This window comes from Lipophrys pholis, assembly GCF_963383615.2.
Source record: "Lipophrys pholis genome assembly, chromosome: 10".
NCBI classification, from domain to species: Eukaryota; Metazoa; Chordata; class Actinopteri; order Blenniiformes; family Blenniidae; genus Lipophrys; species Lipophrys pholis.
Genome location: NC_137640.1, coordinates 30,294,948 through 30,367,036, shown reverse-complemented (window position 1 = coordinate 30,367,036; position 72,089 = coordinate 30,294,948). Strand labels below are relative to the sequence as shown.

Here is a 72,089-nt window from a genome sequence, read left to right as displayed (position 1 = left end):
TCATCATCTGTCCGTCCCTCATCATCTGTCCATCCCTCATCATCTGTCTGTCCCTCTTCACATGTCCATCCCTCATCATCTGTCCGCCCCTCTTCATCTGTCCGTCCCTCATCATCTGTCCATCCCCCATCATCTGTCCATCCCTCGTCATCTGTCCATCCCTCATCATCTGTCCATCCCTCATCATCTGTCCGCCCCTCTTCATCTGTCCATCCCTCGTCATCTGTCCGTCCCTCATCATCTGTCCGCCCCTCTTCATCTGTCCATCCCTCGTCATCTGTCCGTCCCTCTTCGTCTGTCCGCCCCTCTTCATCTGTCCATCCCTCATCATCTGTCCATCCCCCATCATCTGTCCGTCCCTCGTCATCTGTCCGTCCCTCTTCATCTGTCCATCCCTCATCATCTGTCCGTCCCTCATCATCTGTCCGCCCCTCTTCATCTGTCCATCCCTCATCATCTGTCCATCCCTCATCATCTGTCCGTCCCTCATCATCTGTCCGCCCCTCTTCATCTGTCCATCCCTCATCATCTGTCCGCCCCTCTTCATCTGTCCATCCCTCATCATCTGTCCGTCCCTCTTCGTCTGCTCTTAGATGTAAAATCACATTAAATCACATAATTGTGACTGTATCTGTTGCTTACTGCTGCTGGACGTGTGATTTTACACAGGATTTCCTTGATTGATAAGAACATTTAAATAAACTTCCTCTACAGAACCAGGCAGCAGCTGCTCTGTCTCTTCTGGTCCTGATACTGATGATAACTGTGTTCCTCTACAGAACCAGGCAGCAGCTGCTCTGTCTCTTCTAGTCCTGATACTGATGATAACTGTGTTCCTCTACAGAACCAGGCAGCAGCTGCTCTGTCTCTTCTGGTCCTGATACTGATGATAACTGTGTTCCTCTACAGAACCAGGCAGCAGCTGCTCTGTCTCTTCTGGTCCTGATACTGATGATAACTGTGTTCCTCTACAGAACCAGGCAGCAGCTGCTCTGTCTCTTCTAGTCCTGATACTGATGATAACTGCACTGTGTTTATGAGCTCCATTCTGTCCTGAAGCATCTTTCCACTACTTCATTAAACCGCCTGATGCATTTTGAGGAAGCAGTCTCACCGCTGGCATGAGGATGGACGGACTTTATATAAAAACTTTTTTTCCAGTGGGAAAAAAAAAATCTCGACTTTGATTTTCGACTTTTTCTAAAGTGCTGGAAGGTTTTTTTTTTGGGGGGGGGGGGGGGGGGGGGTTGGCCTCCGAATTATTTATTTTTCTTCAGTAGCCCTAAAACTCTTCTGTAAAGTGATAAATAATATTCACTGACAATAAATTTTACAAGCAGGTGAAGAACTGAACTGGAGTAACACCATGCGCGGTTTAAAGCAGAATGCCTGTGTACATCACGTATTACGGTAAAGCCGTCTGAAGCCAACAGGAGCTTCATGGTGCGTTCAGGTACACCTCAGTTGCAAGCATAAATCAAACCAACAGTACTGTACAGGCGTATTGCACCAAACATTTATCGGAAATCAAATTGTTTTCTACTAACTCCACCACATTGTTGTTCTGCAGGCCCGCTGGTACCTCTGGGTCCATTTTCAACTGGATTCACTGGAGCATTTTCTCACAATTACACCAATTACACGCTGAATTCACAACAATATACATGTTACTTTACATACTTAAATTCATAGAAAATCTAGTTGTTTTCAGAAAACTCCACCACATTCTTGTTGTCCAGGATCCTACGCCGGGATCCTCTTCATGGGAGAGGCTACCAGTGGGGAATCCAAGATGGCCGACAAAATGGCTGCTTCCTTGTGAGATTGTGGCTCCAGACTGAGACGAGGCTGGCTGTGGTTCTCTACTGTGGTTCAACATGAGATCTAAATGTTCTAGTGTAAATCTAACAGTGTTCATGTACTTTTATATTTGCTGCTGAGGGGAAAGATCCTGTTTAAAACTATTTAACTTGACTGAGAGGTGAAGGTTCTACTGGCCATCGTGTTTTCTCTCAGTCGTACAAATGTTTTCTACCCCTTCTACCGGAGGTTCTACTGGAGGTTCTACTGGAGGTTCTACTGGTTCTGCTGGAGGTTCTACTGGTTCTGCTGGAGATTCTACTGGAGGTTCTACTGGTTCTACTGGAGCATGCTGTGGATTCAAACTAACACCATGCACTATTGTAATCCAGGACTCCTGAGGAACCTGAAGCCTGGTCCAGTGGAGAAGAGGAACTCCTCCAGATGAGGAGTGAGGATTGTTTTTGATGTTTGAATTATTACATGTATATATTTTATATATTTTATTCATACATGAGTTAATAACTGACTGAACTGGTAGTGTGTCATTCTTTTTGTTCTATGTTCTCCTCATAGACCTCATAGTTGTTGAAATTCCTCCGAGACAATGTCTTCTTTAAAGCAACATTACATTGTTTATCAAATAAAACAGAGAATTATTAAGTTCTATATTTTACAGTCATAAACAATCATTTACAGTCACATGGTTCAATTTGTCAAAGCGAGAACAGAGTTACAGAAGATGAAGAACATTTTACATCTCTGTCTTTATCCATCTATCTCCATATGTTTACACATGACTAGAGAACAGGACTAGAGAACATGACTAGAGCACATGACTAGAGTACATGACTAGAGAACATGACTAGAGAACATGACTAGACCACATGACTAGAGAACATGACTAGAGAACATGACTAGAGTACATGACTAGAGAACATGACTAGAGAACAGGACTCCATGAGGAGAGCTTCCTGTCTAGATGTAGTTCTCCTCTCTGAGGCCTGCAGGTCGTTCTTCAGCAGCAGGGAGCTGGACACTGAGTCTCTCTCGTACATCACTTCCTGCCAGGTTCCTCTGGGCGCCCTCAGTGTCACCTGGTCGTCTCCATCATCATCCCTGGACCTCCCTCTCCCTTCCTGGACCTTCCTCCTACTCCTTCCTGGACCTTCTTCCTCCTCCTCCTCTCTGGACCTTCCTCCTCCTCCTCCTCCTCTCTGGACCTTCCCCCTCCTCCTTCCTCCTCCTCCCTCCCTGGACCTTCCTCCCCCTCCTCCTCCCAAGAACTTCCTCCCTCTCCCTCCCTGGACCTTCCTCCTCCACCTCCATGATGTCTCCCGCTGCCACACAGACAGGCAGCAACCAGAGGACGTCTCTCCAGGCTCTCAGAAAGACGGAGCACCAGCAGGTTTGTCCTGGTTCTGTTGGGTTTCATCCTGCCTGTCAGTTAAAATTCACATGGAAACATTTGATATATTTTGATGTAATCATGAATCAGCATTTATTATTTCCTTTGTGTTCATGATTTTAATTCTTGAGATAAAGCAGGTTGCCAGTACAGTGATATAATAACAACTGTGTACTGCAGGCATGGATACAGTACTTCCTCCATCACCCAGCAGAAAGTACCTGGTAGATACAGTACTTCCACTGTCACCCATCAGAAAGTACTTGGTGGATACAGTACTCAGTCTGTCACCCAGCAGAAAGTACCTGGTAAATATAGTACTTCTTCCATCACCCAGCAGAAAGTACCTGGTAGATATAGTACTTCCTCCATCACCCAGCTGGTACCAGTACTTGCTGGTACATGGAGGATCTGTGCAGGACAAGAGCATCCTGCACAGATCCCCAGTTGCCAATATACACATCAATAAGCCTCATATATTATAGAGTATTTTTTAACGAGAGGTAGATGCAGGGAAGATTCTACCTTGCTGACATGTTTCAGCTTCATCTGTAGTCTTCCTCAGAGCTTCATCTGGTTGTGATGACATGTCGTCTTCATCAGGTGACCGGCCAGATGACGCTCTGAGGAAGACTACAGATGAAGCTGAAACATGTCAGCAAGGTAGAATCTTCCCTGCATCTACCTGTCGTTAAAAAATACTCTATAATATACATGTTTAGAATGACAAAATGAACAATTCAACTCTCAATAAACCTCATTTGGCATCACAAATAACTAGAGAGGAAAAGTTTTCTGTTTAGGTAACAGATGTGTTGTGGCTCTGCAGGAGGAAGAATTAGAAGGTGACACCATCAACGGCCCCAGCAGGAGGAAGAATTAGAAGGTGACACCATCAACGGCCCCAGCAGGAGGAAGAATTAGAAGGTGACACCATCAACCAGCAGTAAAGCAGAAGGAAGAATTAGAAGGTGACACCATCAACCAGCAGTACAGGAGAATACCTGATGACCAGCAGGAGGAAGAATTAGAAGGTGACACCATCAACCTGCAGTACAGCAGAATACCTGATGACCAGCAGGAGGAAGAATTAGAAGGTGACACCATCAACCAGCAGTACAGCAGAATACCTGATGACCAGCAGGAGGAAGAATTAGAAGGTGACACCATCAACCAGCAGTACAGCAGAGTACCTGATGACCAGCAGGAGGAAGAATTAGAAGGTGACACCATTAACCAGCAGTACAGCAGAATACCTGATGACCAGCAGGAGGAAGAATTAGAAGGTGACACCATCAACCAGCAGTACAGCAGAATACCTGATACCAGCAGGAGCATCAGTATCAACATAACGATGCTCCTGGAAACCCTGAAGCTGGAGTCACGACACCTCCAGGAGAGAAAGGTTCCAGGGTCGGAACATTATTGACCTGTGTATCACTGCAGGGGTTCCTGGGAAATAAAAGAAAGAACTTTACAAGTTTTAAAAACTATGTCATTTTTCTGTGTACAAAATGTTTCTATCTTGTGTTTTTACTGTTGTAGGTTCTGCTGAAGTTTGTTAAATAAAGTTTCCTTTATCTTCTGCTTGATATCTTTCTTTACTCAACAGTGTAAGCCATGTGTGTATTTATGTATTTACTTTCACACAGTATAAGCCATTTATGTATTTATGTATTTACTCTCACACAGTATAAGCCATGTATGTATTTATTCTAAAGAGAAATGATTAGAGGTAATGATTGGAGTACTTTACTGTAGGATGTATTTTAGACAAATGTAATAGAGTACATATTAATGACATGAGTAGAAGGATGACAACAAGCAGCAGGAATGTGAAAAGCTGGTTAATTATTTAATAAACATCAGGGATCTTCAGTAAAACAGTAAAATACTAGTTTGTAGTAGTAGAACATTTCTGATCAGCTGCTTTTACTATTACTGAACTCCAAGGAGATGAAGAGTAAAATAAAGGCTTATAGGAGGTAGAAGTAATAGTAACACAGATACTATACACTGTACTTTATACAGTACTGAACACGGTACTAAAGAGAGTACTGTACATTGTACTATACAAGGTACAACACACTGTAATATACACATCATATACTATGTGACAGAAAAGGAACTATTTTACAATAATGTTCTAAAGTTTAGATCATCATATCAAATATCAGGTACAAATCACCTTCCTGCTGAATCCTCCTCCTCCTCCTCCTCCTCCTCCTCCTCCTCCTCCTCCTCCTCCTCCTGCTCCTCCTCCTCCTGCTCCTCATCCTCCTCCTCCTCTTCCTCCTCCTCCTCCTCCTCTTCCTCCGCAGCTTCCTTCTCCTCAGCTTCCTCCTCCTCCTCCTCCTCCTCTTCCTCCTCAGCTTCCTTCTCTTCTTCCTCATCCTCCTGCTCCTGCTCCTGCTCCTCCTCCTCCTCCTCCTCCTCCTCCTCCTCCTCCTCCTCCTCCTCCTCCTCCTCCTCCTCCTCCTCAGCTTCAGGGTCCATTATCCAGCCATGACAGCCACCGCGTCATCAAGTACTCGTGTTCCAATTCTCCTTTAACGCCGATGCGTCCTCCTAAATTTACATTTCCGCCCTTCCAAGGACGTCCTGCAGTGGTTACTCATGACGTAGGCGAGTACACACTGGTGTTCTAAGATCTCTTGGACAGATCTGGTAGCCCGGGCAGATCTGGGGCCTACAGGACCAAGATGGCGGCGCCACCACTCGCGGGCGCCAATAGGGAAAAGCGGTTGATGCGGAGTCAATTCTTTATAATGTTCATGGTTTTTATGGTGAATAGTGTAACGCCAGAGATGGAGAAACACATATAAAAATGAAGTACTATTTGGTACAGTATTGTATAACACATGTTTATAAACACACAAAAAAACACCATTCATACCTGTAACATCTTTCCATTATCACAGTAACCATTAGGGGACAATCCAAACATTAAATATCATGTGGAGCATTAGCCTAGGAATTTCTTAAAAGCAACATTAAACTAACTTTAACTAGCGTACAGCCATGCCCTGTGCTTTATCCTGGTGGCAGTGCATGTATGGTGGCGATACCATCACGGAGAAATGAGTGCCATGTGTAGTTCATTTTCTTAAATCACCTGTCTCTCTCCTCCTCAGTGTGTGTGTGTGTGTGGGGGGGGGGGGGGGGGGGGTCCCTGCCACAGCTCTGCGCAGTCAACCGGTCAGCGGCGTCACTGCATGCGGGGAGATCCCGATGAGAGCGGAAGGCTGCTCAGGTAAATGCAGACATAATAAAGAGCAGACGCCGCATCGACCGCTACTACCTCTTGGCGCTGGCGAGCGCCGGCGCCGCCATCTTGGCCCGGTCATCCGCTCCGCTCATTCTAATCTGTTTGGCAGGAGCAATGACGTGTCAGAGACTTTAATAAATCACAACTGGCTGAACACTAAACTGATTTAATTAATCATAACTCACTGAACACTAAACTGATCTTCACCTGGTTTTCTTCCCTACAAACATCATACATGTAGTTCTGATACAAACACGTGGTTTGGTGTATTTTGATGTTCATAGTGGAAGAAACAATGTCTGAATGTTCTGATTTTTGATCTATGATAGGTCATTTATAAAACACACACACACACACACACACACACACACACACACACACACACACACACACACACACACACACACACACACACACACACACACACACACACACACACACACACACACACACACACACACACACATACAGTATGTAGAGATAAGTATTTTAACTTCCCTTTCGTTGGCAATAGAATATTTACATTCATGAAGCTAATAGCCCAGTGATGATACACTGTTCTTTGGAGGTGAAGAGGAGGATGAAGATGGAGGACGAACTCTTCCAGTTTAAAACGTTCCCTGCAAACCACAGAGAACTCACTCAGTGAATCCTTCCTCCTCAAAGCCACCTCCCTCTTCTTCCTCAAATTGTTGTCTTTGGGAAACCTTCAAGATGAAAACAGGAGATTTGAGATTTAAAACAAAAACCTTTTAAAAAGGACATTACGCTTATTTTATCCTTTCTTGCTAATTTCCTACAACCTATCGTCAACAAATGTCCTATTTTGAACAAACCAAAGCTGCTGAAACTGTAGTAAACGTGTTTCCATCTCTTCTCCAGTCACATGTAGTGTTTCTCAGTCTGTGTCTCTCTGTCTGTGTCTCTCTGTCTGTGTCTCTCTGTCTGTGTTTCTCAGTCTGTGTTTCTCAGTCTGTGTTTCTCTGCCTGTGTTTCTCTGTCTGTGTCTCTCTGTCTGTGTCTCTCTGTCTGTGTTTCTCGGTCAGTGAGGAGGAGGAGACATGAGAGGAATCTTACATGTGAACAATCCAGCCTGTGTCACCTGGTACAATGTGCTGGTTTATCTTATACCTGCAATATTTGGTTTATTTCTACAATAACATTCTTGAGTCGGGTGTAATCTCAGTCTGTATTGTGGAACATTTGATTTATAAAGTCTCAGTTGGACTAATAGCAGGTGAACAAGCTGTAAACGAAGTCCAGCTCATGACAGTCGCTATGAGTTCACTGCTGGACAGAAATACACAACAATAAGTTTATATATATAAGTTTAACAATAGTAATGTTCCATCTTACGTGTGAAAAGTAATCCCCCGAGCCCTGCTTTCTACAGTCGTCGGATTTGTCCAGAAATACTCCACATGGAGTCTTGAATTCTCTGCTGCTGCAGTTTGTGTTTGCGGACCTGACGACCGGACCAAGATGGCGGCCTACTTCCTGCTCCGCGGCAGCCAGTGCGGCGTCTCCTCTCTCTAAAGTCTATGGGCTCAGTGTGACAGCAGCTGCCGTCTTAAAGCGCACCGCTGGGCGGTGCGGCCCGGGTGTGAGCCACTGACGCGCATCACGGCGGTGCTTCCAGCGTGTGTGATGAGGCGGTGACCGGAGGCCCGCTGACCCACATTCTTCTGGGATCTCTGCGTGTCAGCAGCGGGGAGCTCCGGCTCGCCTGACACACTGAGCAGCGCAGCGCAGCGGAGCGGAGCGGAGCGGAGCGGAGGATCCAAACGCTCCTGTTGCCTCGTAAAGTCACTCAGAAGGACCCGGCGTTTCTCTCCTCCGCGGATAAACCCCATCGGCCGTGTGTGTGTGTGTGTGTGTGTGTGTGTGTGTGTGTGTGTGTGTGTGTGTGTGTGTGTGTGTGTGTGTGTGTGTGTGTGTGTGTGTGTGTGTGTGTGTGTGTGTGTGTGTGTGTGTGTGTGTGTGTGTGTGTGTCATCCATCTCGGTGAGTGTGATGGACTATCAAGCTGTGTTTTTATTGCTGGAATGGTTGTTAGCAGGGAGGCTTGGTGTTGGGAGTCCGCAGCAGTCAGTGGCCGGTGTGCCCGGTGCCCGGTGCGCCGGTGGCCGCTGTGCCCGGTACGCCGGTGCGCCGGCCGGCTTCAGCCACAGTGAAGGCGGAAATGACCAAATGTTGAGTACCTTTACTTCAGAGCTGTCTGGTTTATTTTACATGTAACCAGCGCTGCCTTTTCACATTGAAGACTCACATGTTCCACTCTATGGTAACTGCGTTTCTTCCGGGTACTCTGCTGATCTTCTGCATCACCATCATCACCATCATCACCATCATCATCACCATCACCATCATCATCACCATCATGTGTCCTCATCTATTCATTTGCAAGTTTACCAGTGAGACTCAGCCAGAGGAATTGCAGCTTAAATGAATATTGTTAGAGAGTTCACTGACATGTTTTGGCTGCTAATCACACTGTTATCCAGTTTGATCTGAGTATAAATCTACACTCTGAAACTGCCACATGCACTTGAGACAAGTGGTTCACTTTTAAACTTATTATGTGCTTCCATCCTCAGAGGAAGATGCCAAGACAACATCCCTTGTATTTGCATTCATGTACTAAGACAATGGCACAAATGGCCTCACTAGATTTGTGACTCAGATGAATATTGTTTCAAACCTTTATATAAAACTCAAGTGAACTCCTTTTCAGTTCTGAAACACAAATTCAAATTTATTTATTTCTTTCAAAGGTCTTTTTATTGAATGATAATAGGTTTTACTGTACAGGGGAATACTTCTTTTCTTTCCCCCACCCTTCACAAGAACACTCATACAGGCCACACAACATCCAAACATGAGTCAAGCCTCATCTAGACGACAAACAACCACAGCTGCACCTAAAAATCCCATTCTGAGTAGTAAGGGGTCGACAATACACACATCTGTACAGAAAAGGGCAATCGTTCCTACGAACTCTAATGGAAGCTGAGTTGCATTTAAGAACTTGGTTGGTATATAGGATGCAGTAACTTAAACAACCCCCCACCCATCAAAATACTTGGAAGAAGAGAAAAATAAATAAAATAAATAGAAAAAATAAAAAGAACATTACAAAAATAAATAAAATCAAGAAAAATAAAAGAGACAATATAAAAAAACAAATAAAAGCTTCTCAGATATGACAGTAGTGGGTCTCTCAAAGGATTTCAGGAAGGGGTCCCACGATGTTTGGAATTTGCTTTCCGTTCCCAGGGTAGTGTAACGTAGGCCTGGGCCAAGTTAAACCACATTTATGATGAAAACTAAACATGATGTCGGCGGCGCTCGGTGAGCGGTTGGAACCGTTAAAAACTTTTTATTATATCACACCTGAACTGCAGAAACATGAATTTATGGAACACAGAGCTTCTTGTACCATCACAGTGATGAATTAATATTCCAACACAAAACTCTCACACAAGAGAAACTCAGCCTCAAATCAACTGGATGGAAAATCTAAACTGAAAGAAGATCAGTGAGGACGTTCAGCCCGACACGTTTCTGCTGTAATAAAGTGAAACAGTGATCACAGTCTGTTTATATCGTCTGATGGATTAAAATCATATAATCTCACTAAATCACGCACTAACAAGTCAGGAATGTTCTGGCTTTGGCTGCAGCAGCAGTGTTGTTTTTATCCTGGAGGATGAGTTTCAATTCTTCATAATCTCAGAGAATTATTGATCCTTCAGTAATCTGTAATCTACTCTGCAGGGTTTCTCCCTGTGTGTGATTGGTCAGATGCTGCAAGCTCCGCCCCTTTCATGTGAACATGCACAGGTAGGTCTGAGTTGAACTAGTGAGTTGATAACCTGCTTCGTAGTAATGATTATCAGGATCCAAAGTGTCTGGGTAAGTTAACCCAGGAAACAGAGAGATCCTGGATATGTAGATCAGGGTTCGTAGTGCCTCTGGTCTGGCTTTAGCTTCACACGTTGTCTGATTACAGTCAAAAGGCAGTCACAACCTTCGGGCATAACGCACTGACGTTAGCAGACATGCTAGTTAGCATAACGCACTGACGTTAGCAGACGCACTAATTACCATGTGCATTAGTGTTTGCATACATACTAATTAACATATACATTATCATATGCACCCACATTAGCATATACGCTAATTAGCATGCGTGCCGCATACGGTTTCATGCAGTAAGCCGTCTTGCTGTCATTTAGATGGAAAAGACCGCCGAAAAAAATAGTGGCCGTGTTGCTCAAAGCCGTCTAAAACATGTGTACAATGGCCATCGTTACTCGAATTATCGGCTCGAGTAAACGACTCGCGACTGACTTCCGGTTTGTATTACGCCCAGTAACCAGCAACGTGATTGGTCAATTGATACCATGTGGTATACACGTTTTACGTAAGATAAATACGTAAGATAAATTCCTGACCTCCACCTCCTCCATGACTATTTCACTGTCCATAAAATCCATAATTTTCATTAATTCCATTAATCTTCCTCGTCTTTTCTGTCAGGATTTCGCGTCAACAGGCTGAATGAGATGCAAACATATTGACGAGGCCCTTTGCATTGACCATTTATTGTAGAAAGTCGGTGTGTTGAGGGCGGGATCTGAACTGCCAACCTTCCAAGTGGACTGTGATCTATAAAAGGAAAGTGCGTGAGAATGTGCGTAAGCTTGGTTTTATCAATCCCAATTCTTTGGGCGCACGTACATTTTTGGTAGGGATCCTACACAATGTTTTATAAATGAGGCCTGGACTCTATTGTAATGTTTCTTCTTTCTTATTATTATTCTGCCGCATCATCCGACCCAAATTTGACCCCCTAAACACGCTAAAATACTAACAAAATGTAAAAATGAACCCCAGAATGCCAGAATGTCTCTCACGCCACCCACATCACTAAAATGGCCACCTCGGTCCGAAGGGATGTTGTAGGAAAATCAAACCAAAACCCACTTGTTTGTCTCATCGAGACAAAACAATCCCGCTCCGATACCCCGGACCTAAATCTAACAGGAAGTCTGCAATTTGCCTTTCAAAATAAGAGTTTCAGGGGGGAAAAAGGCTCTCGCCCAAACGCCATCTCCTCTGAGGGCGAATATCATATCTGCTTCAAAACACAATTAAATGACAGAGGAGACACTCCTGCTCAAAACTTCTGTACAACTTTTTGACTACTTCAGCGATTTTGATTTTATTAGCTGTCAAAGTTCTAAACGCTGAACCCCCCCATCTATCTCCTCTCATTCAAATACAGTAGAACCTGTGAGGAGTGGACCTGGTAAGAGCGACACCCTGTACTGGGCGGACACGTCACTGTGCACAGACACATATTTAACTGATAACACACATTTATAAAATAAAATATAAATATATATAAAATACTTGAGCTGGACCTGATTATTGGATAATTCCACGTTGTTGTGGTGTCAAGAGATTAGTTTTCTCATAAATCAACACATTCAAGTAGCAAACGCCATCTAACACGGAGATCTAATCTATTAAACAGCAGATGCCAGCGGGTCAATGTGAGTGGGTGTAATGACCTCGAACGTCCACCAGGTGGTGGGTGAGTTGGGATCCTCATCCAAGATGGCAGCTCTGATGCGGTTTCAAAGAGCCAAAATGGCAGCCCGGTTGCGCTCTGCGGAGCAGCGTTACCGTGGCGATTGGTAGATGCTTTCCGAGGTCACGTGACGGCCGGGCGACGCTGTCAGTCCGGTTCTGAGCCGGAGTTCTAACTGGATGTCGGAACATGCAGTCAGAACTCTGGTGATCTGTCGTTAGCGGCACAAGTTAGCGGTCCGGGTGCTAAAGGCGGCTTTGTGTGTTGATCTTATCAGGAGCAGATAAGACGAGCGGCAGAATCGGTAGAATGATGTTCTGTTGAGATCGCTCTGTGTTTTATTTGGTGCTTGTGAGACTCTGGGACGCTGACCCCCTCCTCCGTTTCCAAGCAGTTTGTGCCGCGCGTAGCTAGCCATCTACACAAATCACCGTACGCGCACACGAGCGTCCAGGAGTTATCCCGCAGCTATCAGAAGCTGAGACGGTCTGAACAGCCGACCCAGCTCCTGTTGATAACTGCCGGACTCTCGTGTGAGCAGAACCTCGCCAGAACTCTTCTCTCCTTCTCTTTCTCTCTCTCTTTCATTAACCCCGTTCGCGCGCGACAAAGAGAAACAAAGTACGTTTCCACGGCTTTTCCAGCTCGTCCTGCGAGTTGGAAGTGTTCGGGCCCAGTCCGTGTTTTCTGTCCCCATACGAAGTTCTGCGTCTGGATCCACGCGAGTCCGTCTTGGAGATGGTTGAATTTTCGCGTGTTGGACTTTTATAGTGGTGCGTCATAGTTCGACCCCTGGTGCGGTCCGGCTGCGTCTCAGCCAATCTCCTTGTGCTGGTCTCAGGTTTCCAGACCATGGGTGTGGCGGAGTTGGTGGAGCCCCCTGGTGGTGAGCTGCAGGGATGCAGCTTTCTAGGTGGGGGCCCCCTGGTGGGGGTCACGTGACCAATGGCGAATTCTTTGACATGTTTCTTTGTTCTCAAAGAAACGTGGTCCCCCCCCCCCCTCACCCCCCCCCCCCCCCCCCCCCCCCCCCCCCTTGTCCGGAGCGGGTGAGCATGGAGATCTAGGCCCAACACACATGTTGGGATAATTCCATAAAACATCAAATTAAAGGCCCCCATCTTTTCCAAAATAAAAGTCCTTGTTTATTAAAATTACATTAAAAATCTTAGAAATGTATGTTACATTGTTAGCTAGGCTTAGGAGTGGGTGAGCTGGCGTTCAAAATAAAAGTCCAAAACTCCTTCAAAATAAAAGTCCTTGTTTATTAAAAATTACACCAAAACCCTAAAGCAATGATATTTAAGGATTAGCTGGATTAGCGCTAAATTGGCTTTCAAAATAAAAGTCCCCCCCACATTTTTCCAAATAAAAATTCCTTTTTTGTTCAAGCCTTCAAAATGTATATTTTGTCCATATTTAAAGGGGCCACCTTCAACCATGCCTAATATATTACCTGTTTGTACAAGTTTTTTCCTCTGCATTGTATTTTTTTATTTGTATAAGAGCCAGTTATATGTTCCACTATCTGTTTTACTTCATTCTGAGCTGATCTCCTTCCTTCCACTTCTCTGCACTCTGGTCAAAACACTCTTGCAGATCAAGACAATGTTCTAGAATACAGATGGAGGGAATGACTTGTGGTTGAGTCATGCTTAATGATGCAGAACGATGTTCCCTACATGAACGCTCAGTGCACCAGTGTCACTCTCATTGATGTTACAGCAGTTTCCACACTCAGACAGGAGTTCAGGAGTGTGACGGTGGCAGTATGAGCTGTAGAGGATCCAGCAGGACTATTTCCACCCTGCACGGCGAGGCTGGTCTCTATAGTGTTGCCCGTTGGCACAGTTGCTGTGCTGGCATCTCAGCATGAGGTGTGGCGGGGTGTGTGATTAGCAGCGCCACAGATGCACTTCAGAATGACTCATATCTGCAGAGCTCTGCTGCCCTACATCTGAGTTTGTGTGCACACACCCACATTCATGTACATGCACAATCAGAGCGGTTCAACTGTGCTGGGTGTGCAGCTGAAGCATTGTGATGAAAACAACAATCATTCTGATTTGACGTGTTTCAACAGAGAACCTGAAGTAGTTGTGAGGGGTGTTAATCTTCATGTCAGGTCATCTGTAAGGTTGACATTTCTTTAAACTGATGGGCTGTTGAATGTCCAGCGCAGCTGCATCACGTTTTCCTCTGACATCTGTTTCCATTGAGGCTTGGGGAATCGAACAGGGAAACATGAGAGGGACGATCTTTGATTGATCTCCTCACACCGTTTTTGAAAGTACTTGTTGTGTCGGATAGGCAGTGTTTGAAGGATTTGTGTTGGCAGTATTATTAGTGAGAACAAGAAGGTGTTACCTGCGGATCTGTGACTTAGTCAGATCGGAGGAGGAGGAGGAGGAAAGTAGGTCATTGGGCCAGCAGGTCAGTGAAGCGCTGATGACATCACAGTTATACAACGCCTGCTCTCCCACTTGCACAATGCAGAGAAGTCTGTCTCTACTACTGCTGATACACAAGTTAGTGGTTAATATTTTCCCACTCTCTTATTTTGCTTGCATCATGCTAAAGTCTTAATAACCCCTGTGTGGCATTCAGGGCAAAAACGTCCACTAGGGGTCACTCTTTCCACTTAATTTCACCTTAACTTTCACTGTATTGGCTCAGATGGCATGGTTTGTGCTGAGGAAGTTACTTTTACATACAATTAAGAAATTTGATTTCAAAAGTTTCACTGGGTCAATAATACCCTGTCTGCAAATGTACTCCCTTTGGTGGCTGTTTTCATCCACTAACTTTACTGCTGTAAAATATATTGGAAATATTTCTTTCAAATTTATTTGCATAAATCTGTTCATCAATCTTGATCCTAATCAAAACAATCAAAAATTAAAAAATATATTTATCAGATATATTTTTACAGCTGTAAAGTTAGTGGATGAAAACAGCCACCAACGCCACCAAAGGGAGTTTTTCTGAAAATCTGATGCTGCACAAAAACTAAATATGCTTCAAAGTTGATTACATTACTAGACTTTGACATACCCAAGACTGTAATAACCTGCAAAACAATTCTGATGTCAGATCACATTTATTTTGAAAATGGATCATTTTGTGTGTATTCCTGTCCCATATCCATGCCTTTATTTTCTAAAGTGATGTTTAAAAGGGTTAATTTAAAGTTTAAAAAAAATATATATATTTGGTAGTTTTGATTAGGAATGAGGTTGATTAACAGATTTATACAAAAAAATCTGAAAAAAAAAATTCATTTTATGTATTTTTACAGCAGTCAATGTTAGTGGAAGAAAACAGCCACGAGCGCCACCAAAGGGAGTTTTTTGAAAATCAGATTTTGCACAAAATCTAATTATGTTTCAAATTTAATTACATAACTAATCTTTGACATATCCAAGACTGTAATAACATGTAAAAAAATTCCAATGTCCGATCACATTTTATATTGAAAACGGGTCATTTTGTGTATTCTTTCCCATATCAGTGCCTTTATTTTCTAAATTGGCATTTAAAGGGTTAATTAAAAATATATTTTTTTAATACTTGGTAGTTTAGATCAGGACTGAGGTTAATTAACAGATTTATGCAAAAAAATATTAATGTTAATCCGATATATTTTTAAAGCAGTCAATGTTAGTGGATGAAAACTGCCACCAACGGGAGTTTTATGTTTAAATCTGATGCTGCACAAAAACTAAATATGCTTCAATGTCAATTATGCAACTAATCTTTGACATATCCAAGACTGTGATAACGTGTAATAAATTTCTTGTCTCTGATCATTCATTATTTAGAAAATTGGTAATTTTGTGTTTTTCCCCTCCCAAAATCAGTGACTTCATCTTCTAAATCGGCATATAAAGGGTTAATTAAATTATTATTTTTTTTATAATATTTAGTGGTTCTGATCAGGACTGAGGTTGATTAACAGATTTATGCAAAACAAACTTGAAGAAAGTATTCTTCTGATATATACTTCTGATATACAGCTGTCAGCGTTAGTGGATGAACAGCCACGAGCGCCACCAAAGGGAGTTTGTTTGAACTCTGCACAAGGGTTAAATTGTCTGACATCAGCTATTTCCTTCCTTTTTGTCTGTGATCCAGATCAATGGCTCTTCTTACTAAAAGGCAAAAAGAAAATCCTCTATGAAGTGGTACGCAATAAATCCCTAGATAGAGCAGCTTCCTACATCTCTCCTCTTGATAGAGTAGCGGACACAGTACAGTTCAACGTGCTGACAAAAGAGATGGGATGCCTGCGGATGTGTTTGTGCCACAGGTAGTCACCATTACAAAAATAGTTTGAACTTAATGGATCATAGGAAAACCTCCTCTTTGTGTCCTATTGATCCCGCTTTAGGGTTCCAAATTGACATATAAATGTTAATGGTATTAGCATCATTTTCTTATGTTGAAGAAATAATTAATACCATGGTTTGTCTTAGAACCAATGGTGTGTGTGTGTGTGTGTGTGTGTGTGTGTGTGTGTGTGTGTGTGTGTGTGTGTGTGTGTGCGTGCGTGCGTGCGTGCGTGCGTGCGTGCGTGCGTGCGTGCGTGCGTGCGTGCGTGCGTGCGTGCGTGCGCTTGGGCTGTAACCAACGACTATTTTGATAATCGATTAATCGGTCGATTATTTTTTCGATGAATCGGATAAAAAAAAAAATCATCTCAAATTGTAGGACCAGTTGATACTGAACGAACCAAACACCAAATATGTTCTGGTTATTTTAAAGCACATAACTGAACCAATACAAAGATGTATACTATCTATCTATCTATCTATCTATCTATCTATCTATCTATCTATCTATCTATCTATCTATCTATCTATCTATCTATCTATCTATAGATATATATATATATATATATATATATATATACGCACACACACAAACACGCGCGCATGTATATAAGATGTATACAAAATAATTATTAAATCAGATTTAATGTACTTCAGGGACCACACACAGTCCAGTTTCATCCTGAGTGGACCAGACTGGTAAAATATTACTATAATAAACTTTAAATTTACACTTGAAAGTTTTTCTTTGTTGTGGTCACAGTCTATGTAATGAAATTGTTTATATTTTGTAAGATCAAACAGTTCGTACTGAAAATGACTACAATCTTAACACAGTCAATTTTAATGAAATATTCTGCTGCAAAATACAATGAAATGTATAAAAGAACGGTGTGTAAATCCTCTCTAAGCTCCTTGCTTGGTGGGAGCAGACTGGAGCCTCTTGGTGGGTTCTGGCCCGCGGGCCTTTTGTTCTCTGCTGTTATGTGAAAGTCAAACTAACAGAGTGGAGCTTTACAGAGCAGCACCGCGCTGCGGGGAAGCAGCCATTATTCAGATTTCAAAACTAACCTCCCGACACCACAACGTCTGAATATTCATATAATCTGGTCCAGTCCAGGTATTCTGGCCGTTTCAGTGTCGCTCAGCTTGATATTCACCAGGAGAACCAGTCTGTTGTCCTGGTCAGGCAGGTTGTCCTCATTGAGGTGAGTTAACAGGTAAATATGTGTCGGTCCACGGTGACGTGTCCAGTACAGGGTCTCACTCTTACCTGGTTCTACTGTACCGCCTCCGCCTCGCCCCGTTCACCTGGCTCTGCAGGCTGAGGTTCTGTTTTTAACCTTTATTTCAGTCAGCCAGCGTTGATGAAGCTGAAGGTGGAGTAAACGGCTCCACAACATGGCGAGTGACGCGTAAATCACAGGACACAACGAGTCGATAAGGACATTCGTTGCCAACACTTTTAATAATCGGATTTTATTGATTTTATCGATTCGTTGTTGCAGCCCTAGTGTGTACTCTGTTACTGCTGTTGTTTATTAGAAACTAAAATAAATACCATCATGAGAAAAATTTGGCACCGATTTGACTCAGTCAGCAAATTGTATGAGTGTCGATCAGAAATGTGCAAATGTGTGAATTTTGGAATTGCATTAATTCATAATTATGTTAGAAATGACGTTGTTCTGGTCCAAAGTTGGATATAAAACATTGGATATTGGACTTCAGGTTTCTGTTAATCATCTCTCCTCCTCTCACGTTTGCTCCTCTCTCTCTCTCATAGATGCAGATGCTGCTGCCATGTAACACATTTGCACCTGAAGTAAAGAAGAAAATCTGATGAATGAAGATCTAATATCAACTGTCTGCTTCAGGAATGAAGAAGCTTTCAGTGACGCCTCCAAGAATGATGGACCCCCGCCTCGACCGCGGTGTATTTGCTCCGTCTTTGTCTCGCAGCTCCATCCTCATCCTCTTCCTACAGGGACCGTGCTCTGAGTGAGGTCAGATTATGCTTTACAGTAGATTTTTTTAATGGCGGGTCTGATTTCACTAATGTGGTGTCTTTGTTTTCTGTTAGGTTACAAATGTCCGGCTCACGATTAAAAGAGCCCTCTCCAATACTGCGACCCTGAACAGGACACAATGACCTCAAGTATTGAGCGGTGAGTTAAACTGCAGTGAAACACTTTCAGTAAACTTTTAGTAAGTTTTCTGTAAAAGCTGATCCCACATTATGGAATTTAAACCTGTGGTCCAGTAGGGATTAGTCACTGAAGTGCTTCTAAAGATTGCTAGAGAGGGAAAAACTCAAATCTGCTTCAACTGTTGGTTTGTTTACTCTGAAGGGATGACAGCAGTATCTTTGATGGGTCAATGGAAGAAGATGAGAAGGACAAAGCTAAACGGTATGACCCCCGTCATTTCTTTTCACATCAGTCTTTCATTCAGATTCAGCTAAACACATCTTCATTATGTGTACCATTTTAATCGTTATGAAATGTGACTTTTGAATTACAAGAGTTTTACTGAGCAAGAGTTTATTAAAGGTACAGCCCTCACCATTTCATCCATCACGTTTTTGTTCGCCAAAGACGTAATAAAATCATTGGTGTATATTCGTCTGTCTGTAACTACTGCATGGATTTGTAGAAATATTCACCTCAGATAGATATTAGGCCATGGAAGATTCCATTACATTTTGGAGGTGATCGGGAAACTTCTATTTTTCTGAGTCCAGGTGAACCTTTGGTGGACGTCAGAAGTCTGTGTCTCTTGTTTTTACGTGGAACATGAGGTGTGAGGGAGGGGCCCTCTACTGTCTGGGGGTTGGGCCTGGGTGGCTTTTCTGGGTTCTCAGAGTCCAGAAACATGCAGTTGAGGGTTTCGTCGTGACAATTCCTCATACTGTAGGTGTCACTGTGATAGATAGATAGATAGATAGATAGATAGATAGATAGATAGATAGATAGATAGATAGATAGATAGATAGATAGATAGATAGATAGATAGATAGATAGATAGATAGATAGATAGATAGATAGATAGATAGATAGATAGATAGATATGGGATTGTCTGTCTCTCATTTTGATGAATTGTTGACCTGATCAGAGGGGACAGGCTTCAGAGACATGTTACCCTAAGTTGGGTAAAGCATGATAAAGAATGGATGGACAAATGGACATTTAAAAACCGTCTTTTCCCCCACTGGCTTTCATCCACAGTGTGTCTCGTAACACGTCTGAGAAGAAACGCAGAGACCAGTTCAATGTCCTCATCAAGGAGCTGGGTACCATGCTGCCCAGCAACACCCGCAAGATGGATAAATCAACGATTTTGCAGCGAAGCATTGACTTTCTGCATAAACACAAGGGTAACGGAGATTAAAAAAGGGAAGAATTACACATTTGGATTTGGGCAGGACTGAGTTGGATGTTTCATGTCTCATTAGAAATCGCTGCACAATCCGATTCAACCGAGATCAGACAAGACTGGAAACCTCCTTTTCTTAGTAATGAAGAATTCACACAGCTCATGTTAGAGGTGAAGCACCTTTTAACATTCGCCTTTTTAATTCAGTGCCAAAACTAATATATAACATTTTGTGTCCATCAGGCGCTAGATGGATTTTTTCTGGCGATTATGACTGACGGGAATATAATCTATGTTTCTGAGAGCGTCATGTCTCTATTAGAGCACTTACCCGTGAGTGGAAATACTTGATCAGGAACAATGAGACGGCATGCTGTCGTATCGCTCTTTTGCTACCATGTATGAGCTCAGATATTTGGTGTGTTTTGTTTCAGTGTGACCTTGTGGATCAGAACCTCTTGAACTTCCTGCCCATGGGGGAACATTCACATGTGTACAAAGCTCTGTCCTCTCATGTAATGGAGGGAGAGACACAGACACACGAGTACTTAGAAAGTAAGCGCCATACTTTACTTTTACCTTTACTTTTTGTGTTTCCCTATAAGGTGACCTTTTGTTTTATCAATTTACTAAATCAGCCAATATTTCTTTCTTTATTTCAGCAATAAACCAGCTGGAGTTCTGTTGCCACATGCTCAGAGGGACAATCCACCCCAAAGAACCCCCAGTGTATGAACACGTTACATTCAATGGAAATTTCAAGTCCCTGAATAATGGTGGGTTAAAGTACACAAAGGACAATTGTAGTGTTGCTCAGACGTACAAACGCTTAGCTGAACTTTGATTTAAAATTTTAACAGTGCCTCACGCTCCCCAAGGCGGTTTTGATGGAGTGATCCAGCGATCGCTTCACTCAGCCTCTGACGAAAAGGTGTGTCTCGTCGCAACTGTGAGGTTAACCAAACCACAGTTCATCAAGGTAAGAGTTAAAACCCTTTCTTATGGGTCTCCTCAGTGCAGTTCACACTTTCACTTCAATACTTCACAGGCAGAAAATATTGTTTTGACAAGAGAGACTTCATGATGACAGCTGGTCTGTGGCTCATCTTCGTCTCAAAGTCTCCAGGACAACACACTGCACCTCGCGTTGCATTATGTATGTCGTGGTGTTGTGTGAGCAGGGGGCTGAAGGTCACTGCTTCATCATGCTGCTGAAGCAGGGAACGTTCAGAGAGCAGGGGGCTGAAGGTCACTGCTTCATCATGCTGCTGAAGCAGGGAACGATCAGAGAGCAGGGGGCTGAAGGTCACTGCTTCATCATGCTGCTGAAGCAGGGAACGTTCAGAGAGCAGGGGGCTGAAGGTCACTGCTTCATCATGCTGCTGAAGCAGGGAACGATCAGAGAGCAGGGGGCTGAAGGTCACTGCTTCATCATGCTGCTGAAGCAGTGAACGATCAGAGAGCAGGGGGCTGAAGGTCACTGCTTCATCATGCTGCTGAAGCAGGGAACGATCAGAGAGCAGGGGGCTGAAGGTCACTGCTTCATCATGCTGCTGAAGCAGGGAACGTTCAGAGAGCAGGGGGCTGAAGGTCACTGCTTCATCATGCTGCTGAAGCAGGGAACGATCAGTGAGCAGGGGGCTGAAGGTCACTGCTTCATCATGCTGCTGAAGCAGGGAACGATCAGAGAGCAGGGGGCTGAAGGTCACTGCTTCATCATGCTGCTGAAGCAGGGAACGATCAGTGAGCAGGGGGCTGAAGGTCACTGCTTCATCATGCTGCTGAAGCAGGGAACGATCAGAGAGCAGGGGGCTGAAGGTCACTGCTTCATCATGCTGCTGAAGCAGGGAACGATCAGTGAGCAGGGGGCTGAAGGTCACTGCTTCATCATGCTGCTGAAGCAGGGAACGATCAGTGAGCAGGGGGCTGAAGGTCACTGCTTCATCATGCTGCTGAAGCAGGGAACGATCAGAGAGCAGGGGGCTGAAGGTCACTGCTTCATCATGCTGCAGAAGCAGGGAACGTTTCCACCATAGAAGCCAAATCCTATCAGCGGGTGACACATTTGGGAAACGGATCTATCGTGCAGTCCTCTGTTGTGTCTGTGAGCTCTTGCTCGTTTGAAAACTGCTTCACCTTCTTGGATTTTTTTCATCGAATGACTTCATAAAATCATTTGGTGGAGTTGAGTTGTTTCTGTCAAATGAATATAGTTAAAGCATGAGGTCACACATTACTACAGACATATCAGCATTCACTCTCAGCTTGTTTCCTGCATGTTCAGATTTACTTTGAACTGTCTCTGCGTCTCCATACAGACAGAACTATTACAGATTTGTTATAAGCAGCTTATAACTCCTGCTATTCCTCCCCTGTCCCTCCTAGGAGATGTGCTCTGTTGAAGAGCCTAATGAGGAATTCACCTCCAGACATAGTTTAGAGTGGAAATTTCTCTTCTTGGACCACAGGTACAGTTTGCTTTACTTTATGGATGACTCTACATAAAATAATAGTCTTTAGTGTGATTGTCCACAGATGTATTTTACTTGTGTCTCTAAGGGATGCTTCTGCCAAACCTACTGAGTTCAGTTCACTTTTTTTTTTTACTTTGGTGAGAAACTTCATGAAAATGGAAATCTTGGTAAACGTCAATCTGGACTGTGGCTGGTCAACGTGTGACATGAAACTGTTGATGTGTCTGAGCAGTGTCGAGCCAAAGTCAGCATGTCAATAATTTTATTACAGAAATCGAGGCGTTGGTTATGCTGGTGTCATTATTGTCGTAATAAACATAGTAAGAGAAATTATCCGGCAAAACCTCTTTTTTTTCATCACCATATATTAAATGTGGATTATATTTGCAGCCTTGCATGGAAGCAGTTGTGAATATTTTCTCTTCTTGAGTTAAGCTCATTAGTTACAACTCAAGAAAACATACAGTCCCTGTCCTATCAGTTACACTTATTTTCCCATATGGGTTTATATTGATCAGCTCATGCAAAATTACCGTAATTTCCGGACTATAAGCCCCTACTTTTTTCACGCGCTATGATCCCTGCAGCTTATACAATCACGCGCCCAATATATGGATTTCTAAGGATTAACAGGCTTCATGCCGTGGATACATCTCTGGGGCTTTATTCACTTTTCACAGAGCTCCCACAACCCCCCCCCCCCCCACGCGCTTCTCCTGAGCCCATGGGAGCCTCATCGACTTGGCCACACAACCTGCGTATGTGGAGCCTCCCCTCCGGAGCCCTGCCCTCCTCCAGGAGCTCCAGCAGCTCCAGGAGCTCCAGCAGCTCCAGGAGCTCCAGCAGCTCCAGGAGCTCCAGCAGCTCCAGCAGCTCCAGCAGCTCCAGCAGCTCCAGCCTCACACCCCACGCACGCCACTGCTCAGTCCGAGGAGGGCTCACTCTCTCGGACACGCAGCCAGCATGCAGGGGGCTTCAACCATGGAGCTCCAGCTTCACACCCCATGTGCGTTGCTGTTCAGTCCGAGAAAATCACTCGCAGCTCTCCCTCTCTCTCTTTCCCCCTCTCTCTCTCTCTCTCTCTCTCTCTCTCTCTCTCTCTCTCTCTGTCTCTCTCTGTCTCTCTCTGTCTCTGTCTCTGTCTCTCTCTGTCTCTCTCTGTCTCTCTCTGTCTCTCTCTCTCTCTCTCTCTCTCTCTGCCCCTCTCTCTCTCCCCCCCTCTCCCCCCCCCTCTCTCCCCCTCCTCTCTCTCCCCCTCTCTCTCTCCCTCTCTCCCTCTGACCCGACCATGGAAGCCGTGTTTAAAATGACTTTTTTCTTTGAAAACAAAAACGGAATCCCAGAGTGAAATTCATGCCCTGTTACAACATGGACACCTGCGGCCTCTATATGTACAAAAGAAATGTTCTTTTTAAATTATGTTATTATTTAAGCTTATATTCATGTGTGCTCAATAGTCCGGAAATTGCAGTACATAATCAAAACTGTCCAATCAGACTTATATTTGTTATAAACTAACTTTCACATGAACAGAAAAGCAATAAGGTTCCTTTACTAAATGAATTGTAATAAGGTAAAACTAATATGAAACTTTAAACATAAAACTAATTTTCTGTGGATCTTTGTCTTTGCTATTAGACCGTTTTTTTCTTTTACCGTCTCCTAAAGGCCGGCGCACACTAGTCCCAACCTCTCCCCCCGAGCATCGGGAGCAAAGGCCCGAGTGTCGGATGTCTGCAAAAGAAAATTGTGGTGTGTGGTGTGTTAAGAGTGATTTCATCTGGTCCGATCCACTGGGAAGGTGTCAGAAAGAGAGCTGGTAGATAATGAACATGTTGAGTATTTGTGAGGAGGAATCCTGTAGTGTGTGTTCTGCTCCACGAGGAGCCGAGCAGCAGAGGCTGTGACGTCCAGGCGGCATTCTATGGAACCAACCAGGCCAAAAGCAACACTGCTGCTGCAGCCAAAGCCAGAAGGTTCCTTTCTTTGTTAATGCTGACTTCATGAGTATTAACATTAATATACAATATGAATTCATTAGACAACATAAGCAGACCTGCATGGCAGCGTGATCACTCAGCTCCACTTCATCATTCCTCACTGCTCTTCTTTAACTTTCTGTTTTCTATCAAGTTGTTTTGAGGCTGTTTCCCCGTGTGAATACATTTTGTGTTGGAATATTAATTCATCAGCAGAGTAGATGTGCGTTCCATAAATTCATGTTTCGCCAGTTATATCAGACATGACCATTATTAATAACCTCATTATTACAGATAAACACTTGTGGAACTAGACAGACTTGAGAACAAGTCAAGAACAAGAACAAAAACAAAAACGTCCTTCAAGCCTCGTGAGGAGGATTTGTTTTATTCTGTCAGAAGGACTGCTCTCACCACTCCGTCTCCGCTCCCAAGAAGCCGGGACAATCCGTGCACCAATCAGGATCTTGTAAAAACAGGCAGGTCATTTTCCAAGAGATCTGATTGGTCAGTAGATTCTCTGCTCCGGAGTTAAACATCAGAGTACCGGGGTGATTTATCCTGGTAAGAAGTGAATCTGCTTCCCAGGATTGAAATCCCAGGTTAATCCTGAAGTTCCCTCCATAAAAGAAACTCCTGAGTCACAACGTCGGCCCGAGGTGGATTTGTTTACATGTACAGGCCGTGTTTTAATCTGAAGTCACTTTTGACTGCGCCAGATTTGGAATATTGAGCGTGAAGAACATAGACCTATATAAATAGTTTTATAGAAGCATATGGTGCAGAGCCTGGTACTCTGCTGAAGAATCGCTCTGCAGGTCACTCCACCTCACCATCAGATCACAGGAAGATCTTGTGTGATCTGTCTTGTGATCATCAAGTCACTGGTGTCGTGATCTGTGAAGATTCTAAACATCCTGTAGTGTGTGCCAGACTTAAGCTGTCCTCAATCATAGATTAGATCACTCTACTGATGAGCGATCAAATAAAAAGGTCAAATCCTGGTTGGATTACGTCGGAAACACTTTAATTAACAACTTTTTTTAAATTTAATTTGAGAATTTCACCTCGAAACTTTCAAGATCAAATCTGTTATTATTTTTTCAAATTACAGAAGATTCAGAAATTCTTCTGATTCTTTAAATATTTGTATTGATTTGTTTGAACTTTGCAAGTAATCTATATTCTAGTACAGGAAATCTGAGGAGATCCTCAATGACAACGTCAGAGTATGTATGATAACAGCAATCAAAGTATTTGCATTGATTAAAGTAATTCTCATAATAGTTCTGAGTATGTAGTAAAGGTTAGAATAACGGGAAGTGTTTGCAAATATGTTGAGAGTAGGTGTACATCAATATAATCACAGATTCAACAATTTCACAAACTAGAAAAAGTAAAGCAGTTAAAGATCTTGACTGTAAAGGAGAGGAAGAGGTCACCCCTCTAATGCCAGAGTGAAATCAAACGTTATTTTATACAACAGTTTCTGGAGAATGACTTTTATTAATTCATCTTATTAACATTCCTGGTTATTTTTTCAGAGCTCCACCCATCATAGGTTACCTTCCATTTGAGGTATTGGGTACATCAGGATATGACTACTATCACGTAGATGATCTGGAAACATTGGCCAAGTGCCACGAACACTGTGAGCATACACACATTCTGCCACCAATAAAGTGTTCTCATTTGTTGTTTTGATGTACTTTTGTAAAAAGTCAAAGTTATCTTTGTTTTAATATAGTAATGCAATATGGGAAGGGAAGGTCCTGCTACTACAGGTTTCTGACCAAAGGACAGCAGTGGATTTGGCTTCAGACTCATTACTACATCACGTATCACCAGTGGAACTCCAGACCAGAGTTTATCGTCTGCACACACACAGTTGTAAGGTACTCATGCAAGATTTACTCTCCATAACTTATATACTTGCATATACAAATCTCAAGTACTGCAATTGTTCCTTTTTTCTAAAGTTATGCTGAAGTGAGAGCGGAGCAGCGAAGAGAACTGGGAATTGAAAAAGCAACTCCTGAGATCACAAATGACAAGGTGAAGTATTTTTGTTCTTAAGTATTTTGTATATATTGTCCAAATTAGATTTTCTTTTTATTCCTCCATCTGAATTTATGAAGCCGACACAAAAACAATGTTAAGGAGAAAATGAAAGAAGAAAGAAAATGATAACAGAGTTGGGTTTATTAATTATTTACCAAGTGTGACAATCTGTTGTGGCGGCAGTCCCGGGAGTCTCAGCTCAACACCTCCAGCCTGAAGGACGCTTTAGAGCGCTTCAGCCACAGCCGGACGCCGTCGGCCTCGTCGTGCGGCTCACGCAAATCCTCACGCACCGCCACATCAGACCCAGCCTGTAAGCAACCAGCTGTCCAGTAACAGTGTACCAATGTGCACCTCTGGCATTGTTTGCAAATTGATTTCTTTTGGCTGAGCAATGTTTGTGTTTTGATCAGCGTCTCAGATGAAGCTTCAGGGAGACAGGAGTGTCTCCGCTATGGAGAGGACATCACAGCGAAGGTCATCCATCAGCAGTCAGGTTCGTGAAAGGACAACAATAAGTCTGGAGGACAATTTCCCGAAATATTTTTCTTAGGACTTAAAGGCTTTATCCATTTTTGGTTTGGTGTCTTTATCAGCAGTCTATGAACTCTCAACATACAAGGCAGAGTGTGACATCATCTATGGTGCAACAACAACAGCCTCAGCAGCCTCAGCAGCCTCAGCAGCCTCAGCAGCCTCAGCAGCCTCAGCAGCCTCAGCAGCCTCAGCAGCCTCAGCAGCCTCAGCAGCCTCAGCAGCCTCAGCAGCCTCAGCAGCCTCAGCAGCCAGCTCAGACCAGTGGACAGGTGAGATACTTTCTCGTGTGTCTGAAACAGTATTCCATAGTTTAACTTTATTTGCACATCAAATGTAAATGATTCTGACCATGGAGAATTATTTGGGGAATTAATCTCAAATGTAAATTACGAATGGATGCATGTGAATTCATGACAAATGAGTTACAGTACAGGAGGGCCAATGAATCTTTATATAATCCGGGTGATGATCGACCCTAACAAGAGTCTTTTGGGATCATTTTCAACCAGATGTGTGAAAGCAGATAGTGATGACCACAGTATTTCATCTGTCATGTGATGGTGCAGTTTTCCAACCAGTTAGATGCCATGCAGCAGCTGAAAGAGCAGCTGGAACAGAGGACAAGACTGATCGAGGACAACATTCAGCAGCAGCAGGATGAGCTGCGGCAGATCCAGGACGAGTTGCAGAGAGTGCAGGGACAGAGTCTGCAGGTGGGACCACCTGTGTGTGTGTGTGTGTGTGTGTGTGTGTGTGTGTGTGTGTGTGTGTGTGTGTGTGTGTGTGTGTGTGTGTGTGTGTGTGTGTGTGTGTGTGTGTGTGTGTGTGTGTGTGTGTGTGTGTGTGTGTGTGATGTTTAGGATGACTTTCCCCTGATTGAGACAAGCTGTGTACTGTGGGTTCAGCTGTCCCTGCAGACTGGAGGACAGACTATCAGCTGTGTTGGAGTGGTCCAGGGGAATGTGCAGCGGGGCGAGACGCTCAGCCTGCAGAGACAGGTCGTGTCTGCTGGGACTCTACAGAACAGCACACAGCAACAGCAGACTGTTCAGCCCCAAACACAGCAGCGAATGCTACTGCAGGACCGGAGCGCAGCACTCTCACAGGTTTAACCTACTAAACTTCTCTTTCTGCCTTTCTTCCAGCGCGTACACAGAGGGCTGAAAAACCAGCGTTGCTTCTGCCCAAACCCTTTTTTGGTTGTGAGAATTGTGTTCTCGAAGGGAATGTGCAGTTGTTGAATGTAAACAACCATATTAAAACTTCCTTCATTCATTCTTACACATTATACTTCTACCATGTTTGTTTCTGGATCGTTGTGGATGCATGAACTCGTAACTCTTAACCCTGATTTCATTTCAGTCTAATCGATGGTCTCTCACTCTGCAGCCACAACAGACTCCACTCCCTCCATCTCTTTACAACACGACGATGGTCCCTCAGCAAAGCCCTGCAAAGGTGGTTCAGATTCCAACCAGCCTGTCACAGAATACTGGAGCCAACACTCCTGCAGTGGCAACGTTAGCACAGGATGGCACGGCTCAGATTAGGTTTGGATTTTCATTCCTTTAATTTGTTATCAAATAGAAGTGCTAGGATCGTACTGCTGCTCTATTTTGAATCAGTGTCGTGTACATATGCAACAGTGGACATTTAGATGTCTCCTTGTGGTGTAAGATAAGTAAACTCACCTGATCTGCCCCATTTCTCATCTGCCACAGGTTTCCTACGGGTCCCCAGCTTCTCACCAAGCTGGTGACGGGACAGATGACATGTGGAGCTCTCATGGTTCCTACAACCATGTTCATGGGTCAAGTGGTGACTGCTTTTGCTCCACAGCAAGGCCAGACACAGACCATCAGCATCTCCCAACAGCCACTACAGCAGCAGGGGCAGCAGCAGGGGCAGGGGCAGCAGCAGGGGCAGGGGCAGCAGCAGCAGGGGCAGCAGCAGCAGGGGCAGCAGCAGCAGGGGCAGCAGCAGCAGGGGCAGCAGCAGCGGTCACAGGTCACAGCTCTGCAGTCAGGACAGGCACCACTCGACCAGCAGCCACCACAGTTTCTGCAGGTAACCCTGCCACACATCACAACAACACGGTCCAACAACAAACAGATTCTTTGTTCAGCTGATCTTTCTCCAGGAAAAACTTGTTTATGTGGAGACCTGCCAGTTTAAGAGTTTTGTATTAGTCATGATGACAACATGTAACATAATTCTCTGTATTATTTTAGTTTTTGTCAAATCTACAGCTAATGTTTAAAAACAACTTACATACTTTTTATCTTAGGGGACATAGTGTGTCAGTTTGACTTTTTCACATGATGCATTTTAAGCACTCTTTCTAGTATTTACACACACATTTATATAATTAGGATCCAAACAGAGCTGGGCTGGACCTGATTGGAATTCAAGGCATTATTATCATTTTACTTCTCTTCTTTTACAGATGAAACTGCTCATGTTTGCTTAAACATGCTCAAACCTTTGCCACTTCTGTCATTTGGGCAAATTTTCGCAAAGATTTTATTTTTTATATTCACTGTGCATGTGTCTGGCCAAATGGCCTATATTGATTTCACATGTACAACATCGGCTATGGGCAAGACGGTTAACATGTTTCACATACATCCAGGAAGTTTTGGAGACATATGCGGCCCGTCGGGCTGAATGAAGTGCTGCCGACACCCATACTCTAAACTCAATAAGAAGGGCCGATTTGCCTGATGCATGAAACGTGTGAAACACAATCCTCCTCGATGTGAAGATCTATAGACCTGAAATCCAGCCGGTGTGTACAACAGCAGCAGAAAAGAGTCTAAAATAATTTGATGTTGACTCAAGGTGACATGTTTGTCTTTATATCCGTGGCGGCCCTCGAACTTTGATGTGTCGGGTCTGACAGAGACACACGTCCTGCAGTGAGCTGCAGGCCCACAGGAATCTCAGTTCCATATTAACTGTGACTTGAAGTTTTGCTGAGGGCAGGGGGAGCGAGGAATCTCTGCAAACAGCGTATCAAAGATCCGACCATTTTGTCACTTTCATGTCATGTTGTTTGCCCACATTTCCACCACACTCCGACGTGCACAGAACCAGGGCGTGCACCACGTCCCATCATGTGTGGGTGTGAGGACCCGTTCAACGCTGCTTGCAGCTTTATTTTCAAACGGAATCATCACATGTGACTAAAATCTGGATTTCTTTTTAGCAATGTCTTGCTAAAGAATGTCTTTTTGTATTTAATAAAGCTATTACCGTTTATGGTGACACATCTGTTCCACGTAAGTGTGCGCAACATACATTAATTCTTCCGTGTGTAAAATTGGGTGCGATGTGTAATGCACTGCATAATAACAGCAGGGTCTAATAGGGAGCATGAGCAGGTTTAGACCCTCGTGAGACCAGTTAGTTTTACCCTACTGATGATGTGTTGTTGCAAAACAGGGTAAAACTAGCCTGCCTCACTGTGGTCTGATCCCAGCTCGCGTTCCTATTAGTGGGTGAACAATCCAATGCTCAGTGAATTCTGGTCTGGTCTGGTCTGGTCTGGTCTGGTCTGGTCTGGTCTGGTCTGGTCTGGTGAATACTTGTTGTGGACACTGATTTTTTACAAAAGAAAAATGTAACTTTGAAATGAGTCAATGTGTCCTCAATGACTCCACTGTTTAATAGGCTGTTACTCATGGGTCCAACACATCGTAGAGACGAATGTGGATTTCAGGGGAGGGTGATTGTGGGTAAAGGGTGGGGTTTCATACTGACTTTACAGGTGTGGTTATGTAGGGTTTGTGTGGGACTCTGGAATGTACTTGTGATGAACCTAAACCAGTACAATGACAAACCCTGCCTCGTCCAGTCACTTTTGTCCATTGACTATGTTTTTTGTTTAATTAAAGGCTTCTAGGCTTCTTCATGGAAACCAGTCCACTCAGCTCCTCCTGCAGGCGGCGTTCCCTTTGCAGCAGCAGGGCACCTTCAGTGTTTCGGCCCAGCAGCAGCAGTTACAGCAACAGCATCCGCAGCGACAGAAGCAAAAGCAGTTACAACGGCAGAAACAGCATCTGCCCCCTCACAGGGCAGATAGTTTGGCTGAGAGATCTGCACAGCCGCAGTAGCTGATGCAAGCCTGTTAGAAGTGCAGTTGAGCAAACCAAGGCGTGGGCATCACTGTGAGGGGAGTCTGAAGAGGAATCACACTGCTCCATGTGCAGCACTGAGACCGTCCCTCAGAGACTGAGACTAGAGTAGAAGGAGAAGCTCTGGCTTCCCCTCGCTCACATCCATCTTTTGCTGGTTGCACTTTAACGTGTTGGTGCAGAGCAGAGAGCAGCGACTCTGGCTCTGCATTGAAACCTTCCTCTCTCTTTCTGTCTCTGTCTTTGACGCTCTAATTCATCCAGCGCTCTCTATTCAGAAGAGAGACGATACGAGCGCCACTCTGAGGACAGAATGCAGAATAGCCAGAGGATTGTTTGCTTTATATGTTTTCTCCTGTTCTTCTTTTTCATGTCAAAATGATAATGGGTCAGAAAATATATTTTCAGAATGTGGTGTAGATTCAACTTTATGTGTACAGAATATCATAAGTAATATATATTGTAAATATCTTGAAAAAGAAAGCTAATGTTTTATATGATGCATGAAATGAAAATGAATATTCTGTTATTTACAGCTTTACAGAGGTTGTTTTTTTCCTTACACTCCGTTGAGAAAAGGAGATAATATTCTCAGTGGCTGCTGTTTTCAGAGACAGCCCTTCAGGCAGAGGACATGTTTGTGTTTCTGCATTGCAGACAATGCTGATCTTGCTTGTTGGCTCACTTTGTTTAATCCTTGACCCCTATTTACACAAGATTTCAAAAAATTGTCTAACAATTCAAGTTTTTTTTTTTTAAGCTTTGTACGATGTGCTGAAAATCCAAACACAGAAGACTGCAGTCAGAGGAAGTCCGATGTTCTGAACGGGTTTAAAGTCCCACAGTTAAACTGAGTTTCTGCTACATGACAGAAGCACATGTCATGTAGAGATCCCTCCATGTCACTGCCATGCATGTTACCTGAAGGTGTTTATCCCAGATGTTAATTCTTTCTAATGTCATGGAAGTCAGACACAAGGAAACGTGTGCTAACGGAGACCTGATCAAGCTTGTCAACGAAGAGTAAGAACAATGTCCTGCCGGCAGCTCTGTCAGTAACAGCTCGTCACCCTTTAGTCAGCTGTGTGAGGTGACAGAACCAGGTCCTGGGCTCCTTGTGTTCATAGTGAGAGAAACCTGCAGTGACTAATCAGACTAAAGTTTGAGTTTGTCCTGTGAGAATAAGTTTACTGTTATTCTTTGAGATAGCAGCTGATACTAATTTAAGTGTTTTCCCCTCCATCTGAGTCACAGGCACTTAAACCTCCAACAAGTCAGTGTTTGACCTCCTACTTATCAGATCCAGAGAAAAGTTCCCCCTTTACCCGCATCTGCTGAAGCTGCGCTGTGTTCAGTCTGTAGAATTTCTGTTCATGTTCTTCTGGTTCACTGTCCAGCGGTTGTACCTGGAAACCATTATACAATTGACTTTTGTACACTCTAAAGAAGTGTTTTCAATATTTAGAACACACCCGTCATCCTGCTGATGATGGAAGAACCATAAATGCCCCGGTGGAGCCCATCAGGCCCATCAGGCCCATTAGGCCCAGCCGTCCACGTACCCTCCGGCTCAGCAAGCTTGCCCGACAGCCTCCACACCATCTGATAGAACTCACAGCCAGATGGTGTTAAGCCTCGTCTTCATCGGTGTGCCGTGACGAAATGAGCTTGGCCACAACGCCAGTCTTAAAGGTGTCAGCTGATGCTGATCATCTCCTGTTGTTGGAAAAACAGAAACTTGTTTTAACAGCCGAGAGAGTGTCTTTGTGCCACATGTCATTTTTATCTTGTGAGACACTGATGACGCAGGGAACTGAATTCACCTGCATGAATTTCATGACACAGCTCGATAATGGTGACATGGCTCGGTTGGTAGAGGGTCGTCTCCCAATAGGAAGGTCACAGGTTCAATTCCCATCTCTGCCTGCCTATATGCCAAAGTGTCCTTGGGCAAGTCGCTGAACCCCAAACTGCCTGGGTGAATGCAGAGTGAGAGTGAGTGGTTGGTGGTTGGAGGGGCTGATGGTGCAGTTTGGCAGCCTCGCTTCCGTCAGTCTGCCCCAGAATGGAGGGAATGAATAAAGCAATGTAAAGCGTCTTTGAGTGTCCAGCAAAGCTCTGTATAAAACCCAGGCATTGTTATTATTATTATTAAATTGTAGAAGTCTGAACGTTTTCGAGCTTTGGGCTTGATCGCTGACATGGTGGAGCTCCTCCACTGCGAAAAATCAGAACCCCATTAGCAGGAGAACTGTGAGAAGGAACCAGACCTGTCAGTGACGGCTCGGTTAGGAGCATTTATGTTGGTGTTTAAACTCAATCTTCTATTTTAAACAAGATGGTTCAATTCATGGCAGGTGCCCAGGCCTCAAATTAAATCCTTTGCTCCTCTTGGTGTAAATGTTGCTTTCTGGTTGGGAGCTGTTTCAGTATGTTAGCCAGTGGGAAATCTTAAGAAGGTTGAGTCACTATAGCTTCAGTTCACCGCTTCCAGCTACAGTGAGACAGCTAATGTGTTTATAAAGTGGAGTGAAGAACTGTTTCACGAAATGCACTTGTACAATTCACTACATTATTGATCTAAGAGTTTAGTTTCTCTTCTACTCATCACCTCTTAAAAAAGGTGTGGTAGGATTAATGAAGAAGTTAACCTGGACTTCTGAACCAGCCGATATTTCTCGGAGCAATCTCCAACATTTCTTTGTGAGCCTCAGGTTTTCTAACCTCGTGTAGAATTTGTCTCCACTGTTCTGGTATTGATGGTGCTACTGCCACACATATCTACCTAACATGCCACAGGACCCCCCTCCCCAGCAGCTGCAGAGTGGAGCTGGTCCTGTGTTGTGGGACACCAAAGCCGTCGTTCCAGCGCAGTACGCGCCGGAGGTTACGGTACGGCAAAGCCCACCCAGGCCCAGCTCTGCCACGCCGTCCACCACAGAAAGTACGGTTGGGATGTAGGTGGGGTTTTGAACGGCTCGGCGGCGGCCACAGTTGTTCACATGAGAAGGCTTAACCTGTGTCGGAGAACGGCAGCGTCCAGCTCCGGCTGAATCTCCTCCTCCTGCTCCTGAGAGGAGCGTCTGCACCTTGTTCAGAGACGCCATGTTGTGTCGCGCTCTGACGTTTCAGTAAACCGAGTTAACTAAACAACCACTGAGCACAAAGCGGCGTATGTCACCGCACGGAGAGTGCGGCGGAACCGCAGCTAAAAGGTGCAATGTACCTTTAAGAATGTAACAGACATCGTCAACACGAGTGTTTGACATGAAGGAGTGTACAGCAGTGGAGGACTTCACACAATGTATGAAAGGAACTTTTATTTCTGGATCGCTGTCACTGTCAGATATGAAAAAGTATCTAGATATGCTTTTAAACAAATGAAACACTGGCAGATTGAGGTTTGATCGACTTGTGTATGTCACTGTCGGTTAACTGAGACATACATACAAAGAATATTTTTGCTCTATAAAGCTGGTTCTGTTAGAATCCTGGAAAACAAGGAAAAATGTTGCATCATCCAAAGAGAGGAAAGAATAGACACAGTGCGTCATGTTAGATGTATAGTTCTCATCTGCACATTAGAAACTCTGAATGTCTCCCAGTGTTTTCCCTCCTGCAGCTTTCACTTCATCTTTGTGGGCCATTTTTCTGTTTGGCTCCTGAAATTCACTGCTGCAGCACACTGGACTTTCAAAGGTTTGACCCTAGAGGCCAGAGCACTGGTGTCACTGACCTCAGGTCGGACTCCACTGTCAAGATTTTCACAATCTTAGTCGAGTTTGAAATGTGGCCTTTAATTTACAATTCTCAAGTTGTAATGCTCATTAGTTGATTCAACCACGAACAAGTCAGTGTATGACAACTTATTTGAAGGTAATTACTACAAATCGTATTGAAAATGGCAGCAGACTCTCATCATGGATAGAACATAGCTGCAGGCTCTTTCCTTTAACATTTTTTAAATATGCTTAAACGTAAGGGTTTGTCAACATTCAAGGCTCCCAGCACCTAAATCTCACTCTGGATTAACCCCACCCCATTAACCTAAATCAGCTCAAATCTGTAAAGCTCCACTATTTCATGGCAATCAGTCACCAAATCTGTAAATTGGATCAATCATTCCTTCAAAATACTGAACCTGTTTAAAGCAAGTGCCAAAACTGAGTATGTATGTAACCAGGGGTGGACTGGGGCAAAAAATCAGCCCTGGCATTTTTGGCTCCAACTGGCCCACAAATTTGCATATATATATATATATATATATATATATATATATATATATATATATATATATCACTGGCCGTTTCATCAGATACACTTGTCCAATGTAATCCAGTCAAATAAATCAGCGCTGCCATTGATTCCACATTAACAAAGCTTTATCGTTTTCAGTTTTTCAGTTTCTATTAGAAACATTACGGTAATTACACGTGCCTCTGTTGACGTGGAAGTAGTTCTGAATTAGTGCATCTCCAGATTAAGATATTCCCACACCGACCCGTATTCCACCCGATGAAAGACAACCCCCGTGAGAACCACACGCGGCGGCGAATAAAAAAAAAACGCTTATTGACTGTTGTTAATGCACTTTTGCACCAACTGCAAAATCTTATCTTATGAAGTAGTGAGGTTTGTTTCTTCCAGCTCACCACAGCTTGTAAAACTGCAGTGACCATAAACTACATTTCCCACAATGCATTCTGATTCTATTAATTTTATAATACTAAAGATTTAAATCTGCAGTTTTGCTACAATCTGGTACATTTACAATTTGTGTACAATTTATATATGATTGTTATATTATATTACCTGTGAAGATTGCAGTAAATAAACATCAATGCAATTTTCAACAAGTAGAACTGAGAAATATAAACAATCCAAAATGTCCAGGAAGAGAAAACGTGATGCAGATGAAAGGATGTTTGATGAACGAAGGGAGGAGAAGACATGTTTGTGCTTCAAGGAGAGAAACAGTTTGTCTTTAGTGTTCTGAGGCGTGTCGGTTTCAAAGAGTAAAATATAAGTTCACATCTTGACACCGAGTACGGAGGGAAGTAGGACAGAGTTAGACTGAACAGAGCAACGAGCAGATATATATTTTATATCTATGCAAATTCATATGTAATATTTGTAATATGAGTAAGTAGTAAAGTCAGAGTTATTTAAAATTGTTGAGTAGTTACATTTATTTTACATTATATTTGTTTACATTTAGTTCCATGTATACTGTGTTACAGTTCCATTTGTCCCTTTGAGGACAGCCATGATGCTGACGTGTCCTCGGTGGACATGAGTTGGACACTCCTGCTCTCAGACTTCAATAATCCCCCGACTCCTGAGAATGTCAACCAAAACAGAAAGTGTGTCAGCTTTTAAAGAAAATAGAAATGATGGTGTAGCAGTTGTATATGACTGCATTAGATTACACAGGTGAACCACTGCAGTGGCTTGTGAGTGTTTATCTCCATATAAGGTAATGAATTAATTACTATATCTATACTAAAATATTTAAGACTTGTAGCATCAGCTTGCACTAGATCTGACAGGTCACTACAGAACTCAGTGACTCCCAGGCTGCACATGACGGAGCAACAGGCCTGTTTGACCTTTGACATTAATAAATAGTGACACATGAGGAATGTCTGCAAACAAAAACACCTTTTCTGTTTTTGACCTCAGTGTTTCTTTAAAATGTTGCTCTCTCAGATAACCTTACAAGTAGAGCTGCTTACAGATCTGTCATGCTGCTTTATTACTTACCCCACCCTCTAAAGGCTCTGCCTCCATCAGCTGTGGGGTCTGTTGTGCCTCTTGCTCCTGCTGCAGTAGCAGTCAGTTGCCTGAAGCCGGGAGGGGGGCGCCAGAGTCAAGCTGGGTCTGCGGCTCGGTTCTGTACTGATTGGTGCTCCGGCTGCAGATGCTAACGCTGCAGCACCTGCTGCTGCTGGAGCAGATAAAGTGGTCATGCTGGTGGAGCAGATAAAGTGGTCATGTTGCTGGTGGAGCAGATAAAGTGGTCATGTTGGTGCTGGTGGAGCAGATAAAGTGGTCATGTTGCTGGTGGAGCAGATAAAGTGGTCATGTTGCTGCTGGTGGAGCAGATAAAGTGGTCATGCTGGTGGAGCAGATAAAGTGGTCATGTTGGTGGTGGAGCAGATAAAGTGGTCATGTTGGTGGTGGAGCAGATAAAGTGGTCATGTTGGTGCTGGTGGAGCAGATAAAGTGGTCATGTTGCTGGTGGAGCAGATAAAGTGGTCATGTTGGTGCTGGTGGAGCAGATAAAGTGGTCATGTTGGTGGAGCAGATAAAGTGGTCATGTTGGTGCTGGTGGAGCAGATAAAGTGGTCATGTTGGTGGAGCAGATAAAGTGGTCATGTTGGTGCTGGTGGAGCAGATAAAGTGGTCATGTTGGTGCTGGTGGAGCAGATAAAGTGGTCATGTTGGTGCTGGTGGAGCAGATAAAGTGGTCATGTTGGTGCTGGTGGAGCAGATAAAGTGGTCATGTTGGTGCTTCCAGGGCTTTCATTTGTTTTAGTCGCTGCTTTTCTGCGCCTCCAGGTTGTTTTTTCGGTGGTTGTTTATCCATGTTGTTTTCTGTCTCCTCACCTGACCTCACCTGACCTCACCTGACCTCGGCTAACTTGTGGTGTGATTGAAGGTGACTCTTTTAGCCCCGCCCACCCAGCAACTGGGTGATTGACAAGCCCCTGACTGACAGAACCAATGGGCTGTGCTGTAACACCGTCAGCCCACAGTAGTGTGGGCCGATTGGCCAGACAATTATGTTAGGTGGGACCTGCTGACCAGCACACAGAGACTCCGGCCCACAGGGACTGTCTCCGGTGTGCCAGATGGCCAGTCCACCCCTGTGTGTAACTGAAATACCAATTTGATCATGAGGCACAAGTGGAGCCTCCTGGTCCACTGCTGCCACCTGCTGTTCTGACTGGTGACTGGAGGGAAAGGACGGGCACCGAGGGTCCAACCAGTCGCAATCATCCAAACTATAGTTCTTGAGTCAAACATTTGTCCAAAGATCCATTTCTGTTGGGGCTTTTGTGAAAATGATTTTCTCCCTTTAAATTCTAAATGAAACAGTCTGAAACGTGTCCACTGCTTCTACCATTCACTCTGACACAGGACGATCCAGCTGGTTAGAAATCAGACACCACATTTAATGTTTTATTGAGCTTTCCAGCGTTACAGGCCACCGACCCACTCAATATTGACAACACAACCTTCCCTTGATTTGCTTAGAAAAATATTTCATTCCGTTAACAGACTTCGCCAACCGTTTGTGCCTACAATACTGAAACCTCAGAGGAAAGACGAAACTAAATAAATAGAAACACTTTAAATAAACAGCGAGGCCTAGAGCTGGTTTGCAGTGTTGTAATGTCACAGCAGCAGCACAGCTTGAAGGAGTGACTTCCACTCTGTACCTGATGTTTACATTCCGTCAGCATTAGATCAGGATTGGGCTCCATCACGTGACACGGGTGGTGCTTACTGACGTCTTCTACAAACATTCATTATGAAGAAATAAGAAGCACCCTGATCAGTGTCGCTGTGTGTGATTATCATTTGGGAATTGTGCACAAGAGCTGTGCTGCAGCTCTGAATGTTCACGGAGAGGTCATCCCAGGTGTGACGACCCCTCAAAGTGAAGGTCATTTACTGTGTGAAGGTTTCCCTCAACTGGAAACCGCTGCAAGGTCAAACATTTACAGCTCAAGTCAAACATCAGGATCCAGTCAGAGGACCAAAACCAACCATGTGCTGGTGGTTCTGCTACCACGCGCTTTTCTTCAGGTAAAAACAACCTCTATAAATCAGGTATTTACTTTAGTACAGCTCACAGAGGCATGTGGAAACAGGAGAGTGGCCACGGTATGAAGAGTGTTCAACCCCAGGGCTTCTATTATAACAAACAAAAACAAGATAAACATTTAAAAACTGCAAAAAAGGAGGCATCTTCATCGGACTCTGGTTAACTTAGAAGTTAGAGTATGAGGAAAGTACTGCATGTCTATTTCTGAACCATTCGGTCATCTGTCTCACGCCTGGTGAGGAGACGGAGTGAGAGACTCTCATCCATCCCCAGCATGCATCTGTTCCCGAGCCTCTGGAGCCCAGCGTCTTCATCACTCTGAAAGAGAAGTTTACTGTTGAACTCTTCAGGACGAAGAGTCTGTCAACAACTCCGACTCCCCAGGAGACTGGTGTGGGCTGCAGGTGAAGCCTTCCTGGGAAGGTTATTCACTGCTGAGCCCTGGCAGAGAGCGCTCTGGAGCACAGACAGCAGAGGAACAGAGGCTTTCCAAGAGACGTGGGCAAGACACTCGGCACCGAGTCCATCACAGGTTTTAGTTGGAGACACATGGAGTGAAAACTAGGTGTCCAACTCCGGTCCTGGGGGGCCGCAGCCCTGCACGTTCTCCATGTCTCCCTCCTGATAGTTCATCACAAAGCCTGATTACGAGCTGCTCACTGCAATCAGCCTGTTGAAGCAGGGAGACGGGGGCAGGGCTGCGGCCCCCCAGGACCGGAGCTCCACACGTCTCTATAGCAACTTGACCAAATGTTTACACGTATTTACAGAGTGAACCTGAAAGTCCTGCGTCCATTTAGGATCCAGCTTCTGGCTTGATGAAGAGGGCGGACAAGGCAAAGGCCAGAAAAACAACCCCTCCGATGATTGTAACTATGGAGAAAGGGGGGGGGGGCACACACACCTTCATTTTAATGCAAACACAACGACAACACTAAGCCTGAAGAGGTTTTTAACTAGAAAACATCATCTGCTGCACAACTACGAACAAGATCAGGGTGTTCTGCATACATGAGGAATTTATATCTTGATTGACAATCAAACCACAATAATTGATCAATTTCTGGTTAAAAATATGTTCCAGCAGTAACAAATGTTTGCCGTTTCATTATTGTTACACATCAATTAAGCACAAAGTCATTCCTGTTCAAAATGAAAGGTTTAGGTTGGTTTTTCTCCCTGGAATCTGAATACATATGCCATCACATATTGTAATCATAATGTGCAAATCTCAGTATGATTGTTACTAAAACAGGAAAAAACTAAAAAAAAACAAACACAACAAGTGTTCTGCTGGCTATAAAAGTGAATTGTAGTTTTTCCCCAATAAAAAAGGCAATCCACAGATTTTCACAGTGAGCAACGGAAAGTGTGTGTACGATTCATAAGAACCATAAGAGGTCCATGTGCAATGCCTGAGGAGTCTGGTGAGGAGCTCAACTGTGACGACCCTGGTAGTAACTAATACACAGGGATTGTGAAAAAGAAAAGCTACATGTGTAACTGTGCAGACCACAGACAGCCTGGTATATAATACACTTAGTTTTAATTTCGACCAGGAATGCCAGACACTTCTAATGGGATTAATAAAGAACTAATAAAGAACTTCTAGTCCAACTGAACCTGAACATTTTGCATGCAGTCTGAGGACAACAATAATTTAGATGGTTTGTTGATCTTAAGTGACAATCATTTAATACGTTTTTTTTAAAATGTAAAAGCACATAAATCCCCCCCCACACACACACACACACACTATTATAAGCAAAGAAACAGTCACTGAAATCTATCTCACCTGTTCGGACAGATATTTTCTGGGCGATCATCCTCCCTCCTATCACAGCCAGTCCTGTACATAAACAGTGTCCAATTGTGCCGCCCACTGCAACTCCAAAGGGATCCTGTACGGCAAAAAAATGTTTTTATATATATGTCAGGGTCATTAAACACAGAAATCATGTAACAATGTACTGCACATTTACTGATACCACAAGTATACAGAATACATAATGCAAAACACTAACTGAACTGCAATAAATTCTGTTTCCAAGTACTGAGCATTCATAACCTGCAAAGCAAGAATGGTGAATATGACAGAACAGTGAGATTAATTCCTCATTCTAATGAACTGAAAGCCTTGTTTCATGCCTGCTGGCATCGGGACAAGGAATCTGACGTTTAAAAAAATGCTAAGCTGTTAACCAAGTGCTTCGCTTTAGAAATTCCTCAGGTGAGAACTTCATCAGCTCGTTTAGAGGAAACATTGGCAAAAAGAAAAGGCTACTGCCCATCACAGCTGGTGTGAATCAGGCAGCACGACCGAGTGCAAAGTGTTTGAAAGAACAAATATCACACCACCTAGTTAAAGCAAATTAAATAACTATCGCAGTACTCAATACAATTTGGGAAGGCTGTGGTTCAGCTGGTAGAGTGAGAGTGCTCGTCTTTCTCTGGGAGGGTTACAGCTTTGGTTCCACTGGTGGGGGGACTCGTCCGGGGGGGGGACTCGTCCGGGGGGGGGGGGACTCGTCCGGGGGGGGGACTCGTCCGGGGGGGGGACTCGTCCGGGGGGGGGGGACTCGTCCGGGGGGGGGGACTCGTCCGGGGGGGGGACTCGTCCAGAGTTTCACTTTGCTCTGCCAGTTTTCGAGCTGCTCACTCAGATTTAAGGTAAAGGTTTTCCTCCCAGGCACAGTGCAGAGCGGACGCCCGTCCTGCTCTCTCCATGTCGCCTCCTGGTGTTTACACTGAAGTTGTGCGGCTCCAATGTCATTGTTACAAGATAAAATCACGGTTTAGTAGCACAGTATCGTGTCCTGCTTGCAGGAAAGTAACAATCACATTACTATTTTTTGCAAAAGTAATCCCCTACTTTACTCATTCTTTGAAAAAGTATTAATCAGAGTACAGTAAGGCGTTACTGCCCATCAGTTTTCAACAGTAATCCGGATGCTGGATGTGGTGTTTAACTGGCATTTGAATTAGTGAATCAATCCTGAACATATCACCCCATCACACTTCTAATGACACCAGTGATAAAGGATCGTCTGTGGAGATTACTGGGTGAAATAAAAGTTTGTAAAATTTGGTCAAAATAATCCAACACATTGACAATCCTGTCACTTCAACGGTCACCGAACTCCCCTTGTTCATCCTGGTGGTTTAAAACATCAGAAAACAACACTGCCAATCAGATGCAGGGCCCTAGAATACATCAGGTTGTTAATCTAATAATCTTCTCCGTGTGAAAGAAGTGACTGTAAAATAGTTTTTATGACACCAAGTTGTAGCAAGTGGAACTAAAATATGTTGCATCCAAGTGTGAGAGAACAGGGGAAGTCCACGGCTGGTTCCCTTTCACTGAGTGACCGTATACTCCCAACGACAAAGATTTGAACAAGTGTTCCTGATGTTGTGGCCAATAAGAGCATTCTGCAAAGGATCCAAATGAACAAACCTCCCGGGCAGCCAGTATGATGGTGGTGAGCTGTGAGCGGTCGCCCCACTCTGCGAAGAAGGTGAGAGTGAAGGCTTGCATGAAGATGGGTGAGATGAAGCTGTGCCACTTTCTCTGTGGCAGCGTAGTTCCTGATCCGGCCTCCACATCTGGACTCCCATTCACCAATTTGGACCGCTGGAGCTGCACGACACAAACAAAGACCGTGAGATATAAAGCACAACTCCACAGGTACTCATTATAAATGTTAAGAACAAGGGTTCCAGATGTTAACCTCTATGTAAAATGAAGACATGCATTTTGTAATTTAGCACAGAAAGCTGTTTTCCAAAGGAGAGAGGTCACCGTGGAGATGTGGGTCCACCGCAGACCTACTCAGGTGCAGGAAGAAACAGTCTGAACACAATCTGGTCAAACTGGATCCATAAAGCCTGTTCCCCCTGATTGATCTGTATAAAGCTGGCATCTGCCACACATTTAACCAACAAACATTATTACAAAACATTAATTATATATATAAAAAAATTTATTTATTCATACAGTTTCATCAAATAATTTGTCTTAATATAATAGTTCTAAGATGTGTAAATGATTGAATAATAAATAAGTGGAAGCGAAACAAAATTCTACATTATTTATGGCGAAGGCTGGGATTTAATAAGTTATACTTCTTCCCACTCCTTTTCAGACATGCTTTCTGAATCTATTGTTCTGCTGTAATTATTCACTGTTTGTGTGGTGAAACGTCTTTGCTTCTCTGCTGTGCACCGATATTGGTTTTGAGCAAATCCGAAATGAAATAAATGAAATTAAATCGTATTGCATTTATCACAGCAACACTGAAATTCTTGTAACACAATATAATTGACAGCAGCTGTTCAGGAGCTTTATTCATCTCATTGTTGTCACATTAAATGTCAGTGTGAGCGAGCTTGATCTAGATAGAGATGATTTTATTGTCAAACTGTTTGTCCAGGACTTACAGAGGAAGCGAAGAGGCGTAGCAACTACACTTCTAAAAAAAAAAGAGCTCAAAACAGTATAAATTAAAGCCTTGATCGCTACTTGCTGGACTCCGACTGAGAAAGTCAGTCTGTTTATGTGTCCTGCTCTATCGATGTGTCGTACTGCCGTGAGCAGCCTTGCTCCTTTAATGACTTCTTGGAGCTAATAGCACTTTCCCACCGGCTCCTACTCTCCTTAATCAAGCCAAGTTAAGGCCTTTTACACGCCACTTCCTGTTTTTTAACGCTACACTTCCTGTTTTGTGGTGAAAGGTCCATTTTTGGCCATGATGGGGCCATTTTGATACGTTTAGCTCATCAATCTCTATTCTATCACCACGCCAACTTCCATGTCATTAGGAGTCGCCCCCCCCCCCCCCCCCCCCCCCGCCCCCGCAGACGATGTTCTAGAGAAAATTGAATTTAGTGCAAAATCTAATACCGATTTAAAAACTGCGGACTTCCTTTATACTGGACTTTTTGGTGCGTCTTGGGGTGTTACATATGTGTGCTGACTTTTGCAGCTCTCGGTGAATCAGGATCTGGGAGCTGAATCCTTCAAATTTTCCAGGTGGCGCCGTTGAGCCATTTCTGCGGTCACTTGTGTGATTCCCTCAAATGATCAAATTGTTCGCTGAGCCTGACGACTGTGCAAAGTGTCGCAAAACGTTATGTATGTTTAGGCCCTCAAAAAAGCATTTTCCCATTATCAAAAACGCATAATTATAATTATCTTCACCACTTTCAGAGTCCGAACAGGAGAACAGTACACGTACTGACGTTCTTAAAGTCCTCAGAGAAAACTGAGTGTGATGGGATTATTGTGTTGATCTGTTTACCAGCTCAGAACTCAGGCAGTATAAAACACCCACAGTGACAGGAGAGCGCCCCTGAATGGGCACAAAAACAATATTGAAAACAACCCACTTCCTGTCACCTGACACCCACAAATACCACAAGAGTAATACCGATGTTTAATCTGTTTAAGTACTTGCTTTTATGGAAATTTCTGTTTATGAGCAGCAATTGGAATAAAACGTTCTGATTATGTGGCGGTTGTATTTTTAATTCTCATATAGTAGTGTTGTCACAATAACAACATTTTGGTATTGATACCGATATCACCATGTAGTTCAATACTTTCCGATACTTTTCCAAATTAAAAGAAAACACAAAAAAGTCATTAGATCAGCCTGTCTTCAGGAGGACCAATGTCTTTAAATGGTTTGTTACTATGCAGTAATCTTTATACCATTAAATAACTAAAATAAAATATTTCCATATTATATTCTTTTATATTATATTTATAATACTAATATTTATAATAGCTTACATTTTTTTCCAGAGCTATTTTTTCATGGTATATAAGTTACTAGCTGTGGTTCTTTGAACTCCTTCTGCAGGTCTGGGTGTTTGTCCTTCAGGAGGTTAGCAGGTTAGTAGTGTAGCGGGTTAGTAGTGTAACAGGTTAGTAGTGTAGCAGGTTAGTAGTGTAACAGGTTAGCAGTGTAGCAGGTTAGCAGTGTAGCAGGTTAGTAGTGTAGCAGGTTAGTAGTGTAGCGGGTTAGTAGTGTAGCGGGTTAGTAGTAGTGTAGCAGGTTAGTAGTGTAGCAGGTTAGTAGTGTAGCAGGTTAGTAGTAGTGTAGCAGGTTAGTAGTGTAGCAGGTTAGTAGTGTAGCGGGTTAGTAGTGTAGCGGGTTAGTAGTGTAGCAGGTTAGTAGTGTAGCAGGTTAGTAGTGTAGCGGGTTAGTAGTGTAGCAGGTTAGTAGTGTAGCGGGTTAGTAGTGTAGCAGGTTAGTAGTGTAGCAGGTTAGTAGTGTAGCGGGTTAGTAGTGTAGCGGGTTAGTAGTGTAGCAGGTTAGTAGTGTAGCAGGTTAGTAGTGTAGCGGGTTAGTAGTGTAGCAGGTTAGTAGTGTTTCCACTCTGGACCAGACGTGTTCTCTAACACTGTTTACACAGTGGAGCTTCAGTGTTGATGGAGACACTGTGCTCTTTGGTTTTGAAGCCAAAGTTCTTCATATAATACTTCTAGTACCTGTTTTTTATACAAGTTATCTCTCTCTCTCTCATGGACGCAAGCGCCATGTCATTTACGCATACGCATCCACTATTATTTTCAAAGCACAAGCTCGGTTGGGAGAAGATTGTTTTGACTTTTATTTTGAAGTTGTGTAGGTCGAGTATGAAGCAATTATTCAGTTGCAGATCTCGGGTCGGAGAGTGGGAGCGCACACACACCCCGTCTGGGAGAAACCAGAGTGCAAAAGAAAAGAAAGTGGAGTGCTGCTTTCCACACCATTCCTAAAGACTGTTTTAAATGTTGTGAATAAACAAATATAACCAGCCAGGACACTCTGGCCGTTCATTCCAGGATAAAGTTGTTCTGCCATCAACCTGCTCTGATGGCAGAGCAAAAGAGAAGGAACTCAGCTACTCTGGATAATAACAACACTCTCAGCTTTCATGACACGCATTGATTGAAGACGTCTGATTTCGGTTGGCAACAGACGCCATGACCAAATTGTGCTGAAGCCCAACCTGTTGTCGGGGTGTGGCCCCCACCCAGAAGAAACAGGTTCCTGCGTGAGACGTTCAGGGTCCAGCGCTGCCCGTTGCGTCGGGCTCTCTTTACTTTCTTTGCTAGCTAAATGGTCAAACGTATCTTGCTGTCTTGAGACCCCTTTTATCAAAAGACTGGGAGGAACCAGTGGGCTTAAGGCCGGCTTCCAACACTGGCATACTCTGAACATGTACATCCACAGTACCATCTTCATGGTGGTCACTGCTGAAAGTACACATTTTGATTGATGGATCCTTTAAACTCTAGGGGGGGGGGGGGGGAGCGCCGACCTGCTGCTCCGCTTTCTGACTTGTTTGGATGTTTTGGACGATGGAAAGTGAGGAAAGCAGCGCTCCGCTTTCTTTTATTTTTCAATTTTCACTACTTGTGCAAAGCCCCCTGTCTGTGGGCCCAGTCCTGCCTCATTCACTGCATTTATTAGATTTTTGGCATTATCATTTGTGACTGGGATATTAGTACTGGGCCTCTTTATCGTCCATTCCTCCACTGCTTGTGTGCAGGCACTGACCTGCGCGAGATGAGTGCCTGTGTGACTCTGGTCGAGGCGGCGTGTCTGCAGCACCACACTTCTAATCTCCCAGTCTGATGTGATGAAGTGAGCGCTTATAGTTACGTTGTTATTGTTGCTCTGTTCCCCTGGACGTCCAACCGTCTGTCCTGAGCGCATCAGAGGATGCTCGGGATCGTTCATTCACAACTTTCACTGAGGTGATGTCGCTTCAGATGCGTGGCCATGCTCGATGTGTTTCCACCGTCATATGACTTTCTTGTACCACAGTGCCGACACACCGTCACGGTTTTATCCACTAACTTCTTTCCTTCATTAAATTTGACACGGAAGCCAAAATGTTCCCATACGGGGGATTTAAACGAGATGGGGCGTTCAAGTTCCTCCGTTCCGCCACTCGCCATGACCACGCTGTGTGGACTGAACCTGCGCAAAACCTTTTTTTCCATAAATCAATCCGTGAATCATGTGTGTGTCGAACCGAAGATATTGATCCGAACGGATCACTGATCAATGATGATTCGTTGCACCACTATAAAAGAATATAATGTGAAAATACTTTATTTTAGCCATTAAAGAGTACTGCATAGTAACATCCCATTTAAAGACATTGGTCCTACTTATAGCAGGCTGGATCTAATGACATTTTTTGCGTTCTCTTTTTATTTTGAAAGGTATCGGAAGTATCGAACGTCATGGTGGTATCGGTATCGATACCAACACAAGTGTAGACGTATTCATAGTTTCATCAGAAATAAATAATTCCTCCTTAAGTGTGCATTTATCACACATTTTCCTCTTTAGAAAGCCTGTGTCACATTAAGACTGGCTCCACAAATAATTACACACACTTATTGTTCACTCCAGGGCTTTTGGTGGGTTCTATAGAGAAGTATAAAAGGCTGATCACACATTTGACATTGCATTGGGGCTTCATCACTTGAAGTAGACTGACCTCCTCGTCCTTCTTCTTGATCTCTGCCTGAACCTCCTCCAGCTCCTCCTGCCCTTCATCTGGACTCATCTTCAGGCCCTCCCTCAGCATGCGCACCCCGAAGATTGCAAACAAGGCCGTGGACACATAGTAGGTGTAGATCCTGGGGATGATGGTGGTGGCATAGCCAAAGAGCACTGAGGACAGGAGGCAACACAACACAACACTCATTATCACTCCGTCGATGATGAAAACCAACTTTGCATTACAGGGACGAGCATGCACCGAGAAATCCACTTTCACCAACCAGAGAGACAAGTCATGAATCCCAAGGCGAGCATCGCCCCCGCCAGGACCGTCAGGCGATTGTATCGCATGGCCATGATGGCCGCGAAGAAAAACGTCTTGTCTCCCAACTCAGACACGATGATGACAGAGATCGAAGCCACGAAGGCGTGTATGAAGCCCAGGTTGCCTCTGGTGGAGCCATCCTCCGACAGGACGGGGCCTACGGGATGCGGGCTCGACGCTTTCTGTGGGAGAGTCAGCCCGGTTAGCTTAGCGACCCCACGCTTCATGGCAGCAGGCAACAAAACAATAAGACAGGCGGCGCGGCTGGCGGCAGCATTGTGTCAGCTCCACGTCTCCGCGCGTGCAGGATAAATGTTTCGTTCAGAGACCATCAAGTAACTTAAGGCGACATCCGGAAGAGCAGCTCAGTTAGCATCTACAGGCTAGTACTGCTTCAACACACCGGCGACAAACAACCTCCAGAGCAACTAAAACCCTCCGAGTGGAGACATGGCGGTGGAAGCGTTTACCTCTGCCAATGGCTGCTTCTCCACGGGTTTCTGCTCCTCTTGGATCGCAGCGGCTCCGACCGACAATAACACGACCGCGGCAAGCGAAATCAACAAGCTCCTGTCAGCCCCACCGCCTCCTCGGCCCGACAGGAGAGGCATTATTACTGCGGGGGAAACGGACCGAAAGACGAGCTGCGGAAACTTTTAATCCCCGTGAGTCAGTTCATATCAGAAGAACCGGAGCGGACTAACTTCATGTTAGCTTGAAGCTTCCTTCAATCGGGGCTCCTCGCTGAAACACGTCACGAACACCGCGGACATCCTTGTTCGTCTTCCTCTTCTTTTGGGTGTTATGCCAGTTTCAAAGGAGCATTACCGCCACCTACTGGGCTGGAGTTGGAACCAGATCAGGCAGTCACAGTCTCTAGAGTTTATCCTAAATCCTTCCTATTAATTTTGTTCTCTGTAGTACTGAAGAGTTTTAGGGCCACTGAAGAAAAAAAAAAATTTGGAGGCTAAAAAAAAACAAAAACCTTCGTGGCTTCAGAAAAAGTCGAAAATCAAAGTCGAGATTTTTTTTTTCACAGAGAGGCTTTCTGTCCATCCCTCATCGTCTGTCCATCCCTCATCGTCTGTCCATCCCTCATCGTCTGTCCATCCCTCATCGTCTGTCCATCCCTCATCATCTGTCCATCCCTCATCATCTGTCCATCCCTCATCATCTGTCCATCCCTCATCATCTGTCCATCCCTCATCATCTGTCCGTCCCTCATCATTTGCCCGTAGATGTGAATTCACATTAAATCCCTTAATTCTGACTATATCGGGTTGCTTACTGCTGATGGACGTGATTTTACACAGGATTTCCTTGATTAATAAGAACATTTAAATAAGCAGCCCGGGATCCGTGTCTTTGTCCTTCGTACTCGACGAACTTCCACGACGGAACCAGGCAGCAGCTGCTCTGTCTCTTCTGGTCCTGATACTGATGATAACTGTTCCTCTACAGAACCAGGCAGCAGCTGCTCTGTCTCTTCTGGTCCTGATACTGATGATAACTGTGTTCCTCTACAGAACCAGGCAGCAGCTGCTCTGTCTCTTCTGGTCCTGATACTGATGATAACTGTTCCTCTACAGAACCAGGCAGCAGCTGCTCTGTCTCTTCTGGTCCTGATACTGATGATAACTGTGTTCCTCTACAGAACCAGGCAGCAGCTGCTCTGTCTCTTCTGGTCCTGATACTGATGATAACTGTGTTCCTCTACAGAACCAGGCAGCAGCTGCTCTGTCTCTTCTAGTCCTGATACTGATGATAACTGTTCCTCTACAGAACCAGGCAGCAGCTGCTCTGTCTCTTCTGGTCCTGATACTGACGATAACTGTGTTCCTCTACAGAACCAGGCAGCAGCTGCTCTGTCTCTTCTGGTCCTGATACTGATGATAACTGTGTTCCTCTACAGAACCAGGCAGCAGCTGCTCTGTCTCTTCTGGTCCTGATACTGATGATAACTGCACCGTGTTTATGAGCTCCATTCTGTCCTGAAGCATCTTTCCATCACTTCATTAAACCGCCTGATGCACCAGGAGAAGCAGTCACACCGCTGGCCTGTGGAGGGACAGACTTTTTTTTCCACCGTGAAAAAAAAAATCTCGACTTTGATTTTCGACTTTTTCTGAAGCCACGAAGGTTTCTTTTTTTTAGCCTTCGAATTTTTTTTTTCTTCAGTGGCCCTAAAACTCTTCCGTACTGTAGAAACCTAAATATACTCCTAAATATACTCCTCACTATCTCCTTATCTTCTGCTCTATTTAATTAAACTAAATACACCCTTTGTTTTCTTAGCTGCTTCCTTTAATGCTCTCCTCTCCTCCTCATATTTTTTACATTCCATCAGGACACGCTGTCGTGTCTCAAACATCCCACACTGTTCACATTTCCCATCTTTATGTTTTCCTATCTTATTAAGTGTCCCATTTAATCCAGTACGCCCAATCCTTAATCGTGTCATTGCCGTCTCTTCCATCCGGTTTCTTCCCGTCCTTCTACCCTCCCCAACCTGTTCCTCTACTGCAAAAAGATCTCTACCCGTTTCCTGAGATTCCCAGTACTCTTGCCACCTTCTTAGTAAATGTTTCTTAATCACTGTTCTCCCCTCTGCTTTGCTCAACTGAACTGGAGGTTCTATTATTTGTCATTTAAGAGATTGTTTAGTCAATATGTCTCCATTCTCATTTCCCTCAATTCCAACATGAGCTGGAACCAGACAACCTCACATTCCATCTGTTTTCTGCATTTCATATATTAAACTGTGTATTTTAAAAATCAACTCCAGTTTGCATGATTCCATTGTTAATATGTTTGTGAGGGCTGCCCAGCTATCTGATGCTACCACTGCCTTACTTATTTCATATTCTGTTATATATTCCAGTGCCATTACTGTTGCTATCAACTCCACCGCATACACTGATAGACGGTCTGTACATCTTTTCCTCATGTTTATTTCCCTGCCAGGAATATATACTGCTGCTCCACACCGACCTATTTGAGGGTCTTTTGATCCATCTGTAAAAACCAGCGTCTCATTTATGTATTTATCTAAATATTTCAGTGCTATATACTTCGCTTGATCCTGTTTCTCTATTCTCTTAATCTGATTTTGGATTTCAAAATCTACCACTGGCATTTTAAATAACCAGGGAGGGATATTTGCTCGTGTGACTGTATTACTAAAACTAATCTGTCCTGAACCTGCCTGCTCCGCCATCACATTCCCAGTACAGCCAGAGCCGTTTACATCTACGTGTTCATACTCCCAACAGTCTCTTAATATATTTATGACTGGGTGAGATATTCCATGTCCCCTGATATTCATCCAATAGGCCAACAAGAGTTTCAATCTCCTTAATCTTAATGGTTGTTCACCCATTTCAACTTGTATTGTTGCAACTGGAGAGGTTTTAGACGCTCCACTATTCTGTCCTTATGCTTGTTGAACATCTAATCTTTTAAGAGGTGTTTCTGCTGCTGACATGGAGGCTGGACTCCCATAACCTACTGTTGCTCTCATCATAGCCTGGTAGATGTTAAAGAGTGCTGCTCGATGCTCCCCAGTCTCTTCCTGAAAGGCATCGCAATAGATTATTCACTTTTTTACATTTTTCTGTCATTTTATCAATATGATGTTTCCATGTTCTTTTCTCATCTCATGCTCAGAAATCTCAAGACTCAAACCCGTTCAACTTCTCCCCCATACAGTTTCAATGTTATGTCCTTATGTCTTCCATAAAAACACATTGTTTGAGTCATACCCACAGGAAATCTGACCCCCCCAGATCTCTGCCCACTGCTCCACATTCTCAATTGCCCCCTGTAGATTTTTCTGTAAATATTTAATATCAGTAGGGTGCGGTGGTGTTTCAGTCAGGCCCAGCAGTAACAAAATACACCCCCCCCCCCCCCCACCCCCCGCCGAAAAAAGTATTATTGTCTATGCCGATACAGCCAATGCAACAGCTTCACATTATGTCCTACAGTAAAAACACAATCCGAATCCACTGTAAAGCCACTATTATACATCAGTACTTTATCAATACCAACATGATCAACAACCACAACACATCAAGACACCACTGAGCACCATCGCCATCACATCATCTTAAAGTGGTTCCCACAAGTTTGCATGGCGTCGACAGAAAAGCCTTTCAAGAAAGTATTTCTGCCGGACACCTACAGTATCTTCTACTATGGAACAGGGAATCATCACCTTAATCCCAAAGCCCAATAAGGATAAAGATGGGTTTAAACAATATGGTTGATGAATGCCAATCAGCCTTTGTAAAAGGCAGAAATATTAATAACCGCACAAGGCTGATTCTTGATAGGTTAGATTATAGAGATTATATTGAAACGGACAGTCTGGTGTTATTTATAGACTTTTTCAAGGCATTTGACACTGTTGAACATCCTTTTTTGTTAAAAACACTTCACTTCTTAGGCTTTGGAAAACATTTCTGCAACATTATTGAGAAGTTATATACTGTCATCACGAGTAGAGTCTCTGTGAATCCTGGTCTGACTCCTTGATTGAAGGTACTACGTGGAATTCGACAGGGATGTCCCATCTCCCCCGAAACTCTTCATCCTGGCAACACAATTATAAACACTTCTGATCAATAACTCCAGTGATATACAGGGAATTATAATTTTTAACAAAGAGTTTAAGATTAGCCAATTTGCGGACGACACCTGTCTGTTTTTAAAGGATCAATCAATGGTGAATCAAACACTCGTACCATTTCATTATCTTCTAAAGCATCTGGATTGTCTCTTAATATCAAACAATGTGAACTACTCCCTATACACATTTGTTCTGATTCCTCTATTGCCTCAGTTAGAGTTGAAACTAAAGTCAAGTATTTAGGATTATTGATTTCTAACAATATAGCAGAGAGTGAAGACACTAACATTACAAATCACATAGCAGAGATGAAGAACTCACTAAGCCATTGGCTAACTAAAGACCTAACTATCTTTGGTAGAATCATTCTTTCTAAAGCAGAAGGGATCTTCATATTGATTTACCCCTGTCATTCATTATACATTTCCACATTAAACATTAATAAAGCTAACTCTGTTATTTATCAGTTCTCATGGAGGAATAAAACACTAGAACTACGATAGTGGTGGTATAAAAGCCCCAGATCTTGATTGGCTCCTTTAGACTGAACTGGGTCAAATCTTGTCTTTCCCAACCAAACTCTATGTGGTTTCACATTCCAAGATCTTTATTTAAGCAAATAAGAGGCTTGGATTTTGTTTTGAAATGTGATTTTGACGTGAACAGAATTCCTACAAAGTTGTCCGATTTCCATAAACATGCTCTTCTTTTTTCCAAAATGGTAATTCCCCTCAATTTTCCCCCTCACAAATCAACTATATAGAACAACAGAGTCATAACTATTGGCAGAAAATCATTTTTTATTGATAACTGGTTTAAACAAAACATTTTTTTGTGACCGACTTGATGGAAGATAATGGCTCTTTTTTAAGTCATGCAGACTTCAGTGGAAAATATCATTTAAATTGCTCTGAAAGAGAATTTAATAACATATGTATATCAATAGCTTCACCATTAATCCAATTGATACGTAACTACCTATTATACAACAAATCGGTGAAGAATGTAATTTATTGGACAAAAACTGTAATGGTAAATTTTTTAGCTAAATATAATATCGAAATATACTAAGTGGCCTATTTTACCTGAGGTTAAGGAAACACATTTCAAAATCTTAAATAATATATATCCTGTTTCAAATTTCCTTAAAAACAGATTTATTTTTGAGGTGGAGTTATGCTCATTTTGTAATATGGTAGACTAAAGTATAGAACATTTATTTTTTCTGTGCCCTGCTTCTCAATCCTTTTGGTCAATTATTAAAAACTGGATTTCATTAAAACTAACTGATGTTCCAACATTTGAAATACAACATATAATTTACTACATGGATGATTTGGATTCTTCCATTTTTGATGTTATTAATATCATTTTACTACTGGGAAAACATCGTATTCACTGTGCCAAATGGAGAAAGTGTCATGCTTCAACCTAATTTGGTCCGTTGGCACCATCTGGTGGCCTCCCTGCCTCATTGGCCTGACCTCTCACCTCCAATCACCTCAACTGCTTCCAGTTACAGGGAGTGGCCTCCCCACCGGGTATTACTCACACCTCTACATAAACACCGGGTGACCACTAATCGACGCCAAACCCTAAACCTACCTCATTCTGACCCTCCTCGTCGCTGGAGTCCCCTCTACCTCCTGCCCGACTGGAACTACGATCCCCTCTACTCTTCCCACTCTTCAGCCGATCCTCCCCACTCCTGTGCCAGACTCCTCCGTCCGTCCTCTTTGGCTGCGATTCGTTGGCGTTAGTCCTCTATGTTTCATGCGGTTAGTTTAGCCCCCCCAGTCTGCTTAGTTTTTACTTTTCCAGTAGCTTTTCCGTCAGGAGTTTCCTGATCGTTTTCTGTTTAACTGATAGTATTAGTTTTTGCCTTGGTTGCTTATTTCACCTTTAGTTGCGCCGCCATCCCGCCAGGGGCTCTGGTAGTTTTTGTTGACTCCGCTTCTTCTTTTTGTTCAAATAAATCAGTGGACTGAATTTTGCTGTCTGCGCTTGAGCCTCAGTTCCGTCCCATGACAGAAAGTCTTTTTCCGGATTTATAAATGATTTCAAACTTCTTTTTTCGGCCCTGAGGAAACTTAGGAATTGTAAATTTGGCCAGAAGTTATGTTGGGACTTTGCCAATAATTTGTTGTTTTGATTTGTGTGTGTGTCCACGTGTATGTTTTTTATTTCGTTGCTGTATTTGACCTTGATCTCCTCTGTGCCTTTGCTCCGTTTAATAGTTTTATTTCCATTGTTTCCAATTTTTGTATGAATAGCTCGTTTATGAGCTCTGGATGCACCTTATTTGAAATTTTGCAATACTTTTGTCCTTATTTTCCTTATTCCTTATTCCTATCGTATCTAATTTACAACCTATATTTGAAAGATAATCTGAAACCCTTTATTTTCTTCTACCCTTCTTAATTACAATTATTACGTCTGTTTTTGGGTGAGTGCAGATGTGTGTCTATATGCATTTAAAAGACAATTTAATGAAGCCACTTTTCGCTGGCAGTGTCTACCTCTTGGGATTTTGATGCCAGTTCATATAGTGCTATTACTTGTATTATTGAGGGATAGATTGCTTTGATTTTTGTTCTATATTAGCGATTTTAGGCTAAGACAGAACGTCAGACGGGAAGCTTTATTTTTATTTGCAAAAAAGACTGACTTTTCCTTTTTTCAAGAGACACATTCCGTTAAGAATGGAGCTCAGTTGTGGAAAGCACAGTGGGGGGGGGGGGGGGGGGGACTTTAACATTGCTCTGGATTAGGGCTGAACGATTTTGGAAAATAATGTAATTGTGATTTCTTTCCTCAATTTTGCGATTGCGATTTAATATGCGATTATTTTTCAAGGTCCTCTTCTCAAGTATTTTTCAACAAACACAAGCAATAAATCAATGTGTATAATAATAAACAATATCAGATTTATTATACATAAATGGTTCTTTCTTATAGGCGAGGCTCATGTTAAGATAAAGTCTTAAGCATCTATTCATATGAAAGACGGTTTATTTATCTTCTACTTCAATTACAGTTGTAAACTTACTAAATACTGAAGCACCGATCCACATTTTTTTCACTTCCGATTCGATCTCAATACTTAAATTTGTATATCTGCTGATACTATTCTGACACCAGAGCTGTTTGCTTTATTATTGTTGTTATCATTATTGTTGACTTTATATGAGACTGTAATAAACTCCTCTCTACAGTAAAGTATGAAATGTACTAATGTATACATATATTCTGTCAAAAGACAACTTGAGGTTAGTATCAGGTCAGAAAGAGAAGCAGTACAAAGTATTTTTGTTCCATTTGGACAATGTGGGGGTCTGCGTGACGTCATCAGCTCATAATAAACTAGTTCTATCTTTAAAACCTCAGAATCACTTTATTAATCTCTGGAGAAATTATTTAGCAAGGCAGCACAAACACAATGTTTCCAGCTCTAACGCAGCTCCAACCATTGGGACTATTTTCAGGGAGTTTAGCGTGGAGGAGGACACAGCTTCAGGGAGGTGTGAATCACCTGCTGACAGCCTGGAGGAGCTGCTGTTCATTGTTTGATGCTGCGGTCAGTGTTGTTCTCCTCGTCGAGCTGGAGTTTTAAGATGGTGACGTCTGTTGACAAAGCGACCGCCTCGCTGTACAACTGCTTTGCTAACATCCACGTTGCTGCGTTGCTTTGCTAACATCCACGTTGCTGCGTTGCTTTGTGGTGTTTTGAGTGTAAAATCCCTCCAAACAGCAACATGTTGCCATGAAAAGTTGGATAGCACAGTGCTACTTCCCTAGCCTGCTCGCTGGCTGCAAACTGTGGACTGGATTTCCTGACTCATTCCTCCTGGTCTCATTGAGACCCGCCTCCCTTCAGGAAATCCAGTCCACAGTTTGCAGCCAGCGAGCAGAGCAGCAGCAGGGAAACACTGTGGATCATTTCAGTACCATGAAGCAGACCAGGATCATGGATCAGGAACCTCTGCAGGTTGGATCGGAAATGTCTGATCCGTGAATTACGTTGATATCAGAACCCGATACCGATACTGGATCAGATCCATCCCTAAACACCACTAGCCCGTTCGGGCAAGGTGGGCAGATGACACACGCAGGACGCGCCAGTCGTCACGTGACCAGATCACGTGAGCAGTCAAATCGCCCTTGTGATTAGAAAATCCCGTTTTATCATATCGTGACATTATCGCAAATGCAATTAATTGTTCAGCGCTACTCTGGATGGTCTTTAAGATAGATGGCCTCCCCGAACCAATCACTATATGACCTCTCATTTGATCCAATCTATGCAAAAATTCAATATGATTGATATTTGGAGAGAAAAAAATCCTAATGCAAGTTCATATACATGGAGCAATAAAACACACATGCACAGACTTCTGGTTGGTTTCCAAGTGTTTGATAGTAATGCCATCATGTTAATATCCTGACGACTCCTGTAAAAGACCACAAAACAATCTCAATACAAATCTCTGTGAATCCTAGTAGTCACCTTAGAAGTTCATACTGGAAACTGAACAGCTCCATTCTAAAACATGACAACGTGTGTACAATTGTTATGTCATTAACTGATCGCTACTGGCATTAGTCTTTAACAGAAAATCATTTCTGCAGTAATTGGGAACTGTTCAAATTCGAACTATTAAAATTTTTACGAACATATGATAGTTCGATCACCAAAGCTAAAAAAGATGAAGAAGAAAATCTAATTTCAGAAATAACATCAACATCTTATTTCCTTCAACTTGAAAAACGTGATTCTAAAATGAAAACAATACAAAGACTAAACAGTGATGGAGATATCACTGATGAGCACCAAAAAATACTAAATACTGTTCAGACTTTTACACCAAACTATATGAATCAAATGCAAGGAAGAGCTGACTCATCAGTTTCTGGGCTCTCTCACAGAAACTAAATGAATTGACAGTGATTTAAAAGAACGTTGCTACAAACCACTTCCACTACAGGAAGTTCTATCTGCTATTGAACATCTCAAGTCCAATGAGTCTCCAGGTACAGATGGTCTAAACTCTGAGTTTGATCAAACCTTCTCCAAACAGCTGGCAGCCTTCCTCCTTGCTCTTTCCCTGGAATGTATAGATAATGAATCACTGCCCCTCACCCTCACCCAAGACCTTAGAACTCTGAGACCAAAACCCCAAAAAGATTTACTTCTCATTGACACCTGGCGTCCAATCTGCTGACTCAACAAGGATTATCTAATATTTGCTCTGGTATTTGCTCACAGGATCAAACCAGCTTTGGACCAAATAATTGATGAAACTCAATCTTTCTTCATGAGAAACAGACATATCTCTAATAATACCAGACTAGTACGAGATTTAATCGACTACTCAGACTTATACTCTGATGAAAGTTTCATCCTTTTTCTGGACTTCTATAAGGCCTTTGACACAATTGAGCATCAATGTAGTTTCCATACTTAGAACAGTTTGGTTTGGGCTCATACTTTAGCAGTACTATCAAAACAATGTACACCAATGGAAACTGTTCAGTCAAACTACACACTGGTACTTCTTCCTGATTCTTCCTTAAACGTGGGGTCAGGCAGGGATGTCCAGTATCACCTCATGTCTTTCTGCTCTGTCCTCAGCTACTTCCTGTCTCCATCAAGCTGAGTCCATTAAAAGACGTCTCAATAGCAGGAACCAACTTCTCATCAGCCGACTGGCTGAGCACACAACTTGATCTCTAAAAGAGCTCTCCCAGATCCCAGATCTACTGAGTGGATCTACTATTGTTCTGCTGCATCTGGCCTTTGCCTGAACAGAAAGAAATGTGACCTGCTTCCCCTGAAGTATTGTGACGTCCCTTCTATTTGTAATATAGCGGTATAAGACTCTGGAACTTATTTGGGAATCGTCATTACAAAGGATAGAGACGCCAGATGCATCAGAACTTTGACTCTATTATGGATAAAACCTAAAACCAAGTGAACCAATGGCTGCAAAGAGATTTATCACTGAGAGGTAGAATCTTATTGTCCAAAGCTGAAGCTTTATGTCTCCATGGTAACAATAAGGTCTCTAAAGACACCGACAAGATGCTGTTCAACTTCATCTGGAAAAACAAAAACCACCACATTAAAAAAACAGTTGGAATGAACTGGTATGATGAAGGTGGCCTCAACTTTTTAGATTTCTCCACATTAAATGACACATTCAAAATAAATTGGCTCAAACAATTCATCAAGAACCGTCTTCAATCTGGAACATCATTTTCTCTAAACTGGGTGGCCTAAACTCTCTTTTATTTTGTAATTATAATCCTGAAAAAGTCCCTTAAAATGATGTAATGACCATAACCAGATGTTTCTCTCTTGGTCACTGATATACAAACATCATTTCTCTCTACAGAGGTTTTACATCTGGAATAACAAAGACATGTTACATAGAAACAAATCCTTATTTTACCTCGACTGCTTTGCCAATAACATCTGGTAACTTCTGGTTCATCAGCTGTTTAACTCAGAAGGATCATTAATGTGCCCCAGCGAGCTCAGTGGGTAGAGCATGAGACTCTAGGTAGAGGGTTCATGTCCCCCAGCGAGCTCAGTGGGTAGAGCATGAGACTCTAGGTAGAGGGTTCATGTCCCCCAGCGAGCTCAGTGGGTAGAGCATGAGACTCAAGGTAGAGGGTTCATGTCCCCCAGCGAGCTCAGTGGGTAGAGCATGAGACTCAAGGTAGAGGGTTCATGTCCCCCAGCGAGCTCAGTGGGTAGAGCATGAGACTCTAGGTAGAGGGTTCATGTCCCACAGCCAGCTCAGTGGGTAGAGCATGAGACTCTAGGTAGAGGGTTCATGTCCCCCAGCGAGCTCAGTGGGTAGAGCATGAGACTCAAGGTAGAGGGTTCATGTCCCCCAGCGAGCTCAGTGGGTAGAGCATGAGACTCTAGGTAGAGGGTTCATGTCCCCCAGCGAGCTCAGTGGGTAGAGCATGAGACTCAAGGTAGAGGGTTCATGTCCCCCAGCGAGCTCAGTGGGTAGAGCATGAGACTCTAGGTAGAGGGTTCATGTCCCACGCTGGGCGCCACCTTCATGTGGGCTCTCCACCTTCATGTGGGCTCTCCACCTTCCTGTGAGCTCTCCACCTTCCCGTGGGCTCTCCACCTGCAGGAAGGTTCTTAATGGGTCAATGTGATCTGGGTGACGGTGCTCAGACTGACACCCCGGAAACAGATAAGCAGGAGAAAATGGATGGATCATTAATGTCGTATCCAGAATTTACTTTAAAATATAGTATTACCATTCCTACAAGTGAATTCAATATTAATATAAGTACTCTCCCTGCTGGAGTAACTATGTTATATAAAAGTACTGCAGGACAAAACCCAACAATCTTACCCTTCCATCCAACTGAGTTAGAAATTGGTCAAATTTGTTTCTTATCAGCACATAATAATAATAATAATAATAATAATAATAATAATAATAATAATAATAATAATAATAATAATAATAATAATAATAATAATAATAATAATAATCTCCGGATACGCTCTTTGATTTCAAAAAGATGTTGTCTCAGTTCCAGATGTGGAATCTCACTGGAACAACTGCATCAGTGACCTCCACTGGAAAAGGATCTGGAATCTGCAGCTCCATATATGATCAATAATAAAGTAAAAGAAGGATCCTTCAAAATAATCCACAGAATGTACCCATCACCTGCTTTCTTGCAAAGAATCAAACAAGACATGGATATAAATTGTTCTTTCTGTGAAGAACTCCCTGAAACTACATTTCATGTGTTCTGGTCCTGCCCCTCTCCACCAAGTTATGGAAGATATCTGCTCTCTGACCTCCACCTGCTCTGAACTACACCTCTCCCTTTGCCTCCAACACGGATTGTTTGGCTTCATTGACTTTCCTTCAGTTAGAAAAAAACAATTCTACATCATTAATCTTATTATACTTCTAGCCAAATGGAATATTCACAAATATCGGTATAATAACCGAAAACCACTGTTCTGTGTTTGTAAATGAGGCCAAGCAACATGTGAAAACTATCAAACAAAGAATCAGAAGCTGTGACGACCTTTGACCTCTCTACTTTCTTTAATGTTTTGTTTGATACTGAGTTGTCGTCTCTGTACATGTATTGACCCCTGGCGGCTGTTATACAGTACGGTTTATGCTGTACTACCTGTTTTTATTGTCTAATACATTTATTTTTTTAAATCTCTTGGAGGAGAATGACATTGTGGGGGGCAGCACCAGAGCTCCCTGTTAGTTCAGTTCAGTTAGACCCAGAGAGGAAGAGCTCCCTGTTAGTTCAGTTCAGTTAGACCCAGAGAGGAAGAGCTCCCTGTTAGTTCAGTTCAGTTAGACCCAGAGAGGAAGAGCTCCCTGTTAGTTCAGTTCAGTTAGACCCAGAGAGGAAGAGCTCCCTGTTAGTTCAGTTCAGTTAGACCCAGAGAGGAAGAGCTCCCTGCTGGACACTAAAACAGCCTCTTGGTTGTGACGGCCAGCGTGTGTCAGAGTGTCTGAGAGGAAGGAGACAGTTTGGTGGAGACACAGCGGACCGGCAACGTTCAGTTTTATCTGATTATTAAATGTCTGAATTAAATATTTGAACAGGGGCGGTGAAAAAGCTCAGTGGACTTTGTGTTTTATCCTCAGTCACTCGAGAGGTGGAGGCGGAGGGTGGAGGAGGTCGTCTGTCTCCAGCGGCAGTGCGTCCGCAGCGCATGACCATATCGGTGTTGTGCTAAAAAGTGCTTCTCTGCCAAAAACTGATTCCCGTCCACGCGAGCAGCTTTTATTAGAATTTACAGCCATAACGTAAAAATATTACTAAACTGTATCACGTACCGCCTCCGGCCAGCTCAGCTGGTAGAGCATGAGACTCAAGGTAGAGGGTTCATGTCCCACGCCGGGCGCCACCTTCCTGTGGGCTCTCCAACTGTAGGAAGGTTCTTAATGGTGCAACGTGATCTGGGTGACGGTGCTCAGACTGACACCTCTGGAAACGGATAAGCGGGAGAAAATGGATGGATGGATGGATGGATGGATGTATCACGTACCATGTATGTATGATAATAAAAAAAGCAATATAAAATCTATTATTTTACATGTAACCCATTGGTAAATCAACTCAATTGCAGGATTTTTTGCGTGAGACTTTCCCAGAGACTCACTGTAGTTGGTACCATGTACATACAGTTTAGTGTATTTGTACCTTATAGCTGTAAATCCTAATAAAAGCAGCTGGAACAGAACAAATGTCCCCATCGACAGCCAGTCAGTGTGGCTCCCGTGGACGGGAATCAGTTTTTGCACAACACCGTCACATCCACACTGCAGCTTTACTCACAGCTGTCACTGCACTATTTATATGATTACTCTGAAATGAGACTGATTGTTACTCACTTTGTCACCATTGCTAATCAGTCAGTTCTCTCCAGCGCTCTGGATCAATTGAAGATGAAAGTTTGACATATGAAGATGGAGCTGCTGATTCAGTAGTAACGTCTCACTAAAGAAACATCTGTACCACTGCAGCTTGGCTGTTTATGATCACGTGGATCAATAAGTCTGAGATTTAGATAGATAGATAGATAATAATGTATGAGATGAATCTGGTTTCATTTCACAACCTCACCATCAGCAACACCAGGTTCCCCGTCTCCAAAATGTTCTGCTCAAGGTTCAAAGTTTGGGTACCGGTACGCACATTCTCCCCAAGTAAATTTTTTTAGATCCCACATTATGTGTGGGAAGAGGCGTATGCATCTTTCAGGACCAGTTTTGTGCTTCAGCAGCTTTTAGAAATGAGGCCCCCTGGACACTTTGAACATTTCTGTGGTGGTGCAGAAGCACACAACCTGCCAAGAGAGGCTGCCAACTCACTGTATGGAAGCAGAAGACAACAATTTATAAACGTTGGAAAGACAGAGAGTCAGGCATCATGATTATTATTATTATCATTAGTAGTAGTAGTAGTAGTAGTAGTAGTAGTAGTAGTATTATTAGTATTATTATCCATCTAGCCATCTTCTTTCCCGCTTATCCAGTTCACGGTTGCTGGGCGCTAGAGCCAATCCCAGCCTACTGTGGGCGAGGACAGGATGCACCCTGGACAGGTCACCAGTGTGTCACAGGGCATTATTATTATTATTATTATTATTATTATTATTATTATTATTATTATTATTATTATTATTATTATTATTATTATTATTATATGTTTTATAGGTACTAAATACTTCTCTAAAAACTATGGGAAGTATTAGTTAATCTTTAACAACGTTTAAGTGCATTGTCAATAGTTTTCACATCAATCAACAAATCATCATTACTTGTACAGAATTTTTATGTTTGAAGCAAATTTCTCATTCAAACAATAACATATGTGTGGAGTTTGTATGTTTTCCCTGTGTGTGTGTGTGTGTGTGTGTGTGTGTGTGTGTGTGTGTGTGTGTGTGTGTGTGTGTGTGTGTGTGTTTCCTCCAGGCACTCCGGTTTCCTCCCACAGTCTAACAAACATACATCGTGGATCCCTGAGCAAGACCCTCGACCCCCACCACCCCCCCTGAGCACTGAACTAGGTGGCTGCCTACCAGTGGGTCAATTCAGTGAAGAAATTTCCTCCCACTTGGATTGATATAGTATGATGAATGAATGAATGAATGAATGAATGAATGAATACAGACACAATGGTATACTGTGTTAGTGAATAACTGTTGATATGAAGCAGGACTCTGAAGCTCTGTTAAACCTACATTTTTTCCTAAATAAAGCAGATAAAAAAGTTTTAATATTTCCGTTTCTGATCAATCAAAAGTTGAGTACGAGTTCCATTAAATAAAAGCTCCATTAAATAAAATACAAAATGTTATTTGTTGTTTTCACTTCCACTCAGCGGATTAAACATGCACTGTTTAGATGCATTGAAAGAACACAGTATTAAAGCAACAGAGGTTTGTGCACAGTATCACTTGAATCTTGAAGTTATCATTTCAACTTGTCATATCCACCACTGAGGGGTGGTAATGTTCCTACACTAGTCACATAAACTCTGCATAAGACCACAGGGCTGCAGAGCAACACACAGACTCTCTTCCCCCCAACGGCACACCCTAAACCCTGAAATGAGAGAGAGGCAGCAGCGCCTTGCAGGATCATGAAATCTGCCTTGCTCTTTCCACTCGTCTGCCTACTCACATACAAACAGATGAGCTGAACATCCTTGCAGCACATTTAAGGATGCAGATGCTGACATAAATGTGGAGTTGATAGCAGTCTATGTGTTAAACTGTCAGACTGAGGTCAGCATGTAACTCAGAGATAACATATTGTGATGTCCTATAACTGGAGCTTCATCATCAGACTGTCAGATTCTAAATAAGTGCCCTAGCAGGATTACGAGAAGGGAAGAAAACTACCCATCAACTCAGGCTATGAGCTTCATGGTAAATACATTGGCACACTTGCACACAATACACACAGGCATACATAAAGGTATTGATTTTATAGATAGGATTGTTTCACTGACAGGCCTGCCACAGCGTTATCGTACATTGCTGTCACATGCTCGGAGCTTTCAAAGGTGACCTATACAAATCTGTCACTCACTTGCCAGCAAGTCAAGATTGAATGCTTTGATACACAAAAAACTATTTAGCGCCAATAAAAAGCCCCAGTGGCATTTGGCAAGAAAGAGAGCTTCATCAGCACTCCCAAAGTCCCTGATTTCAAAGTACGTGATAATTTGTACCTTCCGTCAGACACAACAAACAAAATGAAGACATTCAAAGTGCACTGGTGCGGCTGCTGAGGACCGAAGGCTGAGCTTGGTTTTGTGCACCAGTGTGGGTATGATGTCTGAGGAGTAGCAGGCGTGTGTCTGGAGCAGGAGGTGATGTAGAGCTGTCCTGGAGCCTCTGGGTATAGACGCTGGCCTGCATTTCCATCAGCCTGTCGGTCTCGCCTGTTGTCTGCCTCCAGGAGGCCCCGCTGGCTCACAGGAGAGTTGTTCCTTCAGCATGCACAACAAATAATGAGATCAGCAGGACAGAAACCCGGAACATAAACTGTGGTCAAAATTATTTCTAAATGTTTAAATATCCCTTGAGTTTAAGTAAGGAAGAGAGACCTTTTTGTTCCCTCTGTACAAACACAAATATCTCCAGTGTCTTTAGCATGTCCAAACAAATTTCAGCATGAACACAAAAGTTGGATCATTTGGGCATGAACTGAAAATGGGAAGCTTGTCTGGACCAAGTGGATCCCAGTACAAGTAAACAATCTGTGTGGATCCTGGATAATTAATAGAAAGCCAGTGTATATGGGCTCAGAATGGCTCAGTCAGTAAGAGCCCCCGTGTGCTCATCAAATCAGATATGAACAAACACAGTCAACACCCAACATGGTTTGGATGAGGGTTGAACATAGTATACCAAAAGGTATGTGGGCTTGAATACAGATGAAAAGCACCTTTTGAAGGTGACGTAGACAGCAGGTGGAATCTCGGTGCCACAGCTGAAGACGAGTCTGTTACAGTTCTTCTCAGTCGCTTTGGTACATTTTTTAGATCACAATTGAAATTCTCAAAACTATCTGTTCAAGTCTTCACATCATGGTGTCACCTGTGCACATCAAAAAAGCAGTTTCTCATTTCTTTGAACAAGCTGCAAATTGGTACATCCATACAAATGATTCTGTACAATTCTCTGCTGTTTCCTACATCATCAATTGCTTCTGTCATGTTGATGAAATGTATTGTAATGGTCCCTGTTGAATAGTCTCACCCCCACAACATTCAGGCATTAGTTCATAGAATCAGTCTTCACATGCAAATTGGTTGAACACGTTGTCATAATATGTCAAGGATATTTCCAGACATTTCTATTAGACTTTTCTTTCTAAATCTGTCCTGGTGAATCTTGAATTTCTCTAATGAATCAATCAACTGGCCAATATAGATATAGGTGGAGCACAACACAACGTTACACTTTCTGACAATGGAAGGAGAAAGAAATGGACGGAGTCATCAGCCAGAGAGAGGAGGAAGAGGAAGAGGAAGAGGAGTGAGGCTGCGTGACAGAGAACATCTGCAGGTTCCTGATGAAACAAGAGCCACCCTGTAGACCATGTTCTCAATGGGCTTCATATGGCCGAGGCTGGTCGAAGGGTGCAGCCAAATGTTGGGAGAACGACTGTGTCCTCAATCATTCAGACTTTTCATCAACACAACAGGTATGTAATCTAACAATAGGCACTGTACTGTAGTACTGTATACTTTCTGTAATGCTTCATACAATATTACAGTGTTCCACTTGCATTTTACAATATGCAGTAAGGCTTACTGTATATTGTAAAATGTTACTGAGTAAGCATACTTTACATAAACAGCGACATTTTATCTCACTCAATTTTTTTGTTTTGGATTACTATATTTTTTCCACAAAGGACTGCAGGACAACCTCACAACGGTGGCAGAGGAGGCTATTTGAAGAGGAGGAGGCTAGTTGAAGAGGAGGAGGCTATTTGAAGAGGAGGAGGCTATTTGAAGAGGAGGAGACTATTTGCACCATGGTTGTAAAAAACAATGCCAGAAGACTAAGGGAGATACAGAGTGCCATTATGGAGGACGACAACATCTTTGATAACATCCAAACAGTCAGCCTCTCCACCACTGACAGGATGCTGAACAGACACCAAATGAATATGAAGCAGCAAAGAAATGGTGAAAGAGTGAAGGAGCTGCGCTACCAGTATGTACTGGTAAAACCTGTATGAGCATGCAGCAAATGTACCTCACAGTAAACAGTACAACATCATATAGGCAAGGCAAGGCAAGGCAAGGCAAGGCAAGGCAAGGCAAGGCAAGGCAAGGCAAGGCAAGGCAAGGCAAGGCAAGGCAAGGCAAATTTATTTGTAAAAAAGGCCCCCTTGTGGCCGCTAAGCATCAGACACTTTCTGTTGACTCTCTCTCTCCCCTTCGGAAGACGCCTCGCTTCACCTGGACTCTTGGCCAATCACAAGCTGACTCAGGCTAGCTGCACGCTGGCAGCATTCGGTTCCAGACTTTTGCCAGTAGTGCATGTTATCCGCACGGACTAGCTGCCTGGTTACAACTGTCCTGTTTCTGTGTGCGTCTTTACAAGTAAGAATGGGTATTTTGTTGTTCCTTTACTGTCGGTGCTAGATTGGAAGTGTTTTGTCTGCTTCGCGTTGCTAAATGTGAGCTCAGGCTTTGCCTGCCTGGCGAGGCCTCGTGCCGTGACTTTCCTTTCTGGAGATGTGTATAGTTTGTCATTTATCTCTGTTATATTCACTGTAAATCCAGCTAATTGGCGGTAAGGCACCGCCTCCTGCATGTCCACTCGTTGTCACGTGACACCTCCCGGTACGGCCTGTTGTAGTTATTCATGCGACCTGCAGAGGGAGCCGTTGTATTGCGGAGGGTTTATTTTTTCGCATTTCATTGTTGAAGCTGTTTCGGCCCACAGAGCAGCCTTGTTTCATTATTTAATGCCAGTTTCGGCCATGTTTATACTTAATTGTTATTATTTCAGCTCTATTGCTATACTAGCATATAGTTAAGACAAATTGATGTTTCTTGCATTATAGACCATTTGCCTTCTGCTAGTTATGTTTTATTTCTGTTTCTCTGTTTCAGAACCACACTAACGTATTTGTAATTATACACATTCAACCGTACAGTTGTGAACTCAATACATCATCATCCAATGAGGAAATCTTGCGTGATTCTGACCGATCATCCGCTGTGAGCTCTACTTAACGATCCACCCCAGTTCTAATTCAAGGAAGCCAGTCTTCTTCCGCACATTATTCATAGAGCACCAAACATAAACAATAAGGCAACTCACAGTGCTTTACAAAGAAATAAAATAAATCAAGGAAATACATTACAGCTTTAGAAGAAATGAAAGACATACATTAGAACAAATAATGAAGAAAAGTATAATTAAAAGGTAAGAGATTTATTGAGATTAATTTAATAAGTAAGTAAAATCTATTGTTTATTCTACATCCTGTGTATCTAGGAATGTTTTAAGTCCTGATTTAAAAGAAGTGAGTGTGTCAGCAGTCTTCAGGTGTTCGGGAAGTTTGTTCTACAGGTGAGGAGGTAGGAACTAAAAGCTGCTTCACCTTGTTTCTTCTGACTGTAGGAACAGTGAGTCAACCTCTTCCTGATGACCTCAGAGGTCTGGAGCTTTGATCTTCTACAAGTCAATCTGAGATGATTTAGGCCGAGATCCTTCAAAGCTTTCTAGAGCAGAAGGACCATTCTGAAGTCCTTTGATACACAGGCAGCCAGTGGAGAGGGTGGAGCAGGGGGGATGAGCTCCACCCTCAGTGTGTGGGGGGGTGAGCTCCACCATCAGTGTGCTGGTATAATGTGCTCCACCCTCAGTGTGTTGGTGTAATGTGCTCCACCCTCATTGTGTTGGTGAGGACTCTGGCTGCAGCGTTCTGGATGAGCTGCAGTTGTCTGGCCTGTAAACACTCATCCACAATAATAATGCTCCACATTACAATAATCCATCCATCCATCCATCCATCCAACCATCTTCTCCCTCTTATCCATTTCCGGGTGGTGGGGGTGTCAGTCTGAGCACCGTCACCCAGATCACATAGCACCGATTAAGAACCTTCCTGCAGGTGGTGAACCCACGGGAAGGTGTCGCCCAGCGTGGGACATGAACCCTCTACCTTGAGATTCAGAGTCTCATGCTCCACCTACTGAGCTCCCGGGGGGACTACAATAATCCAACCTAGTGAAAATGAAAGGAGAAGAAGTTTTTCAGAATCTTGTTGCTAAGAAATCCTTTGATTCTTCAACATTGTTCAGGTGGTCGGAAGCTGATTTGGTTCTTGTCTTAATGTGACTGTAGAATTTCAGGGTGGAGTCCAGAACTCCACCCAGATTTCTGCCTGATTTGATGTCCTGAGTGACCTGGAGTCAAGATGAGCACTGACCTTTAACCTTTCTTCTTTGGGGCCAAAAACAATGAGCTCAGTTTTCTCTGGGTTGAGTTGTAAAACGTTCTGACACATCCTCTCATTAATTTCATTTCTACATTTCCTCAGCCGGTATCAGGGGGCGTGGTCATACACTGACACTGAGATATAGAGCTGAGTGTTCTCTGGTCATTCTGAGAAGAGATGTTGTAATGTTCCATGATCTGAGCCAGTGGGAGCACGGAGATGTTCAATAAAAGGGCCCAAGGATGGAGCCCTGAGGAACCCCACAAGGGATTTTCATTTGCTCACATTCACAATCAGCTGCTGACACAGAATAGCGGCCATCTTGCCAGGAGGATTTAAAGCCACTGAGTGCAGAGCCAGAAGGTCCAACCATTGTTCCAGTGGGTCCAGCAGGACGTTGTGGTCAACTGTGTCCAAAGCAGCACTAAGACCCAGTAAGAGTCAAAGTGAGACAGTGGACGTGTCCCTGCTCATGGAGATGTCCTCCAGCACTTTAATCCGAGTGTTTCAGTGCTCTGACCCCAATCCAGACTGGAAAACATTCAGCTCCTTGTTTTGAGCCAGAAAAGCAGGAAGTTGTGTAAAAACCACCTTTTCAATAATCTGACTTCAGAAAGCTTTGATATGGGCCTGGAGTTACTGATTCCTCAAGTATCCACATTACTCTTTTTTAAAATATAGTAATATAGAGTACAATAAGTGTGACCTTTACACGTTTGCTATGGCTGTAGAAAAGAAGATGCAATATATGCTGCATGTGATGTAACTGTATCTTGCCCAAAATGAAAATGATGGTAATTCATCAAACTCATTTTGTGACTTCTGGACACAGTAGAACCTCAGACAAGTGGACCCGGTAAGAGCGACACCCTGTACCGGGTGGACAAGTCACTGTGCACGGACACATATTTAACTGTTACCACACCGTAGTGAGGACAACCTGCCTGACGAGGACAACAGACAGGTTTCCCTGGTCAATCACAGATCGCACGGTCGACCGAAGAGGGTCGGAGCCGAGCGCACAGGGTGGACGACGATTCTGATGTCACGCCTACTTAAGTTTCACTTTCATTTAACAGCAGAGAACATAAGGCCCGGGGGCCGACTGTGTTAGCCTGCTGTGGGCGGGGGCTTTATATCGTAGCCTTTTAAAGCTTCTTTCTGCACTTTCACACACTCTCTGTAGTTTGTCCTTGAGTTATAAAGTTTCTTTGTTCCAAATGTGTTTCTCTTCCTCATCATAACTGCACAGCCTCTTTCACTGTTTTTGAGTGTTCACAGGATGGATGCCTCTCCACAGCTTTATTTGGGTCACGAACGCTGTGCGACAACTGCCCCAGTTTATTAGAGCTCAGACTTCTCCACAGGGGGCATTACACACCTCAGTAGATTCAGAAAGCATGACTTCTCCAGGTTTTTATTTACTGCTACAAAAAACACAGAAAAACTTTAAGATACTTATAAAATATTTATGTTGTTACTTGTCCAACAGACAGACAGACAGACAGACAGACAGACAGACAGACAGACAACGATGTAGACTGCTTTCTATTAATTGTGTTGGGAGGATGATTGGTTTTTTTTCCCCATATCATAAATACAAAATGCGTCAGTTCTTTCTGCTGCAGACACCGAGTGGTTGTTTGAAGATGATTTTTTTTTCAGGAATGATGAGGATCATAGGATGAGAAGCTGTAAACATGGAAAACATATTAAAGTGAATGACCAAACAACTGTGAGAAAAAAAATCAATACCAGATTTAGGGTTAGTACACACACACACACACACACACACACACACACACACACACACACACACACACACACACACACACACACACACACACACACACACACACACACACACACACACACACACACACACACACACACACACACACCAACTATTGCCTGAAAGAGCAGAAGAAAACAACAACTTTGCCCCCTTAATCCACAAAATTGGCCGTTTGAACTAAATTCAGCAGCAGGTAGTGGAAGATCAGAACGCTCAACTTTCTTTATGTTGTATTTCTTAATTCTTGTCCTCATTAAAAAAACAAAACCAAGTGGTGATGTAAGAGTTAACAGAAACAATGTAATTTAGACATGAAATCATAAATATTTACAACCCAGAAGATGTATTAATGGCACAGACAAGAAAATTAAAAGAATTGTCAGATATTTTTATCTTTATAAGATAAATATCAAATATAAGATGTCCATATAGATTTAATACAACTCTATATTTCTTTGTGGGGATTTGTTTTTGAGGAAGATAAAAATGTGAATATAATGAAACAGTTTCCTTTTATATGAGCTGAAACAGTTCATGCATGCTAGATAACACACTACTCCAAACAATAAAGGGAACACTAAAATAACATCCTAGATCTCGATTAATGAAATATTACAGTTGAAAGTCTTTATTCAATATATAGTAGAGTGCATTGAGAACACACTAAGATAAAAATGATCAATGTAAATCTAAATGATTATCGCATGGAGGTCTGGATTTGGAATCCTATCAAAATAAAAGTGGAGAATCACATTGCAGGCTGATCAGACGTCAGGTAAACTTCCTCCAGACAAGTCAACATGAGGCTCAGTAGTGTGTGTGGCCTCCTCGTGCCTGTAGGACCTCCAGTCAGGGTACCTCTGGCTAGCACATGGAGGGCTGTGGGCCATCCAAAGAAATGCCTCCCCACACCACTACTGACCCACCACCAAACCTCATGCTGGAGGATGTTCCTGCAGCAGAACGTTCTCCAGACTCTGTCACATCTGTCACATGTGCTCAGTATGAAGCTGCTCTCATCTGTGAAGAACCCAGGGCGCCAATGGCCAACCTGCCAATATTGCTGTTCTCTGGCTAATGCCAATGACCCTGCACTGTGTTGGGCTGTAAGAACAGCCCCCACTTGTGGACGTGGGCCCTCATAGCACCCTGGTGAAGTCTGATTCTGACCGTTTGAGCAGAAACATCACATTAGTGGCCTGATGGAGGTCATGTTGCAGGGCTCTTGCAGTGCTCCTCCTGTTCCTTCTTGCACAAAGGAGGAGGTAGAGGTCCTGCTGCTGGCTTGTTGCCCTCCTACCCCCCCCCCCCCCCCACGTCTCCTGGTGTCCTGGCCTGTCTCCTGGTGTCTCCTCCATGCTCTGGACACTGTCCTGGGAGACACAGCAGACCTTCTTGCCACAGCTCACATTGATGTTCCATCTTGGATGAGTTGCTCAACCTGAGCAACTTGTGTTGGTTGTCGACTCGCCTCCTGCTGCCTCCAGGACGGAGAACACTAACAACATTCACCAGTGAGCAGAACATCAGCCGGGAACCAGGAGAACAGCGTCATGGTTTGTGGTCACCACCTGCAGAACCTCCTTTCTAGGAGTTGTCTTGATAATCGCCTCTCATTTCCTCATGTTGTCTGTTTCATCAGAACAACAGGAGACATTGATTGACAGTTAGTGTTGCTTCCTACCTGGACAGGTTGATTTCACACCAGGGTGATACACTAGGAGGTACATTGTGTTGTTTAGGCGTTCCCTTTATTTTTTGGAGCAGTGTATGTAATGTATGTTTATTTCATCACACAGAGACTGTGATGTGGATTGAAAACAAGTAACATCTCATCACCTTTGAAAATGTACTGTAGGACATGAGTAAAGTGGCTTGGCTCCAATTCAACATTATTGGCGTAAAGCAGCTATCTGCAGCTGGTATCAGGGCATGAACTGAATGATTCATGTGCAACAACACTGTATATTCTCTACAACGCAGTACACAAATATCCATTACGCACTGAGCCCAGCCGGATGTGCTGCCT

The 72,089-nt window shown here is 43.3% G+C and overlaps 2 protein-coding genes across 6 annotated transcripts; one reads left to right on the top strand and one right to left on the bottom strand.

Annotated features, from left to right (window-relative positions):
- Window positions 1-18,553: 18,553 nt before the first annotated feature.
- clocka (clock circadian regulator a) lies at window positions 18,554-33,066 on the top strand (the record flags this gene model as incomplete). Its single annotated transcript, XM_080472804.1, has 21 exons — window positions 18,554-18,573; window positions 18,757-18,816; window positions 19,634-19,782; window positions 19,861-19,952; window positions 20,025-20,114; window positions 20,216-20,336; window positions 20,444-20,557; window positions 20,642-20,760; window positions 22,167-22,249; window positions 25,779-25,885; window positions 25,982-26,129; window positions 26,214-26,289; window positions 26,479-26,608; window positions 26,709-26,791; window positions 26,892-26,939; window positions 27,051-27,101; window positions 27,387-27,545; window positions 27,738-27,938; window positions 28,222-28,382; window positions 28,554-28,899; window positions 30,729-33,066. 21 exons carry the CDS (start codon window positions 18,554-18,556, stop codon window positions 30,945-30,947), a joined length of 2,577 nt encoding a protein of 858 aa, XP_080328930.1. The 3' UTR covers window positions 30,948-33,066.
- A 5,050-nt stretch (window positions 33,067-38,116) lies between these two features.
- Window positions 38,117-48,428, bottom strand: tmem165 (transmembrane protein 165). 5 transcript variants are annotated; one of them, XM_080474251.1, is made up of 7 exons: window positions 48,108-48,425; window positions 47,594-47,819; window positions 47,308-47,483; window positions 42,260-42,442; window positions 40,598-40,703; window positions 39,580-39,675; window positions 38,117-39,383 (listed from the first exon to the last, which is right to left on the bottom strand). In XM_080474251.1, the coding sequence occupies exons 1-6, from the start codon at window positions 48,246-48,248 to the stop codon at window positions 39,599-39,601; spliced, it is 909 nt and encodes a 302-aa protein (XP_080330377.1). In that variant the 5' UTR covers window positions 48,249-48,425; the 3' UTR covers window positions 38,117-39,383; window positions 39,580-39,598. The 5 variants fall into 5 exon arrangements, 3 of the variants coding, with proteins under 3 accessions (XP_080330377.1, XP_080330376.1, XP_080330375.1); XR_013935759.1 differs by having other exon boundaries at window positions 38,122-39,383; window positions 39,531-39,675; window positions 48,108-48,428; XM_080474250.1 differs by having other exon boundaries at window positions 38,124-39,120; window positions 39,571-39,675.
- Window positions 48,429-72,089: the final 23,661 nt, after the last annotated feature.

Bases quoted from the DNA above. Each gene is read 5' to 3' on its own strand.
- tmem165 (XM_080474251.1), bottom strand. From the start codon at position 48,248: ATGCCTCTCCTGTCGGGCCGAGGAGGCGGTGGGGCTGACAGGAGCTTG. The intron at 47,820-48,107 runs GTAAACGCTTCC...ACTCTCCCACAG, and splicing joins AGAAGCAGCCATTGGCAGAG to AAAGCGTCGAGCCCGCATCC. The intron at 40,704-42,259 runs GTTTGTTCATTT...TTTGCCGTACAG, and splicing joins TCATACTGGCTGCCCGGGAG to GATCCCTTTGGAGTTGCAGT.